Raw genomic sequence first — 61,986 nt, 5'->3', positions numbered from 1 at the left:
GTGCACTTGAGCATAGTGAGAATTCAAAGGGACTGTTTGCATAATGGTCCTAACATATGTTTGAAAGTTCAAATATGGAATACAAGTATCTGTTACTTCAGTGATTGCTTTGTCCCTCCACCCTGGCCTCAAGCTGGGGAGGCTGAGGGAGTGGCACACCACCAGCTGTGTTCTCAGCCCCCCCCTTTCTCATGCTCTTGTGCTCCACAGGCAGTGCTCAGCAGACTGGACAGCCAAAGCACAAAGACATGGTCAGACAGAGGGATGTGTATCAATAGCTCAGCACGTTCATTCCCAACTCAAATATTATGCTGTGTAAAGCAGGAAGGTATGATGGGAAGAAGTATGATTGCAAAAGAAGATCCAGGCACATTTCTCCCAAGAGCAATAGTTAATCTGAGGGAGAGTCTAAAACCCAAGACCAGAGGCGCCCTGCCTAGAAAGGTAATGCCTAAGAGAATCTGAATGACCATAATGTTTATGTATGGGTGACACTAACTTTTTTGATGACACGAAGGCAAGGGGTGCACTTGATATCCGTGCTGGGAAGGGATTTTATCAGGAGGGACCCTGACAGATGTGAGAACTGGGGCCATGTGAACCTCATAAAGTTCAGCAAGGGCACGTGCAAGTTCCTGCATCTGTGTCGGCGAGATCTCCCATGTCAGTACAGGCTGGGTGTGGATGTGTAGATGTGGTGCTTAGGGATGTGGTTTAGCGGTAGACTTGGCAGCGCTAGGTTAATGGTTGGACTTGATCTCAGAGTCTTTTCCAACCTAAATGATTCTATGATTCTACTTAAGGTGAAGAATATTTGTTAGTTAACCAGTAAGAGTTTTCATTGCTAAAGGTAGCCTTAGAATCTGCTCCAATACCTGGGAGCATCAGCTGATACCCATTGACCTCAGTGGCTGCTGAGCAGGGTTTTTTGTTGTGCAAATACATATGCACGCTGAATGAAAGTGTTAAACAGTGAATACTCAGATAATAGTATTTGGTGTGTATTTTTAAAAGCAAAAAATATATTTAATATGACTACATTGTGTTTTATTAGGCTTTACTACTAACTGAGCTTCAGTGACATGTAGGTAAGCAAGGCTGGTTTTCATCTTTTGTTAGCAGGTACAATGCAAGATAAGCAAATTGCTCAACTGTTGTTGAAGTATCAGGAGTCAATCTTTAAACACTTTTCTGTGAAGTAATACAATGTGAGTCTCACTTATCTATTGGATAAAAACAAATAGCAACAAATCAAAAATACAGTAATCTATAATCCAAGTTAGAAGTTTTTTAGGAGAGCATTTAGAATACTTCATAGTATGAATGCTTCATCACTCAAAGGCTAATCTGGCTTTTGATACATTTAAATAATTATTCTATTTACATGTATACAGAAATGTGTGATGTTGAGGCAGAAAATATCATTTGCGTAACTTGAATGGATATGAAAGGTAGCATTGTTCTCTCCGGCTTCCTGCCTTATCCTTTCCATCGATGAGTGTGATGGGAACATATTTGTAGAAGTCAATGATTTCTTTCACCGAATTAAATTTCTGGGGGTAAAGAAAAATTGTAATTACTGATTGACACTGCAAGTGCTATATGTTTTTGTCTATAACATTAAAAGAGTTTCAAATGACAGCATTAGAAGTAGGCAATATTCTGAATAGAATTATGATTGGACATAAGCTATCGTAAAAGGAAAAGCAATGGGATTTAATCCTTTTATTTCCTTTGTGTCTCCATCTTGTGTGAGAGAAAGCAGCTTGGAGCAAAAGGGGAGCATGTCTAACCCCAGGAATGCAGTGTCACCCATAAAAGTCTGTGATAGCAGATGCAGTGATAGATTTTGAAAAGATGAAACAACTTTAGGTTATTACTAACTTTATCCTATCAAAATTACTTTTAGTTTGTAGTACATGATATACTGCTGTTTTCTCTGTTTTTTGTTGTTGTTTCATTTTGTTTTGTTTGTTTGTTTTTTACATGTACCTTTTATTTTCCCATTTGATTTACTAATGAAGTCACTATAAAATCCCTAGTACAAGATCAATGTAAGGGTTTCAGCAGAGTTTTAATTTTGTTCCCTGCTGTGAGAAACAATGACGTCCCTTAAACCCATTCATAAAATGATAAATGTTTGGTTCGAGGTTCCTGAACTGATCAAGTTGCAACTGAACCATTCTCAACCATGTTGAGACGATCAACATGAGCTGGCAATGTGTGCTTGCAGCCCAGAAAGCCAACCATGTCCTGGGTTGCATCAAAACAAGCATGGCCAGCAGGGTGAGGGAGGTGATTCTCTCCCTCTTCTCTGCTCTTGTGAGACCACAGCTAGAATGCTGGATTCAGGTCTGGGGCCCCCAGCACAAGGACATGGATGTATTAGAATAAGTCCAGAGGAGGGCCAATCAAAGGTCTGGAGCACCTCTCCTACGAAGACAGGCAGAGGGAGTTGGGGTTGTTCAACCTGGAGAAGAGAAGGCTCCGCAGACAGAGATCTTACAGCAGCCTTCCAGTATCTGAAGGAGGCTTACAGGAAAGCTGGGGAGGGACTCTTTGTCAGGGAATGTAGGGATAGGACAGTGGTAATGATTTTAAACTAAAAGAGGGGAGATTTAGATTAGATACCAGGAAGAAATTCTTTCCTGTGAGGGTGGTGAGGCACTGAAACAGGTTGCTCAGAGAAGCTGTGGCTGCTCCATCCCTGGAGATGTTCAAGGCCAGGTTGGGTGGGGCTTTGAGCAACCTGGTCTAGCGGAAGATGCCCATGGCCATGGCAAATCATTCTATGATTCTATGAAAGGTACCCTCACCTGTCCTACTCATGAGAATCCACCTGCCATTCTGATGGGTAGCAAATTTCTACTTCTCTACTTTCCAGTCAATTCATTAGTAATCACCTCGTGTCATTGCCTTTCAATTTAAATAGTACTCTTCCCTCTGTGTGTAACCTCAAAGCATTTGCAGGTGAGACAAACCAACTTCTAACTTTAGAGGTAAGTGATCCATTTCTGTCATGGATCTGATCACGTGTCACGTGTGATCACACCACTGTTTTTCATCTTGAGCTATTCTTTGGATTCATTGTTAAGTCACGAGAACTGTACACAGAAATGCAAGTATACTGTTAATTTAGTACTTTTAGTGCTGTTTCTAAAAAGAAATGCATGGCTTATTCTATCACATTTACTATATTCACAGGTATACTGTATACATGATAGCATCTCATGGTAATCACTGTCAATTCCACCTGATCCACTCCCAGTTTATAACAAGAGGATCAGATGAAATCTGATTTGGTGATCTTGTATTTTTTTTTATTTTTTAATTTTTTATTATTTTCTTGTATTTTTTTTTTAAGAACAAAATTACGAAATTCAAAGCAAATGTGCTATTTTTTAAAAAAAGTTTTGGTAATTTTTACTAATATAATTTTAATCTACTCTGCTAAAACCATGTATTTTGTATGTACCAGATTAGCAAAGTAGATAATATTTAATTAGAAAGTAGAAAATATTTAATTTTTATGTCATGATAAGCTTTAAATGTGAGCAAAGATTTGAGTTGTTTTTCAAAAGAACTGTGTACAAGAAAAATAGCAGTGTTATAGTTATCTGTGGATCTTAAATAATGAAAACTAACTGGAATGGGAAACCACCAAGTAAATGGCGTTTGCTTGGAAAAATAACCCTCCCACATTATTTCATGGCTTCTGAATATCCTTTGTCCCATATTTTTCCTACTTCCTCATCTGTTTGTAAAGATATTGATTCACCTTTTGTTATATGAGGGACAGACAATTAGAGAATCTGTTTGATTACGCAGCAATAGCAACAACAGACTGTTCTGCCAGATGTGTGGAGCTGTATAGATTTTAAATTTTCTGCTTATTTTAACAAATTTAAAAATATGCTAAAATTATAGGTATAAAGATGTATACCTGGAAAAGGAGAACTTTCCATTTTACTTTGCAGGTGATACATATCCAGGATAGGTAGAAATATTATACATGTGTAGGAAATTTTCACAATTATTTAAATCAGTATTTGAGCATGGTATGTAAAATTAGGTTTTAAATTACTGTCTTTAAGTTACTTGAAACATTGAAACATACTTGAAACACCAGTATATAAAAGAATACAATTATAACACAGTTATAATTTAAACTAATATACAGCAAATTTGTTATGTGGGGAAATTTATAATAAATCTTTCATGTTATGAACTTGTGAAATGCAACACAAAAGCAATAGGCAGGTCATTTTACTTACATCATTGCCTCTGAGCCCTGTTCCCAGTGCATACTGTTGGCTGTCTTCTAGAAAACGTACTTTAATGTTGTATACTCTTCTTCCATAGTAGACAACCAAAACGTATGGTTCAGTGTTTGATTTCTTTGAACAGTCTCTAACCAAGAAAGTCTCATCCTGTATGGCACAAATTATTATAGCAGTTATACCAGTAAATCCTGGTAAATGCGTATCATAACATTTGCCTAGAGCTGGTGTTTAGTTTTAAATCTTGCAAAACTAGTTAATTTTAACAATGTCATACTGTATCAAGAAAATATATTTTTAAATGAAGTTTGATGGTAGACAGTTTAGTAAAGTACTTTATTTAAAGGTAGTGAAACTGTGTTAAAATCAATAATTTCCATGAGTCGAATATAATTAGCATAGATTTTGACTGATGATAGTGAAAAGCATGGCTTGATCAATGCTGCTTCTTGTACAATGTTAAGCTGAAACCTTTATTGAAGCTCCATGCTACTAAATAATCTTAAAATGAAAAAGGGATATCGAAAGTCAAATCAATTTAAAGAAAAAAGTTAATAAGTAACAGTAAGAAGGAAGAGAGAATAGGTAATGTCATTTTTTTTTTTCCTTTTTAGAAAAGCAGTGTATGATTTTGGTTAATTTCCTTTGGATAGAATAATGATTTATGATACAAGGACATGGTCTCTTTAATGCTTGTTATGACCTCTTTGTTTTAAATTGCAGTGAGTCTTAAGCTGGTATGATAAATATTTATACTATTGGGGTAACCTGGGTGTTTACATTTTTTTTTTAAATGTAATTACTACAACAGTTTCAATTACAGTTTCTGTTTCTAGGGATATGCAATAATAAAAAAGATACCCATGAAGTGTAACAGTGAATATAGAAATAATGCTGAAAAATGGCTTTGTCCACTTAATGTGTGTTCAGAGTTGACACCCATGCAGAACTAGCCTGTAGGCTGTTCATATACATAAACTTCAGTATGCAATTAAATGTTTGCATGATTGATTTTAGCAATTTCATTCAACACAGTAAAGATTCTCATATGCATAAAGAGTTCATGAACCTAAATGTTTGTTAGAAAATGTTTCAAATTCTGTGATCTGGCTGTTTAGTTTTACTCTTTTGTAGGAAGGCCTGAGAAGGAGAAAGTTACCTGTGGTGGAGCTAAAATTCCAACATTAATTCCTTCAAATGACTCTACCTAATTCTGATTTGTGCCAACTTGATACTTCTCATTTATGCAGTAGAGGAGCAGAGGAAGGAAAAACAAAATATCACTTCTTCAAAATTACTACTCTTGATTGTATGGAGTGTGTTCTCATATATATGGTTTTATTTTATTTTTTCTTAACTGTAACAAAGTTTGAGACTAGAGTGAAAGAATATGTAAATCAGAGAAGCTAAGAACCTCTGACAAATCTAAGCATCTCACAAGTTTTTAGATTCTCTGTGAATAATAAGAAGTTATTGTCACTGTAGTAGGAACTACAAGAATTTCTGACCAGAATTGCCAACTGCACCAGGAGACCTGAACTTTTTTTTAAAGGATGTGCAGCAAATGAAGAAACCAAGAGATGACATTAATCATAAATGCTACTATCTTCGTATATCTGATTCTGTGCTTGATGCAATCAGTAGAACCCATGTTGTGGGGTGCAAGATTATTTTCTGGCCAGAAATCAGATATGATAAACACAAAAATGAGGGAAAAAATCATTTATGCATTTCAATGAGATTGTGCTATTATTGAAGAAAGCTGCTACAGTGTATTTCTACAAGAATGTTAAAGAACAGAATCGTTAATTCTTTAATGGGTACTTTTTGGGATTTTCACAGGTAGCTAAGGATAGGAGGTTATAAAATCTAATTTACTTTTGAATATCTTAAAATCACTATGCTTTTCCCAGCAGGTGCTATGAATAAATTGAAGTCCAAAAAATATGCCTATATTGTTGTTCTTGCTGATAGCTCTCCTGGGTGCAAAGCATGGAGCAGTGAGCCAGGATCTAATATCAGAACTAATCCCCACACTCAGCTGTTACCTAAGGCACACCTTTCCTAACTGCTTCTCATTTACACTTCCCTACACAATCACAGAGCAGCTGTATGCTTTGCTTTCCAAACTCTTTTCAGAGTGGCCAGTTCAGGGCCAAATTTAGATCTGATTGGAGGCCTCAAGCCATTACTCTGAATTCAATTAGAAAGAGGTCACTGAGAAACTGCCTTCTCTCTCCCATTTGCCCTGGGATCCCATACTGTATTTAAAATTATTATGCATGGAAGTATTCTAAAGAAACACTGTAAAACCCTATCAGACTGGAAACCCAGTGGAAGAAGTTAAATGACCACAGAAAAATTTTAAATTCTGGAATAACTTGATGCTAGCGCTCTTTGGCCTGGCTGTCCTCAGCAACCCTTCATAATCGTTCTGATGTGGGTCTGCCAGAACACCAAGGCAGCCACTAGGACTTGTGTGGGGCCCTAGCCCTTCAAAACTCTCTGCTGGCTGTTAACCCGTGGGAGTACATCAGTCCTCATGCTCCTGACTCCTTTGGTGACGGCAACTTTCTGGAGACTGCAACTGAGAGGTTTTGTGCTAAAATTGCCCTCAAAACTAGCAATCACTGCATTCTATTATACTAATAAGTAAATAAATCCAGGCCTTCACAGTTTGGGGTACTGTGGGTTGGCTGATGGGTTGGAATGCGTCTTTGACTTTTCAGCCCTGAAGGCTTGTTTTCAGTCTCTGAAGTAGTTACAAGATAAATGGATTTTATGCCTTTTGTTGACCATACCACAAACCTTTTTTAAACCCAACGATTATTTTTATCCACCCGCATTGCCCAGGGTGAGACAGTGAGAGCAGGGCGTCTTTCTTTCATGTAGGTCACAAGCCAGTGCCAACTGCCCTGGCTGCTGGGCACTGCCCAGCGTACTCTACTCAGCGCCTCCTGCTCCCAGGGGCCATCCGTCCTTCTGCTCACCCCACGCCCTCCAGGCTGTGCTTTGCAAAGCACTTAACCATAATAATGACTGCAAAACAGCAAAATAGGTGGATGCTCATATGACTAGAGTTAATTAAAAATAAACAAATACTGATGCATACTCCTGTCCTTAATCCTGTTGATAATGTCTGATGTGTTACATAGCAAACTGCTTGGTGGTGTATGTATGTTTGGTAGCGTGGCAATTAAGAATTTTAATGTAAGTTTGTTTATCAGAAATGCAATAAAATCAGTTGACAATATTTTTAACTCTTTCTATATTTTGTATCAAATCTAAATTGTCACAGATTGTATGGTTAGTTCACAGAAAAATTGTAAGCCATTGTGGACAGTTTAAAGACATTTTCTCCAAGATTTTACACCACAGATTTCAAGATAGATTGTACTTACAGTGTTCTCCTGTAACAGTGCCACCTCTGCTTCATGGCGATCATATTCCCCGATGTACCATTCATATTTGTTTAAGTCCTTAATTTCAAGATATCAAAATCAGTGTATAGAAATTAAACACAGATGGTTGAAACAAATCCCAGTGAAAACCGATTAAATCAAATTTGCCTTTAAAGAAAATTTATCATGGTTTGTTAGAATGATTATAATGCATCTATATCTAGAAATTGTTTTGGAAAATCTGTTCCAAATTAAACATCTAAATTCTTATCATGTTGGATTGTTTTCAGGGGTGCTGAAAGCCTACAGGTTTCAGTCTATTTAATTTCTTAGATAAATATATTTAGTAGGCCGTATTTCTTAGTTGTGACCATGCTGTAGAGTGATAATTCCATTTAAAAAAACACATCCCTGTCTTCATTAAGCAAAGCATTCTTTACCTTTTCTATGGGCTGGGTAAGAGATTTAATTTCCCGTTTTACAAGTGAATGTTTTGTGAATGATTTGTTTTCATATGATGTGCACTGTATAGGAGATGGTGACCTTTTCACTGACACATCCTCTACATTTAATGTGGGCCCTGTAAAAGAAAATTCAGAAAGAAAAAAAAGTCATATTTTTTAAACTTAAATTTTAGCTTCATTTTCCCCTATCTGTTTTACACGAGAGAATAGCATTTATAATTTGGTATTGCAGGTTTGTGTTCGCAACCTTTAAAATTTAGAACTGGTATGACTACTCTCGTGCTAATGCAGGACCAGTGATTTCAGATCCATGCCCCAAGAAATTTAAGACATGAATTTTCTGATGCCTTTTAGCTGACATCACTAGTACCCGTAAGCATAGCAAAATATTATATGTACATTATAATAAAATATAAAATACTAAAAAAAAATATGGGGACATTTATGTTCTACGAGTGTAATTCTGCTCTGCATTTACCTTTCAAACCCCTTGCATTTGTATTGTATCCAAGCATATTAAAGCTCCTCATTTATCCCATTGCCAGATGGCATTATTTCCACCAAGCCTTAGAGGATTCAAGGCTCTGCTGTGCGGATGAATTTCAGTTTGCTCTGCAGCTTGCTGCAGTGAATAAATTTAGGGCCAGGCTTCATTTTTTGAATACGGAGAAGTGAATTTGCTCTTGCATCAAGAAAAAGCCCCCAGGCTGTGCGCTCCTGCTCCCTCCTTTCCTGGTGGGGTTACATGAGCCAACTGAGGGAGCTCAGGCAGCTGAAAAGCATCCTCCTTAAACCAAGTGATTTGCAGTCTATATTTAATGCTGTCTTTTATCAGCACAGCACGAGGGAGTGCATGGGATGGGGCAGCACCACGAAGTGCAGGGTGACATGGGAAGTCTCAGGCTGGTGAGGCTGCAGTGGAAAAAAGTTTGAGAAAAGCTTCGAGATGTATGGTTAGGAAGCATTTTGCAGGTACACACCATGAAAAAAAAGAAATGGTTAACTGCAGAATAAAAATATCATGTCCTGCCATAAAACAGAAGGCATTTTTATTTGTTTTGTGCAGTGCTGTTGATAGAAATGGGTTAGTGATTATTGTAAGAGTAAATGAGAAAAATGTGATTATCAATGGCTTCCATCTTTTCCTTTACTGTCATAAGAGACAGTAATGTTTGCCAAAATGGAATTTCATTATGTTTTATTTGTTGGTCATGTTTTATCAGTTTATTCTGCCAATACATAACATATGAAAGTTTTAAAGAAGTTCAGAAACACCCTTTTACAGAAGAATAATAGTTTTCATTGTTTCATGTATGTACCATGTGTCATGTTCTGGTTTACAGCACATTGCATTTGTGTTTAAGCCAGTAAACAATGTCCACTGATGTCAGTAGGAAAACAACCATATTCATTTATATTCATTCATATTCAATAGGCAATCGATCCCTTCAGAAATGAAATTACTGAGCCAATTGTGTAAAGGGTCTGTAACCAGGCATCTATTTTTTTTTTTTCTGCAGATTGAGTCATTAAAACACCCACATGCCACCATTCAGTTTATTAGATCCTGAAACTGTCATTTGTGTTCACATTTCATTTTTGGTGGCTGTCCTCAGACACTTTATTTTTAAAAAGAAACCCTGCAGCTAGCACTATGTTTGCTTTGTGACTGGTGTGTTTGTTCTGTAGAATTTCTTTCTCGTATGTCAAGAAGTGGAAAATTCTCTTGCACTGCTTGCCAAGAAATTAAAGAAGAGTTTAGATTTTTACACAGAAAATAACTTGTTTTAAACAATAAATGATAAAAAATAGTGAGAGAAATTTCTCAGAGTGAGAGAAATATTTACATATGGTAAAAAATACAAGGTTATTCATACAAATCCAGTAAAGTTAATACTTTCTTTGTAAAATATTTTTTTAATCCAAACACGGACTTTAAAGGACCACTTAGGATAGCAGGGGTGAAGGCCACTTCTTTGTTCTGTTCTGTCCCTGTTGTTTCACAAGGTCAAAGAATTCAAGGACATGAAGTGAGGTTGTGCTGTCTCAGAGGGCCTATGCATGAAGGACCAAAAGCAGTGGAATGCTTTTGGAATGCAGAAACTCCTGGAATGGCAGGAGTTTCTGAAGCAGAGGTTGGTACAGGGAACCTAGGAAAAACAAGGACTTGTGCATAGATGAGGACTGAGAGACTCCTGAGAACAGCCCAAAATAGAGGAAAAGGAGCTTACGGCACGAAGCAGTGGGAGGTGGGCTTGTGTGGCCTGACACAGGCTGAAGTCAAGATGAATCCTTCTTAATTTGAACAAATAATATGGCCTGTATGTGCTTCTTGGTGTTCCTGGCTTTTAGCATGAATTCAGGTTATGCAGCTCATGGGCTGTCAGCATGGCTTAGAAGTTTGTATTTTTGGTAGAAAGGGCATTTGCAGAGGCAGTTAAGGGAGAATATAAAAGTACAGTAAGTGTAGTCAAGGACAGTAGAAAGTTACCAGCATGGATGAGCCCTGTACTCCTTGAGGCCACAGAGCTACTGGGTCTCCCAAGGCATGCACTCTCAAAGACTTACTTGTAAAAAAATTGAGATAAAATATGAGATAACTTGGCTGGTGCACTTTTAGTGACATTCAAAAAACCCAGAGACCCACAGAATTCAAAAGACCAAGGTCATATTATTTATATGTACTCCACTTAAGGTTTGGACATACTTCTCTGTCAATCAATCTTTTTATGAAAGACCAATATATCAGAGAGTTTCCTTTCTATAATATTTTCTCTTTAGTGTATATATATATGTGCAAAAATCATATTTATACAGCGCACTGATAAATGTTTTCCTTACACAATTTTTATCATGAAGTTTGGAAAACAAAGGGATTTTGCTTTTCAAATGTCTGTAAACAGATGCCATTTTTATTTTATTTTATTTTATTTTATTTTATTTTATTTTATTTTATTTTATTTTATTTTATTTTATTTTATTTTATTTTAATCCTTTCTCTTTTGGATTTATGTAATTGCTTTTTAAAGCAAGGGTAAGTTTATTGACAGGTAGGGATAAGTCAAATAGAACTTTTGGGCTAAAAGGGTAAATGCAAATAAAGCCTTTTTTTTTTTTTTTTTTAGAAGAGATAAGGTAGAGAGATTGACAGACACCAAATACAATATGACACAACAGCAAAAAGCTAACACAGCTTTTAACTGTGTTTGTGGAAGTATCATCTTCCAGATTAGAGAGTGTGCCCGTGAATGTGGTGAAACCACTCCCATGTGCTTCATTCAGTTCTATGAGTCTCAAAAAAATACAGGGACAATGACGGGAGTGATGTTGCCATGGTTACTGGACATGCCACACCATGGGCTGGGGCTGAGCAGGGCAACCCGCGACTGTTACTTTTGGCTCCCAGTCCCGTCCCTCAGGAAACACCACACAGCCCAGTGAAATTTCCTATTTCCAGCCATAATATATTAACAGACCTGTCTGATAATGCCATCTACAAGTCCTTCCCTCTAGGAATCCGTGATAAACCTAAACTAGTTTCCACAAAGAAAAGATCAATGTATTTACTTACAGAAAGTCATTAAAACCATGGTAGCTGCTATATATATAACATCCTGAACATCTGCAGCTTCTACCCATGTCAGCTGATGGCAGCTCTGCTGGGGAAAGCAGCCTGTTCTGCTTACAGCACGCTTTCTCCTTCTCTGCCTCTTTGCATGCCCAGCAATTTGCCTTTTTATCTTACCCCTATTGTACCTCAGCAGCTCATCCAAATCTCCCTCCTTTTCTGGGTGTGGGGTTTTGTAGTGGCTTAATACTCTTGGGTTAGGTTAGGCATTTCTGAGCTTTCTTGAACCATGGGCAGGGTACAGCCAAGCAAGTAACTCCAGTTGGTTCTACATTGCTATTGACTGTGCCATTGTTTTACTTTTTTTTTTTTTCCCCTTGCTTCCTTTAATAATCCCTTTGCACTGACTCAATGCACTGAAAATACCCAGTGCAGATGCACACACATAGAAACACATATCTGGTGCCTACTGTGTCGGTTTGGCACCTGTAACTGTGACTAGTGTTTAGTTTTCAAAGCTCTTCTCTTCTTACCTGAGCTGCAAACATCCTTGGAGCTCTGTATATATTGGGAGCTAGGAGAAAGCAATGAAAGTAACGTTAGAAAAATATTTCTGTTAGTGGCACATGTTTAAGTAACAGTAAAATTACAGAGCAATGCATAGCTGTGCTACCCCAAAACATACCTTCATCTTACAAATTGCAGCCGTGGGCCCTCCTGAGTTTCAGGTGATAATTTTGTATTTACCAGCTCTTGACAGATTTCTCTTCCATTAATTTCTCCAGCCACTTTTTGAAATTACATACATTTTTACTCCCCATGAGCCTTTGCAAGAGTTTCATGCTTTAACCCCCTGTATTAATGATTCTATGATTCTTTGATTCTATAGTGAAGCACAATTTCCCTGTGTCTGTTCTGAGCCAACCCCATTCTAATTTCACCTGATATTTTCAGTCCTTCCATAAGGAAGATGCAGCACACAGTTGTTCCCTGACATTCATCATTTTTTAGCCCACTGCTGAGTGCCCCAAACTTTGTAGTAGTATTAGTCAGAACTGGGAAATGCACTGGACAGATAACTTCCCATAACAGAGCCACTGGTACCACAGCACAAGAATCAAAATACTAGGGGTCACAAATACTGGTAATAATTTTAGGTATTACAGGTAGTAATTTTATCTTGGAGAAATGCTGTCATCATCAAGAAGGCTAGATGAGAGATTCTGTCTTATCAGTCAGCTGTAGGAAAGATGTTAAATTTTTGTCACAGTTCCTATACTTTATCCTATACTTTTATATTTTGTTGAATGCTTCAGGAGAGATGTGGTAGAATTGCATTCAAAAACTTATTTAGAAAAGAAAGATTTGCAAGGTTAGAAAAGTAGTAGAAACTGTGGCAGATTTCTATGGAATCATAATCGGCCTTAAGAAGGCCAAGCATATCTTCACATATAAAAATAGAATACAGGGGGTAGGGAAAATGCTGAGGCTGGAGATGACAGAGCTACTTTGTATAGTATATTTAACACCACTTCAGGGAAATTGAGGTAAAATCTAATACAGCAGTATGCTATTAAATATAAAAATTGAATGAGTATTTGTAATAGCTTAAAAGCAATTCCCAAAGACCTGTGCTTCAGGGCAAAACATTATATATCACTACATGGCATCAGAAAGTGATATCTTCTTGCTTTTATTACATAGTGAAGTATAATTTGCTACGTGCAGAATGTTTAGTTCTTGAAGCATCCAGTACAAGCTCATAAAATTCTTATATTCCTACCTGGATTCAGAAAGATGCTTTATTTTGTTCTGTTGTGATTGTAAAGTCAATTCAAGTTTCTTCATCAAATCTGTAACTATTAATAAAAAGAATAAGAACTTATTATATCCTCTCATGTGTAACTTTGTCAGTATCTAGCAACCACCACTAACAAAAATAACCAAATTTGTGTACAAAGGGAAGCAGTTCAACAGAGAAAGCTAATAGGCTACAATCAGTCTGATTTAAATCAGTCAATTAATGATTACAGAGGGAAACATTACTGTAGTATGCAATGTTACATGCTGATGCTGAACATTACAGGTTTTGCTCGTGCTAAATATGGATCAACATAATATGGATTAACATAATGGTAAATGGTGGAGAATGCTGTACTAGAAGTGTACAGAGATTTCAAAATCCTTCTTCTAGGGCAGGACAGGTAGAAAACACATGTATTGATGCAGTTAATACTACTTCTAGCTGGAAATCAGGAAACCATGCCTTAATCCACAAAAAGAACTGCCAGAGGAAATTATGAATTCATTGACATAGAGGTGTAAATAGCATAACAATTATTAGCCTGTATCTATCTTCAAGGTATTTTCAAGTATTCTTTTGTTTCATGGACCTTTATACAGACAGAATAGCTTAAGGTGGTTTTAAAACATTTTATGCACATCTAAAGAATTGACATATTTTTAAAATGCTTTTTGAAAACAAAACAAAAAAAAAAAGCTGTTATTTGTAGTTTTAAAAATGTAAAGCTTAAAAAAATAGATTTCTAACTCTTTAAAGATTTTTCTTTAAATATTTTTAAAGACTTTTAACTTTCCTTTTTCACTCTTTTTCCCCTTAAGACTTTGGTTTGCATAGAACAAATGTGATGCCCGGCTTCCCCAAATAGGTGTAGCTAATGCAAATTAAATCCTTTTTTCCACTACATTTTCCAGAATCGTTGAAGTCACTCTAAATCTCTCCATTCTCAGCAGATGTATACCTGAGGGATGTCTATTACTAGTTTTAATTCAGAGCCAGACTGCATAATCCTATACAGTAAGAGAGATGTTAGGTTCCTGTACTGAGTTTTAATATCTGGAGTTTTAATGATAGGATATATTGTTCTTGGAATATGAAAGAAAGACAACAAGTTAATATCATATTGCTAAATACTAACCTTTTTCTCTTCCAGATACCTATATAAAATGATAACATAGACAGTGAATATTTTTGTTTTGATTACCAACTTGAACTTACCACAACAAACTCAACAATTTTTTTCATTTTAAAACAATTTATAGACATTCAGTTATAAATACCTGATCACTTTGTCAAAACCTCAGGCTGAATTTTCATCTCAGTCCACTGGCAACAATGAGAAATGAATGTTTAGGGGTATAAGTGAACACAGGGTGTATCACAATGATCATTTTTCATGATCACTATTGTTCATCAGCTTAATTTACAATATGGTTTTCCTTAACCAATCTTCTGTGAATTCAAGAGATTAATTTGATTGACTGGAGATACACTATCCAAAGATGAAAATCAGTCATTTCTTTTCAGACCCTTTAATAGTACAATTACTTTAACTGTCATGGCAGATACTTCATTCAAAATCACTGTGTGGGGAGTCTTAGTACAGCATAATATATTGCAGAGAAGTGAACAATAGATAGGTGTCTAGAGACTATAGTTGGATAAACTTTCACTATATTTCTGTAGTATTTTGATTCATGCAAGAATAGTGATCATTTTGATTATTAATTTGATACACATGAGAATATAATACATAAGATCATAGAATCATAGAATATCCTGAGTTGCAAGGGACCCTTAAGGATCATCAAGTCCAACTCTTGACACCGCACAGGTCTACCCAAAAGTTCAGACCATGTGCCTAAGTGCACAGTCCAATCTCTTCTTAAATTCAGACAGGCTCGGTGCAGTGACCACTTCCCTGGGGAGCCTGTTCCAGTGTGCAACCACCCTCTCTGTGAAGAACCCCCTCCTGATGTCAAGCCTAAATTTCCCCTGCCTCAGCTTAACCCCGTTCCCGCGGGTCCTGTCACTAGTGTTAATGGAGAAAAGGTCTCCTGCCTCTCAACACCCCCTTACGAGGAAGTTGTAGACTGTGATGAGGTCTCCCCTCAGCCTCCTCTTCTCCAGGCTGAACAGGCCCAGTGACCTCAGCCGTTCCTCGTACGTCTTCCCCTCCAAGCCTTTCACCATCTTCGTAGCCCTCCTCTGGACACTCTCCAACAGTTTCATGTCCTTTTTATACTGTGGTGCCCAGAACTGCACACAGTACTCGAGGTGAGGCCGCACCAGCGCAGAGTAGAGCGGGACAATCACCTCCCTTGACCTACTAGCGATGCCGTGCTTGATGCACCCCAGGATACGATTGGCCCTCCTGGCTGCCAGGGCACATTGCTGGCTCATATTCAACTTGCTGTCTACCACGACCCCCAGATCCCTCTCTTCTAGGCTGCTCTCCAGCGTCTCATCGCCCAGTCTGTACATGCAGCCAGGGTTTCCCCGTCCCAGGTGCAGGACCCGGCACTTGCTCTTATTGAACTTCATGCGGTTGGTGATCGCCCAGCTCTCCAACCTGTCCAGATCCCTCTGTAAGGCCTTTACGCCCTCATTTGAGTCCACAACTCCTCCAAGTTTGGTTTAAACAGAATTAAACAGATTAAACAGAAGAAAAAAAAATTACTCTTTCTAAATGGTGTTTTTTTTTTAAGTCTTCCTTAAAACTTACCTCCCCATTAATGTTTTTGCATTACTTAGAAATTCATAGTGCTATTCAGATTGGACAGGACCTAGGCAGGTTATTGGACCAAGCCCCTGCTCAAAGACTAAGCTAGTTGATGAGGCCAGGGCTCAGAGCTTTGTCCAGCTGAGTCCGGTAGACCCACAGAAGATAGATTTCACAGCCCGTCTAGGCAACCTGTTCCAACACTCTTGAAATTGCCCTCATAATTTTTTTGTTTGTTTGTTTTCCTTACTTCTGGTTGAAATCTTCCTAGTTTCAATTGGTGATCATTGCCTCTTGTACTTCAGCTGTGTACTCGGTAAAGCGCCAGCCTCTGCCTTCGTCATGATAACCTTCTTTTGGGTTTTGGAAGGCTGCTAAGAGGTTCCCCTGGGGTTTCCTCAGGGAATCCAGGCCTGTCAGCCTCATTTCACGGGGCAAGGGCTGCACACCCTGATAGTGTTGGTGGCCCTATGTCCATCCTGCTCCTGCCTGCCAGCAGCTCCTTGTGAAGCATTCCAGATGTGCTCTGGTGAGTGAGCTCCTCCTGACCCTTTCCTACAGCTCATCTGGGTCCTGTCAAGTGGCAGCTCTGCTCTCAACCATTTTGACCTGCAGTTTGATGTACAAAAACTTAACGAGAGCATATCCTGTCTCCTCTGAGTCACATTGAAGCTATCTATGTCTTAGGATCTATACAGATGGGAAGTGATCCATGTTATGAAATATACAGTATTTCTCCTTAAGATGTAGCTAAACTATGAACTTACTAGGAACTGCAGCTTTCGTGCAGCTGTACAGTGCCAGAAATATTAGTTACAGATGTAAGATATTTGTTGTTCTTGGGGTTATTTTTATATTTGGTAATGAGTCATCATCTAGGAGAAGACAAAGATTTTTGTGTTAAAATACTATCTTTCTTGGCAGTAGTGCATTTTTGGGGGGCTTTAATTGTTAATTACAATATTGCAATCAAAGAATGTTTTGAAAAATCTTTCAAAGCAATCATGAGGGTGAGGTTCTGGGATAGCCTCCCATTCAGAGCTTTGGATCAGAAAAAATCAAAGGATTTTGAAGTTAGAGCTAGATTAGTTTATGGGTTTGTGATACAGCTTCTGTGATAGGAAATGGCTGGACTTAACTTAGTGTAGAAATTACTTTCTTTCCTTTGTTCCCTTGTAATGAGATAAAAACATTTAAAAAATCTATTACTGTAACAAATAGAACACAGTAAAAAACACAAAATAATGTAGATCATAACCCATCATCTCTGAATTTCACAGCATTTAACATTCTACATTATTCTAAGGACTGTATCTCTTAATACATCTTACAGGAAACCACTAAGAAATTTCTGTTTGTCGTAAGTATCCCCCCCCCTTTTTTATTTTTTTGCTAAGCTCATTTTTTCTGCTTTACTTCATTGATAGATAGATTAGGTGGTGAAGGAACTTTCTAAAAACTTTTTTTTACAGAAACTGGGATATGAAAAAAAAAAATCACTTGCCTTTACCAGTCTCTGAGAAAAGATAATGCTTTATGTTGTATTTATGCCTACAGGTGAGTTCATGGCATCATCTCTCAGTTTCTGCCCTCTGGCCACAGGCAGCTGGTGCGGGTCTGCAGGCTGCACTGGGAGGGGAGCTCAGCTTGGAGGTGAGAGTGAGGAGCGAGAGCCTTTATGGCCTCTGTTGCACACAGGAGCTCAGCATCACTGGCCTTCAGAGCACGAGTGCCTCCCTTCTGCACATCTTTCAGACGTCTGCAGCATTTGGCACTTAGGATATGTTCTTTTATTTGGATACCTGGGGAGGTTGCTATGCACTGTTTGGGTTTTTATTTCTGAAAACAACTTCAGGATCTTAGCTGTCATTCACAGAGTAGCCATTTTGAAAGTACTACACACATTAAAAATAGATATATTTATGACCCAAAGCTAATATGGTTATTATAGTGTTTCTACCTAACAGGCTAAGTCGTGACTGAAATAATGGTACTTCCGAAGATATGCAGACATGAAATGTGTATGCTTTTGGTGGTAATAATGTATACAAAGATGATTACTTACTTCATTGAGTTCCCTAAGAGATATATGCCTGGAAAAGAAAGAATTATATGAAAAAAAATCATTATCATAAAATAAAAAATGACTTTGAGTACTTAAATACTTTGGTTACATCATCACTGAAAATTAACAGCCCTTAGCATTTTATTACTGCAATAAAAATTCAGAGGCTGGTTATTTTTTGACATAAATTATTTGCAGGAAAAGGTTATGGACTTCCATAAAAGAAGAACAGTATCCGCAGAATTCATTATGGTAAATGAAAAAAGTCTTTGTAAGGATTGATTCTAAGGGAAGGGAGAAGTGATATGAAAGATTATGAGCTTTCTTCTCAGCTCTTACTTTCATGCTAAAAATCTTATTAGAAACTTTAAAGTCAGCTATAAACAGATTTTCTTGAAGACTGAAGAGTTTCAAAAATGAAACATTCATGGTGGCAGAATGCAAAGTGTACACAAAAGGAAATGCAAACCAGGAACTTAAGATGCAAACAGATAAAGAGAAGTGTAGAATGCTTTTACTGGTCCTGATTCAAGCTGGTATTTAGGTATTTTTCTGCCTTCTCCTGATATGCCTGGTCAACAGGAACACCTTCCCCTAATGAGAAATAGCATCAGGCAGTATTCTCCCCCTCAAAAGGGACAATGTATCAAATCTGGCATATTTTGTTGGATGAACAAACTTTTCAGCAGCTTGCATTTCATAGCATAAGAGATAGAGGTCTAAATTTTATAAGTTATTTATGAATATAAAACAAAAGGGATATCAACATGCTGGAGCATGTCCAAAGATGGGCATTGAAGCTGGTGAAACATCTAGAAAACAGGTCTTACAGTAGCGACTGAGGGAACTGGGTTTGTTTAGCCTAGAGGAGAGGAGGTTCAGGGCTGACCTTATCACACTGTACAGTTGACTTAAAGGAGGCTATAGTGAGGTAGGGATCAGGCTCTTCCCCCAAGCAGCAAGTGATAAGACAAGGGGAAATGGCATCATGCTGTTTTGGGTTTGGAAAGATGCTTTTGTGTTAGCAGGTGCAATTCATTGGCTTGGACTCTGAGGTCATTATTTGACAAGGAAAAGCCCATACGTAGGATGCTGGGTGCATAGTAAAGAGGTAATAAAGATGTGTTTTCAGGGAGGACTCCTCTACAAGTGGACATGCCACTTGTATGGCCACACATTTATCACATATTTAAATCTTGCCAAAGCTTCTCAGATACATTCCAGCATCTTGCACATGCCCATATTTTCTGCAGATGTTTATAGAGTGTATAATTAATGATGTGTAATTTTATAGGTCTTCCAAATCTTGTTGGAAAATAGGATGTGCACTCCTAAATCATGCCTGCAGTTTGACAGCTTTGCTTACAATCTGGCAGATAATGGTGTAGTGCTGCACTACTCCATACTGCAGTCCATGCATATGTTTTCTCCCTGCAGAGCTGTGATTGGATTGGTGATGGATGACAAATATTTTGTGTGAAATGCTTGTGTGGGAAATTTGTGAAATTCCTTCCCAGATCATGTATGGTCTTAGTATTGGCCACTTCCCTTACTCCTGTGATTGAAAAAACAAACAAACAAACAAAAAACTATGACAGTTAAAAAAAAAAAAAAAAAGATTATTAGAAAGATTTTAGTATTTATAACTGCAATACAGAGCATTGTGGTTATGATTTTTTGCTGCCACCCCTTACTTCTACAATAAGAAATTACATGTATTTATATTACAGACTTTGGCTTTGTAATAAGACCTTTTGAATTCTAGCACTTTGCATACTGATGACTGTTGGCAAACACAGCTTGAAATAGTTCTCACAACTTTCAGTTTTATATGCTGTCCTATGAAGGGAAGGGATCAGTCACGGGATTTGGAACTTCTCAGCCGTAGGTCAGGTCACACATCTGAATATGAAGGTACTTCATATTAATAAAATGTCTTAACTGAAAGTTTCTGTAACTTAATCCATGAAAAAGAATTTAAGCACCATTCAGGAAAAAATAAAACATACTTAGAGTCAGCTCCTTGGGGAGCTTCTCTTTTGACTCCTATACTTGGAGTAGAAGATTACTTAATGGGTTTGTAAGCTGCTTTTTTTTTCTTTCTCTGTGGTATTTATACTATAGGATTTGGACTGAGGTGACTTTTGCAAAATGAAGCAAAATTCCAACTTGACGAACTGAAATTGAAACTATTTGTTGAAGGATGGACAAAACTGACATATCTTCTTTGGGCCCAAACATCTGGCTGCAATAGGTTTGCAGAGAGGCATTTGAGCATTATACCCTGTGGCCCCAGGATACGTACGTACCACTCCTGTTCCCAGCACCTGCCCACCACCTTCCCCATTTACACACGTGTGTTTTGGTCACACAGCAGGAGTGCATCTGTTTCCATGGCAGTGAGCAGCATACATTCATGCTCATGTGGCTAAGCATGCTTGTTGCATGAAAAAAGCAGACAGTCTCATAACTTGACATGCATATGGTCTGCCATAGAGCTGGACACAAGTGGTTTGTGCTGCAGATCCATGCTCTGCTGTGTGTTGTATGACGGTGGATGGGCTACAGGGATCTGGTATAAAGGACTGGTCTCGGGCTGGAGCAAGACTTCTGGCTGCAGATTTCTTTTGCTGAATGTAGTATCCTTGGGTTATGGAGATATTTTTGTATTTCTCTGGCACAGTCAGTGTATATTCCCATCACATGGTTCGCTATTACTTGGTTCACCAACTGTGCTAAGCAAGTGCTATTATTTTTGCTTGGAAGTGGTTGCAAAACCTCTAAATGTCAGGAAAAAAAAAAAAGTAGGACAAACCTTATACTAAGTGTTCATGACTTTTAGTCTACTTTTCTACTCCTTTTCAACTTCTACTTTTCTGCCCCTTTACTTTACTGGTATTTTGGTATTTTTTTTTTTCTTTAAAAAAATGTTAGTATCAGATTACTCTAAATACCACTTCTCTTGATTATTCACAGCTGTCTAAAGAATCAACATTTATTTTCCTTAAGTAAAAGCAGAGGTGCAACGGAGGTAAAGTCTGGTGATTTTGTCAGGGAGAGTGTTTCAATTTTCAGGCAATCAGCATGAAGAAACATAGCAGTACCTTGTGAGCTTTGCTGATATTGGAAAGGTATGTGCTTGGCTGAGCGTTTTCCTGGTGTGGGAGACCTGGCTGCTTATCTTTGGCTCTGGAGGAAGTGGTTGATATTGCTTTGGCAGTGTCTTCAGTGGCCTGAAGAAGTCAAAGGAGAATTGGAAGAACTTGTAGGGTATAAAGGAGGCATAAGAATTATGTCTGTTGTAACTGCAAGCTCAAAAAAGGAAAATACAGGAATTTTCCAAGATTTTTTCAATGTATTTGTGCTGAGTTTAGCTCAGGTCCAGGATTCAATAGCAAAAGTAATTTTGGATAATATTCTACATTTGCAAGACATTACTCTACTATGTTCCATGCCACTTAACAGTACTTTCATACACTTCACTAGTATGTGCCAAATACAGCTCTTCAGTGCTGACATCTCTGGGTGGGTACAGCTGTGCACAGAGCCCAGCTGCAGAATATGCTGCAGTTTACTTAAGAAATAATTTGAATATCTGTAATTCTTATCACATTTTAAACCGATTTACAGCTCTTATTGCATTCAATATAGATGGTGAAGAATAAGCTTGGAATTTCTGGTTTACCTCTTGAAGGTATCTGTTAACTATAGCAATTATTATTGTATTTTTTTGCAAAAAAAAAAAAAAAAAAAAGATTTTTTTTTTTTTTTTGTGGGCGTATCATAGAAAAATGTAGTCATACATATTCATGGAATAGAGCTTGGCCTGTCTCTGTGGGAGTGATTACAACTGCTACAGCTGGATGTGAGCACTCGTCAGCACTCAGTGCCCTGAGCACCCATTTGAGAAATGTACAAAAGCCATCTCTTAAGTGATCTTACCGTGGAAGAGGGAAAGGCTGTTAGGAAAGAGAGAAAACAAAAATACATTTAAGCATTTCTTCCTTGTTTTACTAAAATAAGTATTACTATCTTACATTAAGCAGGCATGTCTGTGTCAGCAGTCAAAGTTTTATGTACTCCACAACACATAAAATCATACTTTAATATGCCACTTTAAAGTCACTGAGAGGTAAAATATGCCTATACAAACCATGAATACAAATAAGTGAGATAATGTAGGACTACAGACACAAGTTCTCTCATCCTTCAGTTAGTGCGAGCAAAATTGGAGTGTGCTTTTAAAAAACTTTCAATGGCAAAATGCCCTGTAAAAAATCTAGCTGATGATTCTGCTTACCTGAGGTCCATATATTTTCCCTCTTTCTCCTAAAGAAAATTAATAATATTTGTTAATAGACTGCTGTCCATATAACCCACAAATAAAATAATAGGCTTATTCCAATATTGTTATTATTGGCAGTCCACCCCCATCCACCTGCCATCCTGTTCTACCTCCAGAACTCTTTGTTGTCTCATCACATGCGGGTTTTGTTCAATCTGTACTTTATTTAGCCATTTTTTAAGGATGGATTTGGAGATAGATTCAGATGCAATTTAAAACTCCTTCTCAACCATTTGTGCTTCTCTCCAATTAAAGAGTAGACTACTTCTTCTTTTATAATTGTGGCAATCCTGGAAATATTGAGAGTCTTCTGGTATAGTAGACAGGTAAATCTTTTCAATATCACTCACAAACGTTTGTTTCATAACAGACGTAACTAGAAATTACCTGAAGCTAGAGCAGGGAAAAAACAAACAAACAAACAAAAAAAACCAACAAAGCAAAGCTAAGCAAACCAACCAAACAACCAATCAAACAACAACAAAAAGTATTTTTGATTATCTCAGCTTCTCAACTCAAAATATAAAATAAAGCAAACTAAAAACTCTTCATGATGCTTGATAAACAGTGAAGTTTGCTTTTATCTCTGGATTTCAAAATGAAATATTTGAAAGTGAGATTTTTTTCATGTAATTAGAAAAATTTAAGCACTGTTCAGAGACTTTATATGTGTGCTTATCAAGTTATGTAGGACTTTTTTTTGATCTGTTATGTTAAAAATGAAAGAAAAATATATATTTTTTTGTCATTGCTGTTGTTTCCAAATTTACCACAATTTGACTGATTATTTAAATGCACATAGAACATCTTACTAGTAAAAATTATTTTACTCTATTTGCATTAGAGTTTAGTTTTGAAGATATTTTCAGAAGTTCTATATACTGACATCATAAGTAAAGTGAAAAGTGATGCAAAACAACCTAAGTTCCCCTTCAAGTAAGCCACAGAAAGTTGCTCTGAACTAAAATACTGACACCTTAAATGTTTAACCATTCTAGAAAATAGCTGTTGAAAAAAATTATTTTGTGCTGTTTATGCCATCTTGTGGCAAAGCTACTAATAGCACTGTGTATTAGAATAAATGACAAATTCAATAGTGTAGTTGTCATCTAAAACTATTAGATTACTCTGCAAGTACTATTAGCTCAGGAAGTGCTCAAAAATATATTTAAATTACACCTTCAAATTGCAGTTTAATTTACCTTCATGCATTGTTCTTGTTTCATATTTCCCAATAGCACACATCTCAGGAAGGCAGGCAAACACATATAGCCAACTCGTAAATTATTGTGGAATTTGAGGCTTTATCAAACCGTCCAACTGTCAGTAGGACCTTTCCTACTTATTTCTTTAGATTTTGAAGCTGTCTTGCTTAGTATTTCTCTCAGTTCAGTTTTCGTACAAGCTATATCAGTATTTCACATATAATATAAATATAATATATATTATATAATTTTATTATTATTATTATATATTATATATTATTATAGAAGATATATATATAATATAATGTGAGATATATAATCTCACAAGATTCAGTCTAACCTTTCACTTTGTGAACTTATACTGCTTACTTTCTCATCATCTGCAGGAATTACTTGGCTCAATGATTTGAATTAAAGTATGAAACAAAAGGAAAAATTTAAAAAGATTCTTTTTTTTATGGAATTTTTTGTATTATTTTTCTGACTGGTCAAATGTAATACTTACTCTCTGAAAATCAGCCTTTACATCAAACATAGAAAGTGATCATATTTTGGTAACTGCATTTTTTCTGTCCATATTTAGCAAATATGGTTCAAAGATTTGAAATGATAAGAGAAAAATCATAATTCCCTTTCAAGATGAAATATATTTAATTCTTCAGTACTTGATTTCATGATATTTTGCTATATCTAAAGTATATCAAACATATTGAAATGTATATAGAAAAGTATTTATAAATATACTTTTTAAAAGAAACTTATTATTGAGTAAAATTGTAAATTAAAGGATTTCAGTCAGAGGCCTATTAAATTCTTGAAGAATAAGATTGCAGTCTGTCTACAAATTTGTCACAAGAAATAGAACAAACGCAGTGGAGAAACAAATATATACCAGGTAATACTATAGATTTGGCATTTTCTGAATAGGAGAACGTTGTCAGATAGCTTTTATAAATATATTTCCACTGAGAAACAAGGTGCTCATTGGATAAAATATATATTATTTGGTAAATAAGTACTGAAATGTTTGGTTGTCAAAACAGCATTCCAAATTTTGCAGCAGGTTTAATTTGGAAAGCAGCTGCTGTTCTGAAAACTGTCTTTTCTACCATCTTCAGTGCGTACCTATGTAACAAAGCTAAATATGGAATCACTATATTCTACTTCTGATTGCAGAAACAGATTTTTTAATTATACCTCTAATAGCCACCATGCTCCTCCCCTCTAGAGCAGACGTCCGTTTCTGTTAATAAAACAAAGTAAAGATGTGATCTTAGGCATTGTTCTTTGAAACCGTAGCTAGTAAAAAAAAGTCTATTCTTCACCGGGATGCCCCAAATACTTTGTAGATTCAGTTTTGACTTTAGGCATCAACAAACAATAATTAGTTGAGAGTGCATTGTTGCAAAGTGAAACAGGAACCTTTGTGACTTTGGAAAAAATCAAATGTTACTTGGCTAAGATTTTGACTGGACTGCCTGTAGCTTTAAATGATGTTACAGAAAAAAAGGAAGTAACATTTGTGAACAGAGTTTAAGGTCTTTACTTACAGCCAAATATTGAGGTGACTGAGACGGGTGCTGGCTGCTCATCTCAGAGGTGATACCTGAAGGCATCAGATAACGTTTGTCTGTATAAGAGGAAGAAAAAGTAAGCCTTAGTAATTCAGTAATGCTGTGTCTCAATATGAACAGGTTTAGAACTTGTTTACGAGGTCAGGTGATGCCATTTTTATAGCGTTTTCATTTTGTCTTTTCTGAACTTCCACAGTATTTTAGTAATGGTATTGAGGCATACCTCACTGTGGTAAAAAAAAAAAAAAAATAAAATAAGTTTTTGTAAGCTGATGCACAGTTAAGGCAGATGTTTGATGTAGGCTGTGAACATATCAGTGATTCCCTTTTTCACTGGAACATTTGTTCTTGGAGATGCCAACAGCCTTTTTGAATGAGTTGTTTGGCTTTAGCGAGGGGTGGAGGGGGTTGGTCTCCAGAGAACGTCTTAATTTTTACTTTAGCTTCTAATAAATACTGCACCTGTTGCCCTCTAAAGGAAATGCGCAGATTGTTAACTGGCATGTTTTCAAGTCATTAACTTTGTACCTCAAGGGCATTTTTATTTTTCTAGGAAAGATGGCAAAATGGGATGGTAGCATGGATTTTTGCCTTTCTGAATACATTTTCATACCTTCATCACTGTTCTGTCACTGCTACATCATAGTTAGTGGGCAAAACATGCAGGTAAAAGGTAAAAGGTAAAAGGTAAAATTTTGTTTAATGTGTTTTCTCCAAAACCATAAAAATTAAAGTTTTGTTTTGATATTTCAGGACAGTTACATAAACCACAGATGGTACCGGCTGTTGAATTAAAATCTTTTCTAACTGAGATAACTCTTATCCAAACAAAATGTCCAAATGACTTTTTGGATGTTCAGACTGATTGTGATCTGCTAAATTTACTCACATAAAAAGTCATTTATTTGTTTAGACATCAAACTCACTCATACAAGAACTAATGGAAAAATCTTCACAGACTTTGATATGAACTGGTGCAACCTTTTATATACATATAAAATTCAGATTATTTTCGGCATCTGTTTTCCATTCTTCCTCATCTAGCATTTCCTCCATTTATGTATTTTTTAGTTTTGAAAATAGTTTAGAATCTCCATAATCCACGGCTTCTAGCCATGTTTTGGGCATCAAATTTGACTTCAGATTGCTTTAGTAATCCAAAACTTGACTAATGCAGCCATCTTGTAAAGTTAAGAATGCCTGAGAAATGCGTTCAAAGTAATTGTTAATTTCTGATATTAAAAGCAGCAGAAAATATCTTTAAAAAGAGTGCTGCATTAATTCATCTGCAAATTATCAAATTATTATCTGGAGGAACCTTTTTTTTTTTTTTTTTTTTAAATATGCTTTCCATGTTAAAGGTTTGTAGGCTTAAATAGCAGTGGGCTTTTCTGTAAAGGTTGTGGATTTGACTAATCAGTTTTTACAGATTTCAGGTGGGATTATAGAATTTCTTCCATGAAGTCAATACCAAAATGGAACAAGCAAATAAACAAACAAAACCAAAAAAAAAAATGGAATGTAAGTATTGATTTAATATAATCTAATGGAAAAATGGGGTAACTGTTGAATGTTAAGGTGCAGACAAAGCTCCTCTCTTGATCCTGTTCACTAGTTCTTTATTTTTCAATTAAATTATAGCAATAAAACAAACACCAAGAATGAAATAAAAACAAATGTGTACTGTTACTATTTATGTATAGGTTTGGCCTACTTTCAGCAAACAGAAAAAATATACCTGCATATTCAGATTCCTGTAGAGGTTTGGGAGAAAGGATTCTCAAAGCATGGATGGGTTCCAGAGTGGAAGAATTTATTGTCTCATAATCATCTTCTTCCTTCCCGTATAGCTCAGAGCATGATTTGAAGTCAGCCTGATCCTCCCCTGTGAAATTTTTGTCCTGGATAAAAGAGGTAGAGATGCATAGGTAATGCAAATAAGTTTAAGTTCAAGATTAATTTCAGATTTGGAAATAGGTAATGGCCAGAACAAGATATTTTGGTACACAGAACATTTTCTGATGGAAATTGAAGGGTTGAAAAGTAATTGAGCAAGAGTTTTAAGGCTCAACATTTTTTATTTTGATTCATAAAATATCCTGTTGGGAGGCAGCTTAAATCTCAATTCGAATCTGGCCTGTCAGCATTCTTGAAAATGCATTGAGAGTGTTTAATTTTATGATCATTGCAGACATTTGAAACTATGCCTTTCATTATAATATTATCCATGCGGTATTTGTATTGTACTGACTGTTTACATATGTTACTTGCAAGAATATATCAACTAGCTCATCACAATTTTCATGCTTTAAATAAAAGCATATACTGTTTGGGGGATTTCATGCTAGCAAATTAGCAGTCCAATTGACTCAAGATGTCTCTGGATGTGTCTATATGCTTGGATCAGTTGCTCAAGATTTCTTTCTGGAGGTCCTGCCCCACACGTCTTACTCACTGTTTATCATGCTGGGACATCACTTCTGGCTTCCTTCTGGAGGAGAAGTGCACAGGCAGCACATAGCTGAGATTATTGCCGTATCAACTCAGCTGAGGGCACTCAGCAGCTCAGTTAATAATGTTTTGCTGCTGGAGACAGTATAGGTATATCCACGCACTCACAGCATACTTGGATCTTCTCTGATGTTTGTTTTAATGTGTTCTTGAATTTGCTTGTAATAGGGAATTGATAGCTTCCTGAGGTGTCTTCTTCCACTAGTTAACTATCCTTTCAGTTAATGCTTTTTCTCTTGAGTGCTACAAATTAAACCAATTTGTTTCACACTCCAAGGACATATACACACACACAAAAAAATTGATTACTATCCACTGTATTTCAACCTTCATTACATTTAATGTCTGTAATTATATTTCCTTTTAGTCTATCTTTTCATTCCTAGACTAAACAAGAACAATTATTTAAAGCTTTTCTGAGCTCAGACAACTCAAAGGATTTTGAACCTTATATCCCCAAAAGGATCTTGAACCTCATATCCCCAGTGCTACTTTCCTAGAAACTCTCTCCAGGTTGTACACAGCTTTATGAAAACACCAAGTGGACATCCTAGAATATAGTGCTTTTGACAGTACATTTCAGGGTGAGGTATGCCTTTTTATAACTGTACATATTGCACAAAAGAATATCACCACACCCTAGACATGCCCCTGCAGGATACCTGCATTTGCAGGGTATTCTTCTGGATAACTCTTTCCAATTTAGCAGCAGGTCCACTGTGAACTAGACTGAGGGTGGATATTTTTCAATCAATTGTGCAAACACTTTAAACATATTAACCTAGGACACGTTTCCATAGTTTGCTTATGAGACAGTCTCATAAGCAGGTCATAAGAATACAAACATAAGAATACTAACAAAAATCAAGATATATCACATCTACTGTTTTCTTTCTCCCCAGCGTGCTCATATTTCTGCCAAAAAGGAAATTATTTTGGTTCAGTGAGTGGTTCTTCATGTTCACACTAACAGCTTTTTCTTTTTAACTAAACATATTTAATATTTCCAAAAGATGCTTTCAAACTGACTTTGTGTAATAGTCTCTCCAGGTATCCAATGAGCCCTCAATCTGCTTCCTTACTTGTAAAAAATTGATGTTACTTTTGTTCTCCGCTGCTTTAGGAACCTATGACTCCTTGAAGAGTTCCCAAAGATAATAAATTAATATCTCCAAAATTACTTTGAATACTTCCTTAAGTGCTTTAGCATAAATAAATATTCTCCCAGCAGCTCTTTCCCAGTTCTGCTTTTCACCATTACTGCCTTCTAGTTTTTATTAAATCCATATAGTGTGTGAATGTAATTAAGCTTTCTACGAAACCTGAAGCAGCCACAGTATCGATTACAGCAGCCTTCTTCTGTCATCCTTTATTTGTTTAACTTCTTCATTATGCAATGGACCTCTGCTTTCTTTTAATCTTTCTGTAACTTGTAGGGTATTTGCAGTCTTTTATGCATCACTTAACAGCTGAAACTCAAAATCATCTTTCAGATACAAATTGGAAGATATTAAAATGTACACTGTTATCTTTCCAGATTTTATTTGCATTGGTTTTGTATTACAGCTCAAGGTTTATGATTTACATACTTGCTCAGCTTGACTCCTGTTAATTTTGCATGATCTTATAATAAATCACAGAATCACAGAATCACAGAATTTCTAGGTTGGAAGAGACCTCAAGACCATCGAGTCCAACCTCTGACCTAACACTAACAGTCCCCACTAAACCATATCCCTAAGCTCTACATCTAAACATCTTTTGAAGACTTCCAGGGATGGTGACTCCACCACTTCCCTGGGCAGCCTGTTCCAATGCCTCACAACCCTTTCAGTAAAGAAGTTCTTCCTAACATCTAACCTAAAACTCCCCTGGCTCAACTTAAGCCCATTCCCCCTCGTCCTGTCACCAGGCACGTGGGAGAACAGACCAACCCCCACCTCGCTGCAGCCTCCCTTGAGGTACCTATAAAGAGCGATAAGGTCGCCCCTGAGCCTCCTCTTCTCCAGGCTGAACAAGCCCAGCTCCCTCAGCCGCTCCTCGTAGGACTTGTTCTCCAGGCCTCTCACCAGCTTCGTCGCCCTTCTCTGCACCCACTCAAGCACCTCAATGTCCTTCTTGTAGCGAGGGGCCCAAAACTGAACACAGTACTCAAGGTGCGGCCTCACCAGAGCTGAGTACAGGGGGACGATCACCTCCCTAGCCCTGCTGGCCACACTGTTCCTGATACAAGCCAGGATGCCGTTGGCCTTCTTGGCCACCTGAGCACACTGCTGGCTCATATTCAGCCGACTATCCACCATCACTCCCAGGTCCTTCTCTGCCTGGCAGCTCTCCAACTATTCCTCTCCCAGCCTGTAGCTCTGCTTGGGGTTATTGCGCCCCAGGTGCAGGACCCGGCACTTGGCCTTGTTGAACTTCATGCAGTTGACCTCAGCCCATCGGTGCAGCCTATCCAGATCCTCCTGCAGAGCTTTCCTACCCTCAAGCAGATCGACACATGCACCTCACTTGGTGTCATCTGCAAACTTACTGAGGGTGCACTCGATGCCCTCGTCCAGATCATCGATGAAGATATTAAAGAGGACCGGCCCCAGCACCGAGCCCTGGGGGACGCCTCTAGTGACTGACCTCCAACTGGACTTGACTCCATTCACCACGACTCTTTGGGCCCGGCTATCCAGCCAGTTTCTAACCCAACGAAGCGTGCGCAAAAAAAAAGATGCATTTTAGATGCATACCATATATGGACTTCACTTATCTAGCTCCCATTAAAACAAAGTTAAAGTTATCCTATGTAATTAAAAATTTCTCATGCTTTATTTTACATTAACAGTGAGGACTACATGTTCTGTTACCAGTGCTGGTAACCAGGACAATATTAGCACACGTGTAGAGGTGAAAGGAATATAAAATGCTAGGAAGATCAGCATGATACTTACAGAACAATGTGCATTAGTGAGAACGCTCCTTCTCTCATATTCTGTATGAAATGGAGAAAAAATGTCAGCAGATGTAATTCTGTAGAAGATGATATAATAACTAGTAGATTACATAGAGTAATAAAAATTTGTCAGTGGCACAGTATTTTACAGATCAGTGACTGATACAAAGGAGCAGAAGCAAATCCACCCAAGAGTTTTTTGACCTATACAATGCACAAGGAAGTAGCTATGTAGCAATAGGATCCACAACCACTAGCTTGTATAAGTGCACCCACAGAAAACACTCAGAGAAGGATGTGCTCCATATCCTACCTCTCTTCTGAGTTTTGCTTGCCTAGGGCAGAACTCTAAGTGTTGAGCTTTGGGACCCAGGACTGGAAATCCCTCTTCTGGATAGAAACATATCTTGTTCCTTTAGTGGTACAAGCAAATGTGGCCTCCTGCCTTCAAGACTGAATGAGAAAAGGAGTTGTGCTATGTCTTTTCTGTAATAATAGCACAGCACTTGCAGCACTTGCCCTGGAGATGTGACTCTGGTTTCAGCTTGAGAAGCTTCAAAGCCATGATTCCCAAGATAAGAGCACTCCATCTACCAGCCTGTAAACTGTTCCAGCTGGTGACTGTTTGCCCGTAGATGCTGTTTAATGGTTTAGCCAAGAAACCATGTTACAGGGCTAAGGGGCTGGTGAACAAGAGACAGTGTGTTCACTTGAGAAGAGAGTCCTTAGTTTCACCCTTAACCTGGTTTACACATTTAATCTCGTGACTAGTAAATGCAAAACGGCCATAGTATGTCCTTGCCCAGTAAGTGCCCTTGTTCTGAGCTGTTGAAATGACCCCTTAGCCACATCTTTCACCTGTGCTGGTTTCAAAAATGGCCTGGTTTCAAAAGCAGAGAATGAAGGTTCTATCAAGACTAACATAATTACAACATGATCTAATGCTTAGAAGGAAGGGAGAATTGTGGACTGAAATTCTTCTATGCCAAGGAGAGAGTTAAAACTAGACCCGCTGGGTACTCTGTGCAAGTATATGAAGGATGGGCTGCATCCCACAGCCCTCCCTTCCAGATGTGTTTTAAGAGAAGCCAGTCTTTACCAGTTTTGTATCATTATTATTATTATTATTATTATTATTATTATTATTATTATTATTATTATTATTATTATTATTATAGGTCTGAAGAGCACATAAGCCTGATATTGCAGAGTGTTGTATGCCCCAGCAGATGGCATTCAATGTTCATTTGTAAAATGTACATAGTGCTCTTATCTCTACTTGGAGGGTCATTGACAAGGAGGAGAATTATTCATGCAAAATAGTTATCTGATTTTCTGTTTCATCTGTTTTGTTACGCTGGTGTGAATTAGAAGTAAACCCAGTTAAATCAATGACTGAGGAAAACCGATGGAGATGAGAGGATAATTAGATGGTGACAATATAACAATGAAAAAACAGTCTCTTTAAATTGTCACTTCTGCACATCTGTTAATAAAAATGGTCATTTTATCTCCCACAGAATAACATGAACAACATGAATGAAAAATAGTGGTAAACATCAAAGTTATTACCTACACATTTCATGGCTTAATGCCAAAAATGGGCTGATGCAAACCTTTGGGTTGATTTATTGATATCTAACGTTGATTTACAAATTTATGTCCAGGTTAGTTTATAACATATTCTGTTACCCAAGGATCACCACAGTTTGGAGGAACTGCATCCCTGCACAATGCCAGTGAAGGGAGAGATAGAGTTGTGGTATTCTGTGGGCATTCCCTTTACATAAGGTAAGTTCCCAAATATTTGCTCTGCACTAGCTGAGGAGTGCAAACCAGAGAGAAACTGCTCCTCCTGTTATTTTAAAGATGGCATTTTGGAAGTGAGGATGAATATTTCATTTTGTCAACTATGCTAGACATATTGGGTTTGCAGAATGAAAAGTGCTGATTGCCATCTGGGTGGTGGAAGGCTGTCAAAGAGACTCACCACTCACAGAGAGACAATTTCTTCTGTTTACTATAAATATTGCCCTGGAACTTCCAATTCCCTGGCTTCCATTCCCTATTGTACAGGTATAAAAGAAGACAGAATCAAACAGTTGTAGAATGTTTTGGGTTGGAAGGGACCTTAAAGATCACCCAGTTCCAACAGCCTGCCACAGCAATGGACACCTCCCACCAGACCAAGTTGCTCAAAGCCCCATCCAGCCTGGCCTTTAGCACCTCCATGGATGGGACATCCATAGCTTCCCTGGGCAACTTGTTCCAGTGCCTCAACATCCTCATAGCAAAGAATTTATTCCTTATATCCAATCTAAATCTACCCTCTTTCAGTTTAAAACTCTTGCCCCTTGTCCTGTCACTGCAGGTCCTGCTAAATAGTCTCTCTCCATCTTTTCTGTATGCCCATTTAATTACTGAAAGGCAACTAACTGTAACATAAGGCAACTAACAATAACATTTCCCTGGAGTCTTCTATTCTCCAGGCTGAACAACGCCAGCTCTCTTAGTCTCTCTCCGTCTTTGTGTCAGGTAGTTTTCAATCAGGTGGACATTCTCACATCATTGTTTTTTCAGCGAAGTTAACAACTTGCAACTGGTGGGGAGTTTCCTCAAGCTATAGAGACTGAACATTTCATAATCAGTCTTAAAATTTCTTGTTGCTTCACTGCATCCTCTGTGAAAATAATAGATGGTGTATACTGTATACAAGTTGTAACAATAGTAAGATGTTGGATTTCTATGGCATACATGTGGGTGTGTTTCTGCCAGCTGACAGAGAATGCCTGATGTCAAAGGACAAAAGTGAAGAAATTAAATTTGTTTACTTTGTAGCAGAATAAAATTGTGTGCGTTTTGTGACCATCTTGTTTGCTTTTCATTGTGACCTAAAAAAAGTCTGACCAAAAGAGTGACTGGTTAACAATTTGTGCATGCAAATTTGATCTCAGAAATCTAGTCCATATTTAAATGAGAAAGCAGAAGATAGATCTATTCCCACAGACTTTTGTGGGTCTGAGAATGTGCTGTGGTTTTTTTCAGTCATTTTTGCGGTGTTTCAGCAAGTGACAGAAAACAATAAAGTGTTGTGGGTTATGTTTCAATAAACCTTGTTATACTTACAGGGTGTCTCCTAACCTCTTCAATAGAATGAAAAAAAAAAAAAGAAAGAAAAAAAAAAAAAAAAAGATGGAGTACTGCAAGGAAGAACCTGCACAGGAATTTTCAGTATCACTTTTTTCTGTCTGGTCCAAAAGTACTGTGTAAAATGCTTGGCATTTTCCCTTAGCCTCTAGGGGAGCTAGGCAAGACAAGCAGAACCTTCATAAATTGCACAGATTCAATTCCAAGACCAAGGAAAAGGCTAGGCAGGCTTCTCCTCAGAGACTGTGAAAAAGGTATGTGAATAAATGCCAGTTATGTTAAGCTTTTGTGATATGTCAGTTATCCACAGGGAATAAAAGACCTGCAGTAAGATGTTAGACTGTTGGGTTTTATTTTTCCAGAACCACTTTTACTTTTTTTCCCAGACTTAAATCAAAATCTTCTGTATTGTACTGATATACATTTAAGAAAACTTCACATAACACAATAAATATATGGTATACTAAATAGATTTATCTGATTATGCACCTATTTAGTTAGATAATTTTGTATGCTTTGCATTGAATATCTGTAAGCTCAGCTAAAGGTGTGAAATATGGTATCATTTTCCACTGACTTGAGAATAAGCAGTGCTTTACTTATGAAGTCACGGGGAATTAAACACATGCTTAACATTGACCATAACTGTCATGGAATCAGATTTAGAGCTCGTATGTCATTATCCCATTGTTTTGGAACAACAACAAAAGTGATTGTTTTAAAACAGGTGAGTCTTTTTAAATTCCCTCAACTGCTTTCTAGAAGTCAGCAGCCAATGTAATATTTTCAGTTTCCAGCAAGAAGATAACTTATGTAAGTTTTTTTTTCAGTATATAGCATCATGAAGCCAACATTTTTTGGAGCAGCCTGGAAATAAACACTTTTTTTTTTTTTTCATTAGTGGGTATCCAAGAAGTTAGCTTTCTTTTCCTTTTTTTCTTACAATTCTTTTTTTTTTTTTTTTTTTTTTTTCCAGTACTGAATGAATTTTACCTTTTGGATGTATTTCCAGATTCATTTCTGCAAGTATGTTTGGACAAGACCTAAGAACATAAAAAAAGAAAAAAAAATCGATTTAAATATTAGAAATTACCATTGCTCTATTAAACTTTACATACAATCATACAATCTAGTTTAATAGAATAAATGAAAGTTGCAAGGATAATAATTTACATTTGAAAAACAATTCCATAGACATGGAAATTCAACATTTTTGGTCAAACTGTACTTTTTTTTTTTTTTTTTTTTTTTTTAATTATTTACAGCCCCAAATTGGGTGCAGCTATAGACAACACTACTGATATTGCTAATATTAATTTTAGGCATAAATATTGTATCTGCCTTATTGACAGCATCTTCAGTTTATCATTTCAGGGATGAATTTGCTTGGAGAGATAGGACCTAAATCTTTCTTTTAGCGTGCAGCTGTACCACTGCATGTGGCACCCTTCCCCTTCTGCCAACCCCCACAGGTATCATGATTTCCCCCAACTCTGACATGGCATTCCTCCATCCTGCTATTACTCAGACACAGGGAATATATGAGACATATTGAGTACAGAAGAAATGCATTGACAGGTCTTGACCTAATCCTGGTGTTGTGGACGATAGTTTTCTCACAATCACCCTCTTTACCTACTGGACTTTGGATCAGTCTGTCCAGCAACATAAACATGTATAGATCTTCACAGTAGCAGTACTTAGTATTCAGAAACAACAAGAAGAATTATTATTTTACAGTGAATATGCAGACAGGGATCACATCAGGAGTACAGTAATACACACTTATTTTACCTACTTTCTGAGGACCCACTCTTGGAATTACAACATAATTTAGGTTAGCAGCAGCTTTCAAACAGAGTGAAGCTCAGTGGTTTCCTGTTCAGCTAGCAGTATGTAAACCACACTAGATTAATCTGGTCTTTGCTGTCTGCTGCTTAAAACAGGGGTGTATGAAAACTAAAGCTTTTATTAAAGTTACTTATGGATGCCTTAAAAGGTAATTTATTCACTTACCTGTTTTTTGGTATAGTTTTCTTTATGCTGTTTGAATCTGTCAGGCACTGTACTCTGGTCTTCCTGTTAGCTCTGACACATTGAACAAAGACTATTGTTAGCAAGTAGCAGTAAATGGGAAAGAAATGTGAGTTTTCAAATTTTCAAGGCTGGGAAACACATTTATGTAAATGATTCCTTTTTCTCCCTCAAACATTTCCACCCTCTGGTGGAATATATTTGCTGGCCTTTCTTTCTTTCTTTCTGATTTGTAAAAAAAAATAAACAACAAAATACCCCAAACACTATAATCCTGCATCCAGTGCTTTGGTTTCTTTACTGTACAGTACTTATTAAAGTTTTGTACAGCTGAATAGGAATTAAAACCCAGGTCACCTATCTAAGATCTCTTCTGATACTAAAACACTTGCTAAACACAAGCCATGTATGTATCAAAGTAACAGGGACCTGTTCTCTTAGTCCTCCACTTCTGGTTGCTCTTGAGCCCTATGTAGAAACAGATCACATAATTTTACTCATGTAAAATAAAGTAATTTGAAACACAGAAGATTTCAACTTTTACCATTTAACTACAAGAGACTTCAGTGTTTGCAGCAAAAGAGTTAGGATTATCTTGCTAAATAATGCCTACAAATAGTCAAGTTGGTCATGTTCTCTTGAACGATTTCACTGGGGCTCAGTCCTGCCCAGTTTACTCTAAGTTCATAATAGATCCTATAGTTAGTAATACCAAATCAAGTTTGATTTTTTTCATTATAAATATGCTCCAAAATTCATTAAAAAAATAATCCTTTAATTAATATTTGAATGGGCACATTGATAAATAATTTTTCTGTCAACATGCAAATACTAATGATCACAAATCCAAAAGGAGAAGACTTGATTTTGTTTGGCATGAGAGATATTTTTGAACAGTGGCTATAACTGTAGAGAATTTTGGACTTTGCCTATTTCTCAGTTTGCCAGTCAAGAGTTTTAAAAATCTTGTTGTATTCTCCAGCTACTAGAAGTATAAATGGTTAAATTTTTACTGCTGAGTTATCTCTCTAGAACATCAAAAATACAAACAGTAACTGATGTCTGTCAGCTCTATTCTCTTTAATATTCATGTATATCAACTGTTTGTTTTTCCTTTAAGAGAACAATTTCATTCTCTGCAAAACTTTTCCCAATTCCACTTACTGAAGTATGTATTACAAATGCAAATGCCTACTGTATATAAATGTTATAAATACAGTGAATGCAATTTTTGTGTGCTTGAATTTGTAGCATTTGTCACCAACCCTTCTGCATGGTGAATTTCCCAACATGCACCTGAAAAGTGATCTTCTGCAAGTTCTCCTTTGCCTGCAGCAGGAAACTATTTTAGTCCCCTTTGTATGTTTTTTTTTTTTCCTTTTTTTTTTTTTTTTCTTTTTTTCTGCATGTGAGATGCAGCACTGAGGTTGAATACCTCTTTTGCTGGTTACCTACATAAGTCCTTCAGAACCACAGACATGTTAAAGGTAACTAATACTGTTAATGGGACACGATTTGTCAGAAGCGTATGGGTTCAGATTGCGGAGACATTCTGCACTTTTTGGGTGACCTATGTTAACAAAATTCCTCCCTTGCCTAAAAAGATTACAAAAAGCCCACTTCGCCATTTTTTGCTTTGAAATACAGATATGCCATTTCTTAAATCCCTGTGTCTAATTACAGTGCCAATGCATTTTTTCTTTCACGGAATTTTCTTCATTCTCTGGTCAATACTACAGTGACATTGCTCCCTCCTTCTGCAAAAGGCTTTTTTTTTTTTTTTTTTTTCTATGCATTTAAGACCCTTTCACTTCTAACTTAAGGGATATGTAGAATTTCATTTAACTGGCTATGTTTTAGAATATTTTTCATCTATTACTCATTTGAGATTGCCCAGATACAGAAACCTAAATTGCATGTCTTTGACAGGGCACTTTAGTGGCACAGAGAGATCAGCAAAACCTATTTAGCTCAAGATCCAGGTTACATTGTGTATGGCCAGAAGACATACCAAGAAGAAAATCTAGGGTAGGCTTCCTGACTAATATTTTACTGCAGACAAACTGTAATGGAGCACCTAAAGCAATAAAAATAACATTTACATTAATGTCAGCTGAATTCCTCTTGATGAATTCCCTGCAATAAGTTATGATTAATTCGTGACGAATTGGATGTATAAAAGTTCCTGTTTCAAAATCTCAGAATTTCCCAGAGTCACAAAATTTGTAGCTATGTTACTCCATCTGGAAGTTTACTTACTTCCCAGCATTTAAGGGGATAATTACTAGGGTAAATTTTACTTGCCAGGAGTAAAGAATGACTAAATCAATAGCTGAAATATTGACGGTAAAAGAGAGACAAATCCTTTTCTTTTTACCTTTATTCTCTCTCTTTTCTTCTATTTCAACAATGAAATAAGAACAAAAATAGCTATCACATCGGTTCTCCTCTGCCTGCAGTACTTTACATGAAGCAGTTCAATATTGCCTGATGCTTTGTTCCATCAATTACTACATTCCAAACACCCTCCCATACTCCTGTGTCAAATTTTTCTTCACGAGAGATTGTAAATGCCATCATTCGTCCCAAAGTATTCAGAAGCAATTCCCTATTGGCTAAACATTGTTGTGGTTATTTGTTTCCGTAGTTACTTACTTTTGCAGTTATTTGCATATTTATTTGTTTTGGCAGAAATTTGTGAGAGCTTGTCTCAAAGAATGGATCTTCGCTGTGCTAGATGATTCACAATTGTAAAGTCAAAGAATGCAGAAAACAAGAAAAGATGTAGATGCCACCAACAAATAGGGAACAAAACAGTAAGCTGAAGGCAAAAAAAAAAAAAAAAAAGTTTGGTTAGAAGGAAAGGAGGAAATCATGGAGTATGCAACCCTGTGATTCTGTAAGCATCTGAAGGGGGTCAGTCCCTGGTGTGAAAGCTTAGGTACTTGTCAGGAAAGAGAAAGCAATCTTTGTATCATTAGTACTATACAAAGAGATAAGTATTACATTTTATTGTCTACTTAACACAAAAGAAGGATCCTAGTATTTTTCACTCTGATTATCTGAATCCATGCCTTGAGGTAATTTTCTGAATAAAAATGTTTACCAGGGCAATTAATAAGGGACGGTGTCATTCAAAACACAGTTTGTTTCCTGACTTGTGTCTAAATGTGCTGTGTGCACTGCACATGGCAGCGTGATTAGATTTTGGGGATGTTGCAATCGCAAGGCCATTCTGTTATGAGGTGGTTTGAAAGTGCATCATACTGTTCACTTCATTTTCTGGTAACATCTTTCTCTACAGACATTGTTACCTAGCAGTAGGGTTTGGCTTAGGAGGAGGCTTGGCCACTGCTGTTGTGGCCCTGATTAAGCACAACTGAAGTCAGTAGGCCAGAAGTAATGTTTAAATCTAACAGCAGAGAACACTCAAAAAAACCTCTCAGGGAGTGCATAGAAGAGAGTTAGTTCACATTTGGAAGTGACAGGAAATAAGAGAGATCGTGAATCTGGCTTGATTGAATCTGGCTCACTACTGAAGAGAATTTCAAAGTTGCCTCAATACGGGGATGCATTGACATTTTGGGTGCCTGAATACACCCTGCCTGGCCTCCTGTTGGAGCTCAGGAGGATGTGAGTCCAAATCTTCCTTTTCCTGAATCCCATAATTATGTGCAGAAGGACAGCAGGAGAGCTTTCCTACTGCTACCATCCCACTTAGAGGAGGAAACAGTAATTTTGGGACTGATGCCAGTGGTGGGTAGGAGGTACACGTGGGAAGAACATCTGAGCAGGGTTATTTAGAACCTTTAACAGGCAAACATGGAGCCTCTGTACTCCAAATTGCCTGTGACACACATTGATCTTCTAAGTCCTTTTGAGGTAGTTTTGGGCCAGCACAGTTACCTTTCTATGTACTTGAGATAATTTGCAGTGTGCCATACTGGGTCTGGCTGGGATGAAGTTAATCATCTTCACAGCAGCCCATATGGGGCTGTATTTTGGCTTTGTGGCTCAAACAATGTTGATAATGCTCCACAGTTTTGGCTGTAGCTGAGCAGTGACTGCTCAGTGTCAAGGCTCAATTTTCTTCCCTCTCTGTTCCCCAGGTGTTGGGAGGGGACAGAGCAGGATAGCTGGCCCCAGCTGACCAAAGGAATGTCCCACAACATATGACACTGTACTCAGCACTAAAATTTGAGGGAAGTTCTTTGGGGAGATAGCCACAGCTTAGAGACTGTTTAGGCATTGGCCTACCCGTGGGAGGTAGTGAGTGAAAACCTTTGCATCTCGTGTTTTGTTGATGGTTTTGAATGCAGACACATAAGCATCCTGCAGGTCTGACGCAGAGGCCCAACCACTTTTTTGAAATCAGTCCCAGACCCTGTCCTGGAAATTAGCTCTCTCTTTTTTTTTTTTTTTTTGTTTTTTTAATTTGTAAAGGTCAGTTTTTATGAATCAGTAATAAGATCATCTGTGGAAGCATTGTGCTCAGTGCAGTGACATCAGACAAAAAGCTGCCTAAAACAGATGCTTATATGATTAACATCTTTAAATGACTTCAGCTGTGATCCTCCAAGACTCCAAGTATATCTTTTTTTTTTTTTTTTTAACCTAAAGTGAATGTTAGGAGCATAATAATAAATATTATAGGCTATATTCTCTTAGTATAATTATGTAACAGTTCATTTACAAAATGATTTGAATTCTGACTGGCACAATTCATTTGAATTATTTTCTTAAAAAAAAAAAGTGCTGTAGGTTTCCTTGGCAACATTTAAAATGATATATATAGATGTATAAACATACCAACCGATCACCATAATATCAGTTAAAATAAACCCACAGAAACACAAGTAAAATGAACAATAATTACTTATCCTATTGATTAAATATGGATTTTAGAAGTGTTGAACAGAAACATTTCCTTAGTGCCAAACTGCATTAGCAATTAGCAAAATGCCAGCTCTTTGAAACTCCACTTACAATATATTAAAAGATTTTAAAGCTACCTTTATCAGGAAACAGCTCCTTTGGTGAACATGTTATCATTCCCATCTCTCTACTACTGGGTAATACAGGTATTCAGACTGACAATTAAGACGCACAGAAGACACTTTTATTTGCCTCATCTGGCTTGGAGTGGCTGTAATGAATCCTAGCCAGGTGATTTTGCATGGGTTGAAAGAGATTAAAAGGAGAGAAAAATGATAACCCATTGTGTCTGAAGAAAAAGATGGGATAATGCTAAGGCACATTTAAAGCCAGGCTTTGTGATCTTTAAGGAGAAGGAAAGATTTTACTCAACCTTATTTGCAAACACTTACAAAGACTGGCCCTTTTAAGAAATTACTGTTGCAAAATGTAGATTTATGTTTTGTTGTTGTGCGTGATACCATGCTGTGCAGAGAAATGCCTGGAAAAGATTTGGAGTTTGGCAGAGATTCCTCCCCAGAACTCTGCTATCAAATCAGGCAAAACATATTCAAACAGCAACAGTGTTTTGGGACACTTCAAGCCAAATGCTTCAATATAATACGAACCACATTGCAAAGCTTCCTCAGGGAGGTATGGCACGAACACTTTGCCCTTGAAGAAAGGAGTATGAACCATGGGGCTGCCTCCTCCATGCCTTACCCTTCCTGTATGTCTCCTTAAAGGAATACAATGCAAAAGGCAGCACCTTGTGTATATATATACATATATATAGTCTCTATATATACATGTACACATTGCATATGTATAAATATATCAAATACAGATCATTTATATATATATACACAAAAAAGTAGAATAAATATATTCTCTCTCTCTGCATATAGTATCTATTATATACATTAGAATATAAATATTGTATATTATATTATACAATATGTACTTGTTTAAGGATAGCAACCAGTTCTGTCACCTCAATGCAAATACTTAGGGCCAGCAGCATGAACCCCTAATAAAACTGTCAAGCTGGCTGAACATATGTTGTCGGGGGGGCAGGGTCCTTGGATACCTGAAAGGTAACCACAGACATTTGACACTTGGAAAAATGCTAGTGGGAGGCTTTCAGTACCTGTGGTTACTGTTCATATTACTGTGCATGTTTATGCCAAGCACTTTCTTATCTATAATAACAGCTCTGTCACGGCATAATACAGAGTAGGGAGATTAGGCTAACAGTGGCTTGAAATAGAAATGCTTATTAAGCGTGAATAAAAATGGTCTCTCAGTGAGTTTTTCCAAACTCACCTGACATCATGTATTCTATGAGAAGATCAGGAAAAGCACTGATGAACCAAATATATCATGTGGATATGGTTTTCATATTTTTAAATCTAAGTACTTAAACAGTAACATGAATGAGCAAGACTGAGGGAATACCTTAATGCATATAAAATGGTTTATAGTGACATAATAATAAATATATACATTACAGAATCACAGAATCACAGAATTTCTAGGTTGGAAGAGACCTCAAGACCATCGAGTCCAACCTCTGACCTAACACTAACAGTCCCCACTAAACCATATCCCTAAGCTCTACATCTAAACGTCTTTTAAAGACTTCCAGGGATGGTGACTCCACCACTTCCCTGGGCAGCCTGTTCCAATGTCTAACAACCCTTTCAGTGAAGAAGTTCTTCCTAACATCTAACCTAAAACTCCCCTGGCTCAACTTAAGCCCATTCCCCCTCGTCCTGTCACCAGGCATGTGGGAGAATAGACCAACCCCCACCTCGCTACAGCCTCCTTTAAGGTATCTGTAAAGAGCAATAAGATCACCCCTGAGCCTCCTCTTCTCCAGGCTGAACAAGCCCAGCTCCCTCAGCCGCTCCTTGTAGGACTTGTTCTCCAGGCCCCTCACCAGCTTCGTCGCCCTTCTCTGCACCCGCTCAAGCACCTCGATGTCATTCTTGTAGCAAGGGGCCCAAAACTGAACACAGTACTCGAGTTGCGGCCTCACCAGAGCTGAGTACAGGGGGACGATCACCTCCCTAGCCCTGCTGGTCACTCTGTTAGAAGCACCGTGATTTGTGACCATAGAAATCAGTGTAATTCAAGTATAACGCCTCATCTGAATTTGGTCCTGGGATGATATTAATACTTCCTAGAGGTGTAGGGTTGCATCACCATGATTATTTTCATTTTCATATTCCATTGTTTCTGTGCAGCCCCTTGGGATTTTTGACATCTAAATGGTAGAGAGTTTCTTCTGGAATGAAGAGCAAAGATATGAATGGGAAGCAAATATGTTTTACTTTTTTTTTGAAGATTCTGGTAACAGATACTCTCTGAAGACTTGCAAAATTTGAAAACATTCCCTCTGAAGGCAATTTTGCTTGTAATATATGTCTTTCAAAAGGTTCATATATAGATTTTAACTTATTTTTCTGTTGCCTTCTAAAAGCAGTATTGTTTCCAGATGTGTTCTGTGTAGCTACCTACCAAGTTATTTTTACTGGCTTTTTCTGGCTTTTTAAGTCCATACATTAGGATACTCTGGTTATTTGCAAGATGCCCTTGCATCTTGCAATGACAAGTGCAAATCCCTGTACATAAGGGGTTGTCTGAGGAAAAATATTTAACTTCATAATTCTCTCCCTAGTGCTTTGGAGTGAAAAAGGAATCCAAAGCCTTCTAGCTTTCCACTTGCTTAAAGAATACCAAAATATTTAATCTGAGGAGGCAGAGAAGCTGAAGGTTTATCATCTCCTTCCTCTTGCACAGATGAGCAATACCCTGGGAGCAGACAAGAAGAAGGCAGATGACATCTTATCTCAGAGCATGTAGTGCTGGCTGAAGCTACCTGCCAGCACTGTGGAACCAGGACTGTGCAACCATAACTGCCCGGGGTGTTGTCATTACATATACCCCTTTCTAGCATATATGGGAGTCTGGCAATTTTACCATAGCCCCAGGCAAACCTCCTGTTTCAGAAGACCTTTGACTCTGAGTTAAGTATCAGAATCAAAATTCCCTCCTTTTTGCTGTAATATGGATGGTTTACTTCTGCTCTACAACAGCAAATTGTAAAACAAGCTGAGCAAACCCATTACATGTGACAGACACTTAACCATATGGAACTGAAAGAATATGCCATTTCTGTCCTTCCCTGTCCATCTGCTGCCAGGAAGAAGCTGACAGGTAAGCAGATTTTAGTTTAATTTCACTCCATCTGAATCGAGGTGGAATAATCTCCATATAAAATAAAAGTAGAAATGGTTGATCCTTACACCATAGACATAGAGTCTAGCCTAAAGTATGGCTTTTAGTACTCAGGAAAAATAAAATTATCCTGTCCAAAGCAGAAAGGAAATATGTAAAAGGACTCCAGCTTACTGCTACTGCACTGTAAACCTATATCCATGTCCTTAATATCTATGAATCAAATGTTACACCACAGTTAAAGGTTGCCAATGAAATACTGTTTAGAGCTGGATGAAAATGGCCGCTCCATGTATTCTCCCAGGGATAATTTTCATGATGAGTTAAAGGTACATATGGTGGTAACATTTCTAAGTTAAAATGAAAGCGAGCATTAATAGTATTTTTTTCAGTTATTGTTTACATTTTTTTCATTTATATGCTTACATGAGCAAATGCCAAACTATATATATATATATTTAGAAAAACTACAATCAATATTTCAGAACAAAACAAAAACAAACAAACAAAAATTAAGGAATGATGCAGTTTAGAAGAAAGAGAAGGTGCTTTGCTGAATGGGATATATTTGCCTATTTAAACATTCATGCCACTAAGATTGGGATCCTGAAATATAAATTACATGTTTGAATTAACCTGCTATTGACTTACTGTAAGCATTCATGCTTGAAAAGACTGGATTTTCTCTAGCTGTAGGCAAGTGCCTCTGAATATTAAAAAAAAAAATCAACTTTAGAGATTTTTTCTTTCCCCCCTTTCCCTCTCTCTCTTGATTATCCATCCTGATGTAAAAACTTGTCCAGCCCTATATTCCTATAAGTTTCTGTTCCTAATTAATCCTAGAATATGCCTATTATTGCTTTTGACCGTTCTTTTCTAGTTGTGCTCCACTCTGATATCTGGATATCTGCTTGGTGCTGCCAGCTGCCTGATCTTGTGGCTTCGTGGGATTTCAGGCCACCTTGCCTGACAGCTACAGACATGTAGATAGGTAAACGTTGGATGTCTACATGAAAAGCTTACTAAAGGACAGGGATTGTGTTGGCATAGCCTATGCTGTTTCTGAAGTCTTTGTGAATAAGTGCCTTACCCTGGCAGATGGCAAAGATGAAACCCAGATACATTTCACAAGCAGCACAACAATCCTTTTAGAAAAGGTTTCTGACATCATCACTGTTAACTGCAGCCTAATATTTAATCCCTATCCAAGTTTTTGTCTCCTTGAAGACCATTCAACAGAAGCAGAAACAGATTCCAGGAACCACAAATAAATAAATATTCTGTCAATAACTGAGCACTCTGTATGTTCATAATGGAGCAGCATAAAGTTTCTAGGTCAAGTTTGTCTGTGGTGCACAGGAATTTGAAGGCGATAAAATTTAAAGAGTCCTCAAGTTGTCCATCCTTTGTGGTGTGAAATAGCCTTGGAATCAGACCAGGTGTGGGCTTTGGATCCACATTGGGCTAGTTAACTTCCAGCTATGGTCAATGGTTTATTTTTATTTCTGTGCTTCTTCCTGCATGTAGCAACTTAAGTTGCTGTCAGATATTGCTTAGAGGAGCAGAGACAGAGTGTTTTAGTACCTGGGGAGAGCATAACAGGCTACTTGTTAAAAATCAATAGTGCTAACTTAATGACATAAACTTCTAAAAACACCTACTTCACCTCTGCTACTTCTGCAGTCTATGGCAGGATCATTAACATTCCACTAACTCATAATCTAATGAAAGATCTACAGCCAAATAAGGTTACAGGAAAATTCCTATCTACCTAACCATACTGTTCCTGTCAGACCATATCCAGATTCTGTGGGGTTTATCTGACACAGCTTAAAGCTTCAATCTAGGCCTCAAACCTCAATTCTGATTTGGAACCTTAAAGACAGTTTAGAGACCTTTGCAAACAACTTATCATCTTCTGTTGTCTGGGCCCTGAAAGCAATAACAGGTTTTAATGGCCTTGATCAGCCACACCTGGAGCCTCTCACCACCCCTGCTCATGGGCCTGGAGCCTCATGTCAGCTCAGCCCAGAGACATCAGACCCTACCCAATGAACTATGTCACCAAATTGTCAGTTCCCATCAGTCACAGCCATGTCCATGTCTGGCCATGGACTCTCTTGATTCAGACCCCACCTACACAAAGACTTCCCAGCCTGATCTTGAACCTATTTCATCACATTGGAGCTGCTCAGTAATCACTGGGCTGTCTGACCCTGATTACTCTCACCAGCTATGATCATAACCCTAACACAGCTCCATGCTTGATGATTGGGACCCTCAGTATGTCCTGCTCACCTGCCTGGGATGGCAGAATGGGCCCTGGCTGCTGAGCCTCCTGCCTGACAGCTCTGTCATGCTCCTCAGCTCCCAGCTTGCTGACCCTTGGGACAGCCCTCTTCCTGGTTCTGGTAAAACCCACCAATGTACTAAGTTCAGTTCCAATAATAAGTATTTGCTGACAAGAATTGTCATCTGGGCCCCAAGGCTTCCAGCAGCATTCAGCCACACAACAACCTTTCCAGTTCTTCCTATCTGAGAACACTATACTACTTAATAGTGATTTTAATATTACCCAAACTGAAAAAAAAGTTCTTTGTCTACATCAGTAGCACCCTTCATCTAACCCTAAATGCCTTGCAGAGTCCTGTGATAAACAAGGTCTGGTTCCTTCAGTCTCAAACTCTAGTACCAGATCTGACTGTAACCCAAAAATTTAAACAATGCTCCACAGTTCTGTCTCTACACTCATTATCAACTGCCTCCAGATTTCTACTGACTGCTCTCGTCTCAGTCCCCAATTCTTTCTGTGTAACTAACAGTGGTTTGACATACACTTGTGAGTACTTGGCTGGATACTTGAGACTTTTTGGTCATAGTATTATAAAGGAAAATGCAGAAGTCCATCTAGCACTCCTTTGATTCCTTTGAATGATCAGCTCCCTGTTGTGACCAACTTCACATTTTCAATGATTTGTCATGGAATATCTTCCATTTAGGTATACAAGCAGAGTAATGTTGCATATAATAGGGAAAAAATAATAGTGAATAGAAGGAAAATGAGAAAAAAAAATCAGGAATTTCCAATTCTGTGCTAAAAGTATAAGGCCTGATGACTGCTAAAGCTTTACAGCTACAGTTCCTGCCATGTTTTCTTAGGGTCTAGAATTGACATAAGCATCTTAAAAATCAAACATTTTTAATGTGCTCCCCTGTGAATTTAGAAGCATTATAAGCATACATTTTTTGAAATATAAAAGTTTAGTATGAGAGGGAAAGCAGATGGGAAGGAAATCATCAGATCAAAACCACAGGAGCATCAGATGCTCTACCAGTTGCTGGAACATTGACCTTAATGTAGCTGCAACTCTTGCAACTGGCCTCTGTACTGCAGAGCAGAGAGAGCCATAATGGCTTTGAACTGTATGTTTTCCACTCCCTCATAATGCAGGCTATAGTTATGTTAGATGTACATAGGCTGCTCAGAAGGATGAATTAGAATGGAAAGGAATATTGCACTGGGAAAAAAATGGGTAATCAGCATTACAAGCATGCCTCTGCTGTGACACAGTTAAATTAAAGTTTAGAATCAGTGAATTATCATTTTTGCCTGCTCCCCTATTCATGCACCATCTACAAAAGCATTTTGTAATGTCTCATAGCAGCGCCTTACTTTAAAACTTTCAGCATTAACGGGAAAATCCAGCATCCTCTAAAAATAACAGATGGCTATGAAGTGAATACAGAGCTGTATTTCACTCTTGGGGTTTTGTGGCTATTCAGAAGCCACTTGAGTTACATGCTCATGGTTAATAACATCAGCAGAGCCACTCCAGTTAATTACAGCATTATATTTACTCCATAGTTCCCTATTATACTTTAAGTCACAGTAAGAAAAGGGCAAGCATATAATCCCTCCAAAGACATTGTGCTGTCCTTGTTAAAAAGACTGAAAAAGCTTCACAGCTGTAGACAAAATGTAAACCCCATTATGGAATAAGAGATACTCTTTAATGTCTCTTGCACAGAGCAGCTTAACTGCTTAACTGACAGTAGTTCCAGACTGGCCAGATAGCAAACACTGTATTGCTTCTCACAAAGGGCTAGTAAAACGGTGTATTGCCTCCTGCCCAGAGGAAGAAGCGAGGAAATAGGAGGTGCAATGAGTATGTAAAAAGTACTCTTAGGAAGCATGTGGCTGTCTCCAGTTTAATTTATTTATTTTTCTCCTGATTTCATTCCACTCTCTCTTTTTTTGTGTTTCTAAAGCCAAATGGACTAGAATGTTTTGTTCACCAAATAATTGAGACAAAGTAAAATAAAGCTACTTCACCAAGGAAATCTTGAGAAGTTTTTTTTGTCAGGAAGGCTGTAAATCATTGATTTAGTATTTTCATTAAAAATAAAAGGGCAAACTCTTAAAAGTAAAGCTTCATTTCAGAGGAAATAAAAACCCATGACTTAAAAATGGAATTGTCAGCCCCCTAAAAGCCTATTCTTAAGATACTTTTCCACTCCTGTTGGCTCAATACCCCCTGCAGGCAATGAACCAGCAGGGAGTTTTCTTTTTGTTTCACTTGGCCAGGTCTGGATCCTCTCCTGACTCCAAATTCACAAGGCAGAGGAAAATGGTTGACATACATGCTCATGAATCAGGGAGAAGATAAGGAGGGGTTTGTGGATTAATCTAGGAGACACCATTTAGAAATGTAAAATAATAACATTTTTTTTTTCTTTCTTTTTTTTTTTTTTTTTTTTTTTTTTTTTTTTTTTTTCTTTTTCAATATTATAAAGTCTGTGCTTTTCTTCAGAAAATGCTTCCTTTGAAGACAGTGTCTCCTCACCATACTTTATAGAGAAGCAAAAGCCACAATCTCACTCTTTGTTCTCCCTCCAGGTACTCAGTGGTTTGCACAAAGTGCTGTTTGTGCAACAAAACTTGGGCAATAAAGTTATCCCTCTGCATAGCAGCACTGGCCTTTTTGCAGTGAACACTGTACTTGGCTAGGTTGTGAAATAATTCCTTGATATAAATATTTCAGAAGCCTTGACTGATCATAGGAACAGCTCTACCTGACGTGCTAATAAAAGGCAGCACCTTAGAGAACTACAAGAGGTATATTTGTGGTCTTTTGGAAAAGAAGACCTGTGACAAATGTAAATAATTCACAAATGCTAAAACACCTACTTTATCTAAATAATATTTAGAGCATAGCTGTATTTTCCACTAAAACTTCTTTCAAAATTTCAAATTAATGTTGTCCATAACTTGTAGTTTAATAAAATTTGTACAGTTCTATAACTGATGCTGGAAAACTTTATATTGTAAAACCTAGGGTGTGATGAAGCTGGCACCTTCCAGCTACATTTACAGCTGAGGCATCTATGTCTTTGAAGTACTTGCAGCTAGGGCTGAAGCTCAGCCACAGACAAGGAAACCTGCTAGCTTAAAACATAGGCTTTAAATTTGCTGTAGCTTAGTTGGAAGTTGACTTAAAAACTTGCTTCTCATTGCAGAGAGCTATCTTTGTATCTTCTTCAAAGGCTAGTGACACCACAACATCTTGAATCTCAGGTGTAGTTAAAAGTTTACTCCCGTAGCAAAGGTAAGCCACCAGCTTTAAAACACAAGTTTAAATTCAGTTTATTGCTCTTATGTGTAAAGACCTTAGCTTAAATTTGAGCCTCTTTCCCATGCAAAATGTCATTTAATCAATTGCAGTGTTTCAAATGTACCCATCACCCTTCTCTTTGAATACCTCTGCCTGCTGCTCAGCAGGAGTTTTTCCAGAACATGCATAAAGTAAGCTCTCTGGGTTCAGGCTCCTTGGTGAAAACCAGCAGGGCTTTCTCTGCTGAGCTGCCCCTACCTGTGAGCACTTCAAAAGAGAAGCCACAGCAGGGGCCCTAGCTGAAACCGAAAGTGATGTGTTTTATGTAGCATGGGAGGTTTCAGTAGTCTTCAGCCTTGAGGGCGTCTTGTTCATTTAAAAATGTTTTTAAAGTGATGTGTTGTATGGTTGTTATAAGACCTTGAAGAGGATAAAACTAGCCACATATTCTTTTCTATGTACTTCTTTCCTTCTGGTCAGCTTTACGAGAAAACAAAATAGAAAAGAAGGCTAGTATGCTCTTCCAGAAACTGTCACCCCAATTCCTATGCTGCATCCACAGAATGACCATATGTAAAAAAGTGAACAGCAAAGGTTATGTGTTCTGTGATGTTCTTTCATCTTGTACAAAGATGGTACCATTTCACACATTATTTTCCTTCTCAGTCTTAATTAAAAATATCAAGAATATTGGGTTATACCTTTACTCCTTGTGCTAGAAGGCTGGCTGCAACACGATTGGGAGAAATCTGAGGAATGACTTTGCTTAAGGATGAATGTGTATGTTGACTTTAACATAGTTTAAGCCCACGGATTTAAAGGTGTTTAAGTATTTACTTCCCATTGATTTCCAAGTTACAGGGAATAAATGGCTTTATTTTTCCTTAAGTTAGGAGACAAAATATGTACATCTCTTACGTGTTTTTAATTCCTTTTTTTATATATTATTATTATGCTGAATATAACTCTGATACTAGAATTGCTAAATGACTTTATACACTTTGTTTTTTTTTTTTTTTTTTTTTATCCCACGAATATTATACTGGCCAGTTTGCCAGGCATGTGTTTTACTGCCAACAGATCTAGAGACTACAGTAGTTCATTCGGTGATTACCGAAATTGGGTATTTGTAGAGTGCTGTAACTCAAGGTCCAAATTCATATATTTTAAAAATTTTTGATTTTTTTAAAACTTGCTCAAAATTGTAGACTTACATAGGGTAAGGCCTGCTACTAATCAGTCAACCCTAAAAAAGGTAGGTAAGCTAGAATGGAGAGCTGACTAGCTACATAATTAGCACATATAAAAGCAAAGAATATATCCGATTGATCTGTCATGACCTCAGGAACTATCAGATTTGCCCCTTTCTGTTACCAAGTCTAGTGTCCTTTGAAAGTCTAACTCCCTACAACATCCATTCTATTTTCTGTGAAAGCTCAGAAAATGGATATTTATGAAACCTCTTCATTTAGCTAAGCCTCAGTTCTGAGAATTGAAAGTTTCCCTTCCCCCAGCTGAACAAGAAAACTTAAGTGCAGCCTAGATATCATTTTTCAGACAGTATGAACTGATACCAGCCATTATACAAATTCTCTTTTCCTGCAAAGAGCTGGGAAAAAAAAAGAAAAATCAAGTTTCTTGCCAGAACATGCATTTGTTCTAGGTTATTATGTTAATGTTCCTACACACCCACAAATTCATCTCCCACCCGTCCCCGCATAAAACGTAACTGAATGTCTTTGGTTTCTAGAGGCATCTAAACCCAGGCAAGTCTAACAAAGCTACTTTTAGATGGAGACCTGCAATACTCAGGTAGGTGGTTAAACAGTGAGCTGCTTTGGGTGCATAGCTATCAGTTGTGAGCTGTGAGTAGAAAGTGACTACTTTCAGCTAATTTCTTCACATGATTTGGTAGCTACAGGATATTTCTGAAGTAACTTTTTCTTGGTGGCTGGAGTGCTTAAAGACAGCAGCAACAACAAAAAAGCCAGTTCTCAAAGTTTGCATAATCAAAATTTCCTGTGAAAATCAGCATTTTACATTCAGTAAACATCAAACTAATTACTGGAAAAGTTCAGAGGGTTTTTGAACAGCAGCCCATACTCAGACCAATTTAATGAAGCAAGATCGAGCTCTTCTATGGAAAAAACTTTGTCACAGATCCTTATCACTTCTATGGGGGTGGTAAGCAGAAACTACAGGTCCTCTGACCTTTGTGGAAATGTGAGGTGATCCTGACTGATGAACCCCAGCCAGAACAAAGTTAAAAAGTAGCACCTACCACCCTCCAAAAACTTCTGGCTGCTGCTGAATAGGAAGTCTGCTTATTATCAGTGGAAAAAATAAATGAACGTGGATTCAGGTTATTTTAAATATACTTGTAGATCTATCCACTAATATGTGATTCTGGAACAGCTTGAATAAAACTTATCTTTGAATGTCCTTGTTGGAAAGAGACATGGGAGGCAGTGTTTCTTGGTGAAGGACATCAGAGTGGGATTCAGAAACCTTTCATTGCATACTGGGATACAGAGTTCCTGTATGATTTTGGTTAACTAACTCAGGCCATGCATTCAGTGCATTTAAACTGGCTTCAGAATCAAGCCTAGACTTTGTGCCCATCTGTGCTCTTAATACCAGAGCTTCCTACAAGCTAACTTCAGGGTGTTGCAGGTGCTTTTCCCAGGTATGGGAAGATCTTTGGGCTCACCTTTCTCTTGAGGTCTGCACATTTTTTGCACGCAAATTGTGCCTGGCTTCACTGCCTAATGGCATCCCATCAGCACTGTCACTAGTGTTGTGTGACCAGCCTTCTTTAAACTCCATGAAATGCTCTGACAGAGGAATGAGGTTTATATGCTCAATGCATGTAAACATAGAAGTAAATGTAGTAGAGTTAAGGACACCCTTCAGAAATCTTCCTGGAGCAATGATTTGAGACCCAGGTGAGGCAGGAGATTACAGTTTCAGAAAGAACTAAGGTAGAAGGCAGTAACAGACTACAGAAGATTTGAGACGACTGTGAGGCTGCCGTGTAACTTTTAGCATAGGTAAAGGATAAAATTAACATCAATAACAAAATGCAGTAGCTGTTAAGTATAGAGTGCCAAAGAGGTTGGCAAATGTTCAGGTATAATACTTACTCCATGCTCTTGGTTCCTGACTCATGGAAATTTAGATCTTCAAATGAGCCTGTGAGGATAAAAGGAATATAGAGTCTTAAAAATCTAGATGTACATATTTCTTGCCACCCTCAAAAAAAAAAAAAAAAAACAACAACAAAAAAAAAAACCCACAAAACAAAACAAAGCAAACAAACAAACAAAAAAAACTTTTTGGAAAGCTAGAAAATAAATTGTGGTGTCATCTATTCAAAGAGAAAATGCTTCACTTTTGGCAGGAGTACTGTGTTCAAAGATGTGATGATGACTGTGACCAGCATCAGAAAGTGTATAGTGTGGTCATGTTTTCAAAGGTGGTGCTAATGAAATCTCCACATGTACTTGAACAATTTTTCAAGGTCTTTTCCAACCTTGTTGATTCTATGATTTTATGGTTTTTGTGTACATTGTTCTACCACTGCCATCTGTGCACTCAGTAATAGAATTTGTATGTAAAGATCTGTATTTCTGTGAAAATTTGAAGTGAAGTTTAAGTTCTACAAACCAAGCATAAAGTTTGAAGATAATCTGTCAAAACCACATCTCGATATTATAGGTCTTGTGAAACTCTTGGTCACAAATGGTGATATGAAAATAAGTACATCTGAAAACACACACACTATTTAAGTTTGGTTTTGCAATTTTGTTGGAGAAATATAAAACTCTAAAGACTGTTTCAGAGTTGTCAGCTATTGTATTGCCATGTCTTTTATGTTGATGACTCAATCAATTTTCCAATTGTCTGCTTGTCTCTGCCCTATATTTCCTAATCGGAGCCTTAGTAGTTCCATAATTTGGAAGTACAAATAGAGTTTATAACTTCTCCATTTACTCTATTTCTATCATTGTCTACTGCCATTACTTTTTATTAGTTAAAACAACCATAATGAGAATAAAAAATGGTCTTTTCTTCTCTGCTAATGTTCAGCCACTTGTCAAATAGCAGGGCCTTGTAACCTTATGTATGCCAATTGCTTCTGAGCTTTCTATCATCTTCACTCTATTTTGTGTTTTCATTTTAGACTGACCTTAAATTCATACACAAAAAATTTAAAGCTTTCTCTTTTCAAGGGAGTGTACACATTCAGTCCAGTTTAAAATGCCTTAACCTAATTTTAGCTATTCCTATATATCTGTAGTGAGCCAAACTGTTTTATTTTCTAAAGTTAATTTTATCCTGATGTTTTACTGTGCCGATTACCAAGAATTCTGCAAACATTGAATCAAATAGATATCTATGGTAGGTTGCTCTCAATTTGAAATCCACAAAAATGTATTTGTGATACCCAAAATAGCGAACGGTGGCTTGTGATTTATGGCAAGCAGCAACAGTAGAAGCAGATGTACATCTGATTGAGAAAAATGATTCCTTGATTAGTTTTGAAAGTTAAGATGGAATAAAAATTCGGAAAGATGTTATAATAAAAGAAAGAAAAAGAAAAAGAAAAAGAAAAAGAAAAAGAAAAAGAAAAAGAAAAAGAAAAAGAAAAATGTGCTTTTGCCCAAACGTCTACTTTTTTTTTTAAAAGCTCACCAGAATGCTGATTTCTGTCATGGAGTAACCAGAGTAAAAATTCTACTTTTCCTACCTTAAATACTGGGTATTTTGCTTCAGATAGCTTTCTTCTGAATATTTAGCTCTTTTCAGATATCTAGAGCTATAACATAGCATGAGCCAAACTATAATGATATAATACTTCCAACAATTACTAGTTACTCTTAGTATTGGAAACAAAAGAATTATGAAGAACTTAATATTTCTAAAGTTATATAACTTTTTTTTTTTTTTTTTTTTTTTTTTCTTTCCCTCTCTAGGCATTTTGGTGTGGAACGGAGCTTAAAAGCACAAAGTCTAAACTAGAAGGAGGACAAAGTGAGAAAACTTGCATAAAAAAAAAAAAAAAGCCAAAAAATCTTATGTTTTTTTTTTTTCTAAGGCTTGCTTGGAGAGTATTGAGGGACTTCCTAGGGCTTTTACTTTGAGAGAAAAGATGCACAGTTCCATTAGTTTTCAGGCATCTCTAGAAAATTTCATGGGTTGTCTGTCTAAACAGAACAGAATGGAGCAAGCCACATGAACTTCCAGTATTTATAGTATTGGGAACGACCCAATTCCCAATGGGTCATTGTGAATGCCCAATATCTTAAAATGTTGAACAGACGTGTTCTGTTTGAGAATGGAGTACTCTGTTCACATGAACACTTAATGCTAATTAGTCCTATAAAAATCTTGCTAGACAGTATGTGCTAAATAGCACTTTAAGCTTTTTTGCCTTTTTTATTTGAATAAGAAGAAAATCTACAGGTTAAACAAAAACAAGCAAATAAAGCATGCATGGTTATGGTGCAGAAAAAAATGTCTTTATTTTTATATTTTCTCCAATCAGACATGAGTTAGCAAGTTAATACTTTGCTTCTGAAATTGGGACATAAGCTTCTTAATCATTTAGACAGATTTGAAAAACCGGTTTGAAAATCCAGCTCACAGCACAGACAGATTCTTGGTCACACAACATGGGAGGAAGAACTGAAGAATTTGGTTTTCAGTTCTGTAAATAATCAAATAATTATCTATTCCTATAATTAGCTAAAAATATCTACCATGAGCCAGGTCTTCATTCAGTGACCGTGACACTGTAGAGAATGCACATAAGCCTTATACCGGTTATCCTTTCTCATTTGACCATCTGTTTTCTTACAATATATTTTAATGGAAATGTATGACAGTTGCTGTGTGCATGATTCAGAAAATCACTTACAAGACTACAGTTAAGGTGCAGGCATGTTGGATAGCTCAATTTTCATGCTGCCAGTCTCTACCTTCTTTTGAAGTGCTTTGGAGTATGAGGCCAATTGCAGTGAGTAAAATGGGGCACAGTGGTAGGACCTGAAACAGTTATTTTACAAGCAAGTGTGAAGCAGTTGTCAAATGGCATTGTCAAGATAATTTTCAAAGTCTGTCTTCACAACAACAGAAAACAGTTACATGTAGCAGGAAGTACTTATCTGATTTAAATGAATACAATCTGGTTTTGGTAATCTGTTTCTGGCAAGAATTAGCATGTTGCTCAATTTATTTTAATAGCACATTAATTTGATTCTTTCCCTTGCCAGATATGCAACCAGAAGTTTCACAGAAACAAAATATATCTCTAATAGGAACCACGAAAGTTCTCTGTAAAGATAGTTACTTAGGAAGCTATTTGCATTGGTTTATTAAGTGTAAAAATATACTGCACTTTTGTTTTAGTACATGACTTCTACACAGAAATACAAATTGGCAGTGCAAAAGACACATACAAAGGAAATAGCCACACACACACACACACACACACAAGTGAAGGCTCTATTGATTTGCTTAGAGTGAGAAATGGAAGAAAATGGTTTAAGAAGACAGGCATGAGCATTTGCTGTAGGCCGAGAGGCTGCCCAATGGGGTATGGCAGTTTTATGGACCTACTGCTAATGCAATCCAAATTTTTTGAACCATAGCAGAAAGCTACACTGTAAGAACAAAACCACACTGATACACAAGTTAATCCTTTGGTTAAAAGACAAAAAACATTTTCAAAGCAGAAGAGCATAGGAAGAAACAAGGGCAACTCACAGTTTCTTTCCTTTAAGGTGCGTGGGCTCTGAGCTAGAACAATGCTGAGATGTTTTCCCCTGTAAAGCAATTGTATGCTGTTGCTAAATGCCTCACAAAGCTAGCCAGAGGTCAGTGATGCTCAGCGTAAGTGGATGAGTATTCTGCTTCTTTTTCGTGAGTTTCCTGTGGATGGCTAGCACACACAGAGGCACCAATCAGTACTATGTGAGCTGACCAGTGAATACCCATCGTTTCTTATCTGTGCATCTGCCTCAAGTGAGATAGGATGAATGTATTCTCTACCTTCACCTACACTCAACAATTCTGTCTCAGTGTCACAATAGCTGTTCCAAATCTTAGCATGAAGAAATTTTTTCTGATATGCAGCTGTTTTATGTAACTGGGAAAAAATATTATTGCTCCTGATCTTATATTTTCTTATTTCTCAGGCTGTTTAAAGAGCTTATAAGTCATGTTGAGATATGTGTTACTACTTTTTAAATCTATTCTCTCAAAAAAAAAAAAAAAAAAAAAAAGACAAAACAAGCAAAACAAATACTTTGGGAACAATATACTTATTCTTACACTGTAGTTTCATATAGTCACACTATAGTTTTTTTTTTTTTTTTTTTTTTTTCTATTTTATATGCTCCAAAACTAGAATCCTAATTTAGCATAGACTGGAGTGTTGTGGTTTAACCTTTCCATCAGCTGAACACCACACAGCCATTTGCTTACTTCTCCTCATAGTGGAATGGGGGAGAGAATCAGGAAAAAAAAAAAAAAAAAAAGTAGGGGAGGGGGGAGGAATTAAGAGGATGATATAAAGACAGTTTAATAGGAGAGAAAAGGAAAGGAAAATAAAAAATATGATTAAGAAATATACAAAGATATATACAAAATACAAATAAATATACAAATAAATATACAAAATTTGCTGACTGACATCCAGCCAGACTCCAAGCAGTGGCTGTCGCCCTCCCCAGCCAGACTTCTCAGCTCTTATTGTTCAGCACTATGCCATATGCTATGAGGCATCCCTTTGGTCAGTCTGGACCAGCTGTTCTCATTCTGTCCCCTCCCAGCTTCTGGTGCATCCCTAGCCTTCTTGCCAGCCGGGCTGCATGAGTAGCTGAAAGTCCTTGGTTCTGTGTCAGCACCTCTCAGCAACAATGAAAATATGCGTATTATCAGAATTATTTTCACCCTAAAACCAAAATACAGCACCATATCAGCTACTAGGAAGAAAATTAAATCTATCCCAGCCCAAAACCAGGACATGGAGTCATGAGAAGTCTTCCTATTGTCATTAATTGTTCTTTTAGAGAATAAAAATAAACCCTATTAATTTCCTTGTAAAGCAACCTGAAAATTCTTTTTTTTTTCCTCTCCTTATTCTGCTATAAAGAGTAGAAAGAATGACTGCAAAAATTCCTAGGAAGAGTTAGGACAACCGTGACACTACAATCTCTGTCCCATTTACTACTCTCCATTGCAGTATGGACCCTTCTTGTTGCATATTGCAGAGGTGACTCTGATTGACTGCAGCTCTTTGTCCTTTCTTCTCTTTGTTTTCTGTTCACATCTGTGTTTCATCTGACTAAGTCAATGCTAACTTGACACCCCTCTCTTCCCCCCTCCACCCCAAGTTGTCTGTGCTTGCTCTTGTTTCACAGAATAGAAGGTTCTGGAGCTGTGAGGTAGTTTCTGGTGGGATTGCATCTTTCGTGTTGTACTTGTTACTGTATATATAAATATGTATATATATATATATATATTATTACCTAGGCTTGCTTTATTTGCTGGTTAAAAATTATTTTGGCTGACCCATGTACCCATGTCTACTTGCAAAATGGGTTCCACCTGAAGAAAAAATTTGAAACAGTTTATTATTTTGAAATTTCTGAAGTTAACCATTTTTTTTTTAAACTATGTCCAGCATGTTCACAGAGGGAGTAACTATAAAAGCGCTATGCAGATTCAAAGGAACAAGCCTCCCTTACTGACTCTGGATGATACAGAAGTATATGTGACAAATATATATCTCTTGAAGATTGGTATACTCCACTGCTGTGGAGTGAGCAGTCTCAATTTTTTTTTTTTTTTTGGTGTAACAGTCATCCCAGATGAACATATGGTGACTGGGACTTAAATATGTAAGCACTATGGGAAGTTTCAATCAGGGGAAGTTGAAAAAAAAATCAGAAAATTTCTCAGAAAATTTCACAGCATCTTGAAGTAGTTAGATGATAAATATCCTCTACGTTTGCTTTTGCTAGGAAAAAGTTCCTTTAATGTTATAATTGATATCAGTATGCCTTTGTGTTTAGTAAATGGTACTTTAACATCCAAGTTGTTCACTGTAAAAAAATGTTTCATTTACAGGGAAAGGACTCAATGGCTGTGTCTTTATGTCTCTAAAAGAGCAATATCCCAGGGCAGATGTAAACACAGCATGATTTGCCTCCTGCAATCTTTCTGTCTGCATGGCTGCTTTGGTACACAGCCTGCAGACTGCCTGTGGGACAAATTTAATGTGCACAAACACCCTGGGCATCCTTGGACCTACAAGCTCTTCTGTTCAGTGGAGGATGCTCTGCCATCCTATATAAAGTTGCTCTTGCAGGCTCACTCTATTGGAGAGTTGAGGCTTAAAAGGATCAGTGGAGATGCCCTTTAATGAACAGTGCAGACAAGGAATATTTGTCTTTACAAAGCAGAGGGAAGAATGGGTTGTACATCGCCTTTTCTGTTTTGGGGAGATGTTCCATGTTCTATTTATTCCCTTCAGTTCTTGGATGGAGAACTAAAACGCCCATGTTTAGATGTCTGTTTTACTTGATGTTCATACCTGCACCTCATATTTTTCTTTTTAGTCAACTATTTTGTTACTGACCACATGTGAACACTCACACTTTAAAATACATCAGTCATCAACACAGAATAAAATGACAGAATTGCCAAACTCAGCTTCTAACAACATAATTATTTTTGTGTAAGTGCTGATGAATTATGATGGGAAAGTAAACACAGAGATAGTTTTTACAACACAATTTAGTAGTATCCAGAGAAAATGAAATGAAAAATAAACTCACCTTTGAGCTATATGGAATAAAACCTTGCTGGTTTTCCTATGTCAGTGAAGGAGTTAAAAAAATAAAAAAATAAAATAAAAAAGGGGGTTAAATGAATGGATGCTTAAGAGGAATCTTCTGTCTTAACTGGGGTACATCCAAAATCTGTACAGAGGAAAGCTGGAATGAAGAACTTGTAGAAGGAAGACTCATTATTTAACAGTGTCAATATTTGTGTCCTACAGCTGACATCCTGTAGAATAGGCTTTGCCTTCATGTTTTAGTCAATGGGAAAAACCAAAAACAGCACAAAACCAAACAAACACAAGTCATTCAATTCTCCCATCTCTTTTGTTTATGATCATGTTTTGGTGATAGATAATTTTACACATAAATCCTGTTGATAATAATAATTCCATAACAATAATGGAAATTCTAATATACATGGAACATGTATATTGCGGATTGCTGCCCTGAAGCAACAATGAGCTGGATGTAGCATTACAGAATTACATTCAAACCTTTCTAAAACGGTTAATATTCAATCCCTTATAGAGACCTCCCCCCTTCCCCTCCCTCCCCAATTCCCCAATTCTATTGCTTGGAAAAGCAGAGCATTTCCATCTATTTATAGTGGGTTTTGCTGACTCGGGTTAATTTCCTCTGTAGATTCCTTGTTGTAATTTACAAAGCCAAACTACATATCAGTAAATCCCAGCATATGTTATGCTGAGGTAAAAGGCTGGCATATTTCATTGGGAAGCTTTGTGTACAGTGTACCTCTGCTACTTTTTGGCTGGAGACTGCCTCTATATTAAAATGTCTACATTCAATCAAGTTCACACAGTTTACAGTAATATAGCAACTCTGTCAATATAAATAAGGTCACAATATATCTTTCTTTCAACCTAAATGTATTCTTCCAAGGTAAATTAAAGAATGTAATGCCAGGGAAGTCTTATGGGAGCTTTTGTTTAATTACTCTGCAATATACAACTGCTACTGTATTTTCTTAGAGTTGTTAGGGAAATTATGTTGATAGAGCTGTGAAAACAATTGGGTTTGCTTTGACGGACTGACCAATAAATTGAAATAAACAGGAAAAAAAAACAAAAAAAAAACTTGTGTTAATACAGATCAAAAAAGAAAGAAAAATAACTTCAGAAGAAGTGAAAATCTGAAATTTTGGTGCACGATGATGTGTTAAGCTTTGTTTCAGCTCATAACTGTTCAACCTTTTTCATTGGCACAGTGTAAGTTTTAGATATAGAATAGAATCATAGAATCATTAGGTTGGAAAAGACTTCCAACATCATCTGGTACCACCAGTATCACCCACTAAACCATGTCCCTAAGCACCAGGTCCAACCTTTCCTTAAACACCCACAGGGATGGTGACACCACCACCTCCCTGGGCAACCCATTCCAATGCCTGACTGCTCTTTTTGAGAAGAAACGTCTCCTCATTTCCAAACTAAACCTCCCCTGGAGCAACTTGAGGCCATTCCCTCTAGTCCTATTGCTAGTTATCTGCGAGAAGAGGCTGACTCCCAGCTCCCCACACCTTCCTTTCAGGCAGCTGCAGAGAGCAATAAGGTTTCCCCTGAGCCTTCTCTTCTCCAGACTAAACAACCCCAGTTTCCTCAGCTGCTCCTCCACCAGCTTTGTAGCCCTTCTCCGGACACGTTCCACAGCTGAAGCAGGAGGCTTCTAGCTCTGTGGTCAATGGGGAGAGACTGAGTTCTTAATGATTTCAAGAAGCATCTTTTCATGTCCTCTGTGAAGCACTCTGACTCTTTCTATTCACAGCACAGCACAGAGGTCTTTGATAGGATGTGAATGTCTAGTGTGGGTTGGTATCAATCTCTTTCTACTCATCCAACTAGATGTTGAAAAGCTTCACTTTGTTTTGAAGTGTATGACAAAAATATTCTTGACAAAGTAAGTTTTACCATTCAGGTACCAGGACATCACACTGGAATCAAATTTGTAAAAATTTTATCATAGAATCATAGAATATCCCGAGTCAGAAGGGACCCACAAGGGTCATCGAGTCCAACTCCTGGCACCACACACGTCAACCCAGAAATTCAGACCATGTGACTAAGTGCATAGTCCTAATGCTTCTTAAACTCCGACAGGCTTGGTGCAATGACTACTTCCCTGGGGAGACTGTTCCGGTGTGTGACAACCCTCTTAGTGAAGAACCTCTTCCTGATGTCCAGCCTGAACCCTTCCTGCCACAGCTTGACACCATTCCTGTGGGTCCTGTCACTGGTCACTTTCTGACTTTTATGTCATCTTCTTTTCATTACAGTTATCCATTTTGTTC

At 37.4% G+C, this 61,986-nt stretch overlaps 1 protein-coding gene across 1 annotated transcript; it reads right to left on the bottom strand.

Annotated features, from left to right (window-relative positions):
* Positions 1-1,421: 1,421 nt before the first annotated feature.
* On the bottom strand, positions 1,422-25,469 carry CLNK (cytokine dependent hematopoietic cell linker). The gene is made up of 13 exons (XM_032186928.1): positions 25,402-25,469; positions 25,049-25,094; positions 22,602-22,630; positions 22,244-22,260; positions 21,406-21,534; positions 18,302-18,329; positions 14,653-14,671; positions 13,497-13,566; positions 12,247-12,287; positions 8,122-8,261; positions 7,682-7,759; positions 4,275-4,430; positions 1,422-1,553 (listed from the first exon to the last, which is right to left on the bottom strand). Exons 1-13 carry the CDS (start codon positions 25,465-25,467, stop codon positions 1,422-1,424), a joined length of 951 nt encoding a protein of 316 aa, XP_032042819.1. The 5' UTR covers positions 25,468-25,469.
* Positions 25,470-61,986: the final 36,517 nt, after the last annotated feature.

Source organism: Aythya fuligula, chromosome 4 (assembly GCF_009819795.1).
Source record: "Aythya fuligula isolate bAytFul2 chromosome 4, bAytFul2.pri, whole genome shotgun sequence".
NCBI classification, from domain to species: Eukaryota; Metazoa; Chordata; class Aves; order Anseriformes; family Anatidae; genus Aythya; species Aythya fuligula.
This window is presented reverse-complemented; position numbering and strand designations above follow the sequence as displayed.

What these genes read in the sequence shown, in the direction of transcription:
- CLNK (XM_032186928.1), bottom strand. Translation starts at nt 25,467, where the DNA reads ATGCCTTCAGGTATCACCTCTGAGATGAGCAGCCAGCACCCGTCTCAG. An exon ending in AGTCACCTCAATATTTGGCT is followed by an intron (nt 25,095 to 25,401) that starts GTAAGTAAAGAC and finishes TTTTATTAACAG; the next exon opens with AAACGGACGTCTGCTCTAGA. An exon ending in CACTGTTACAGGAGAACACT is followed by an intron (nt 4,431 to 7,681) that starts GTAAGTACAATC and finishes TGTGCCATACAG; the next exon opens with GATGAGACTTTCTTGGTTAG.